Genomic DNA, 66263 nt, shown 5'->3' with positions numbered 1-66263 from the left:
TTGTGTTATTTATGGATTAATGCCTCTTATTGTCATTTTGCCTTGTTGATAAACATGGACCTCACCATCTTATCTTTTTGGAAAAAAAACAAGCATGCCATATATATATATATATATATATATGATTTTTGTATGAGATTTACATCAATGATTTGTTCATAGCATATGCATGTAGTTTTGTATCAACATTTTGTTGAAAACAAGAAAGATATTGTCTTTTGGTAGATTAATTGGTTATGCAACACTTGTTTTTATTTTTTGAATTATACTAACTTCTATTTCTTACAAATAGTTTAGTACTTGTATATATATCGAACATATTGTCCTTTTTCTTATTTATTGAGTGTGGTATTGGTAACATTTGGTTTTATATATTTTTAATAGGAACAATTTGTATGGCCCATAGAAAAACAAATGTTGTACGAAAAATATGGGACACTACATGCAAAGAGCGATTTAAAAGAATGATGGAAGAAGAAAAGAGTCGAGCAAAGAAGCATTTTGGAGTGAGTGACATTGCACATTGTAAAGGCTATAATGAAGGTTGGATAAGAGTTGATATTTGGGATCGTTTAATTGACAATGTTTGGAATAGTGAAACATGGAAAAATCGATCTCAAAAGGCCAAGCAAAATATGCACACAGAAAATAATGGAAGTATTACCAAACATATTGGTGGATCGATTCCTTTTTTGCTTCATGCGGAGAGGATAGTATATATGATATATATTGCTTTATAATTGTTGTTTTCAAGATTGTATATCTTTTTCACGAAAGGTTTACATTTTTATAATTATATTTTCCATGAGTAATTTTATTCTATATCTACTAGTGTAGGCAACCCAATTCAAATCGGAAGCCAACATGTGCAGAAAGTGTTTTAATCGCATACACAAGCGTGACAAGAGTCGTGGTGATTATGTTGATAAAAATCTAAATCCGTGATTGTAAGATAAATTGGTTTCATAATTATATTCTAATTATTAATATAAATTTTTTTTTCTAATGCATTAATAATTCTTTTATTATCTTAACCATACAAATTATAAGAATTTTATGTTTTTGTAGGAATCTTATACTTCTTCAATGAGCCAAAAATATGGTATCGATGAATCTTCTCATCCTGAATTTGACCCACAAGCTTGGTGTGATGCAATTGGAGGGAATGGAGACTACGGCGTACACATGTGTATGGATTTGGGACCACGCCACGTGGAAAAAATTTAATTTCTCCTCCTATTAGTATTGAGGAGGCTACTATTCATCAAATTGTAGTCCACTAATTGAAACTCCACATCCTTCACTCGAAGTTGATAATCTACGGGAAGAAGTAATGACTATGAAGAATAAACTACAAAAGCTTGGAGGATTCTCGAGAATGAAATCAAGACATTTTTGTATCGCATTACTTGAGATGTTAAATCCTGCAACAATTTGTAGGAATGCGGGATTTTCTCAAATTGGAACGAATGACAAAGACCATGAAGATGAAACCACCGATGGTGAAGATTGAATGTTTGAGAGAGTGATTCATAGAACGTGGGTGTTTTATGGTTAATTTTACCTATGACTTCTCCTATGATGTTTTTAAATTCGATGAAACATTGAAGATTTTTGTCTTAAACGATGTTGAACTTGTTTTTTTAATGAATAAATAATTTTAGACATTATAAATAGTTTTTAAAATACCATTTGTAATATATATATGTACTCTGAGGAAATAAAACTAGAAAAATAAATTAATAAAAAATAGTATTATAGACGGAATTTTATGGATAATGAAAATAATTAGTGACCAAATTCCATTGGTAATTAGTACCTTTAGTGAGCGGAATTACGTGGTGATAAATATTTTTCGAGTGGCGGAATTCCGTTGTTGATGAAAAACCATCCGTGTGGAATCCATAGATGATAAACACTTTCAGTGACGGAATTCCGTTGGTGTTGTTAAGAATCAGTGACGAACTTCAGTGGGTGATAAACACTTTTAGTGACGGAGTTCCGTTGATGATGAATACCTTAAGTGACGGAATTTTGTGGATGAAAAACACTTTTAGTGACGGAGTACTCCGTCACTAATCTTCTAACATCACCAGCGGAAATATTTTTACCAGCAGAATAGTATTAGCCACTTTATTATTACCAGCGGTAATGTCCAACTGAGATTACCGTCCGTGAAAAAGTCATCACCCTACGAAATTTGATCTTTTCGGTGGCGGAAATTTCACGTCCACGATACTCTTGTTTCATGTAGAATTTGTTACAAGCCTCCTATTTCATAGCAAAATATTTTAGTGTGTAGCTATAACTGATTTGTTTTGAAGCAAAGGTGCTATCTTTTTAGCTACGTTTTAGTAACTATAGCAAATGAATGTTTAATTTAGTTACGGGCATATTACATTTATAACTAAATCATAAAAATATTTGTGACAAAAAAATTTCAATCATGGCAAGTAAATTAAACTTTTTAGACACAAAGTTTTCTCTGTTGTAACTAATATCTATTTTTGCTATATATATAAATATAATGTAGCTAAAACAAATAATTATTTTGCTACCAAGTTAAATTTTTCATGGCAAAATATTTTATTCTTGTAGATATGAAAAAATAAAAGTTGTAGCAAAATATATTACACTTAGCTACAGAAGTCATAAAATATGTGGCTAACTTTTAGCTATGGCATTTCTTGCTACGAGATTCATCTTTGAAGCTAAGGTGTTTAGCTACAGGATTTTATACCTTTTGCTACAATTTCTTCCATAGTTATAGATGCATAATGTTGTAGTGCATTGAAGAAGATATAAGAGAATGCCCTAGTAATTTATCAATTTTCACAAGTACTGAAAGGACATTAGGAAAATCAAGAATCAAGTATCTTACAGAAGAAGAATATTTGGCGGCACAGATATATATATTTTATTAAATTGTCCAGAAGTCGAACCATTCATAAAGTATGACAATTTATTTTCAAATTAAAGGCTTGGTTTGCTTTTGATTTTGTACTAATTTGTTTTGTTTATTATTTTTTTTTGTTTAATATTTGAAGTATCTATGTTGATGAGTTAAGCTCAATGTATCCACAGATTGAAGATAGACACATTGATGAGAAATTAGAACATGAATTTGCAATGTGATTCTACAATTTTGCGCATGATCTCTCCAAAAATATTTCTAATCAATTCTTGAAGGACTTGTCAAAAGGACCGCTGAGAAGCTATAAATCTTACATTGGATGCATAGTGAATGGATATAAATTTCATTCAACAAGTCACAATTCAGATAGCACGACAATGAATAGTGATGTATGCATAAAGGGTACAAACTATACTACAGCTGAAAATAACTACTATGGTCAATTAAGAGAGGTTCTATGCTTAGAGTACCCAGGATTACCAATCAAGCGAACCATTTTGTTTAAATGTGATTGGTTTGATCCAACACCAAATATGGGAACAAAATGTCATTTGCAACACAAACTTGTGGACGTCAACCATAAGCGGTTTTTCAAGAAATATGAACCCTTTGTTCTTGCCATTCAAGCAACACAAGTTAATTATATAATGTACCCTAGCTTAAAGCGTGACAAAGTTGATTGGTGGGCAATATTCAAAGTGAAAGCTTTATCCATGGTAGAGCTTCCTAAACAAATTCTTGGGACAACATCAGTATCAGTTGAAGCACCTTTTCAACAAGATGAAATGGAAGCCTCTTTGATACACATCAATGTTTTTGATGTAGAACAGACTCTGAATGATCCAAATGGGGCATATATTGAAATAGATGATGAAGAAGTAGAGAGTGAAGAGGGACCTCTACTTGAATCAGAAAGTAATGATGAAGGGGATGAAAATGATGAATTTGCAAAAATTGAAAGTGATAGCCAATGAATTAAGGTAAATCTATAAACAAAATGGGTAACAATCAAATTAAATAATAATAATAATAATAATAATAATAATAATAATAATAATAATAATAATAATAATAATAATAATAATAATAATAATAATAATAGCATTAATTTGTACTTGTATTATATTTGTATATATTTTGATGTGGTAATGATTGTTTAGGCAAGATGAGAGGAGGTTCCACCTACAGAGGCATGTTAGATCAGTTTAGACATATCATTTCACCTACAGATCAAGAGACTACCTCTACGCACGATGACCGTGATGACGCTTTAGCTTCCACAACATGGCGGATTCCAGCACATGCTACTTCTACTCCTTGTGCTAGTGGAGGTGCTACTCATGATGACGGTTTTCCTATTACACCTGCTAGTGGAAATCCAACATCATCATTGGATGATTTGGATCATGCTATAAGTTTGGGGAGAATGCACATACAAGTAGCGAATGGAGTGTAAGTTCAAAATTTATTAGTTTTTAATCGTAATTGTTTGTTGCAAGAAATTTATTTTGTTTATTGTTTTAAACTTTTATATTTAGCTGTTATTGTTTTTGTTTGTTTCTAGTTTGCATCCTTCTGATTTTTGTGCTTGGCAGATCACATCTATCTTTAAGGATAGAATGGACGAGAATGAACACTGTTGGAAGAATGTTTCTAAAGAGATGAAAGACTCTTATTGGAATGAATTTCAGGTTTTTAATTAACTAGTAGTTAAAATGAAAAATTAATGTTATTTATTTTTTATTTGTTTTGGCATGTATAAATTTTTTTTTTGATGTCATTAAATTATAAATTATATGTACTATTTTTTTATTTCTTTATTAGAGAAGTCGATTGTTTAATCTCCTGCTCTCTTGTCTTAATTAATCAATGATAAGATTATCAAATGCATTTTTTAGGTCAAAACCTCCATTTAAAACAAGAGCAAAGATAAGTTTAATTATTTTGATCATTTTTTTAGCTTTATACTTTTCTCATCTATTTCAATTAATCTAGAGTTATAACCTTGACTAAGTATATAATCAACTAATTACTTAACAAGCATTAACTTACATTTGTCACAGTTTCATTTATTTGTTTTTTTTAATATTTTGATACTTATCTACTGTTTGAATTGAAAAGTAGCATGGGTAGATTCATACATAGTTGATGTATTCATTTTCATGTTACACTAAAGAAACACTTCATCTGGGATAGGTCAATTTCATCTATTATCAAGATGGCATGGCAGCGCAAAGCTGCAGAATGTTATAGATCATTGATGTGTGTCTTTAGAAAAGGTAAAGAAAAAAATAGGTATGTCACTAACACTGTGTGGCAAATATGGAATTAAGCATGGAATTCCCAGGAGTTTAAAGCTCGAAGCCTGAAATTTTCTGCACACTGTCTTACTGAGGTTGAAGGACCTGGATCTAGTATATCCCGGCACTCAGGAGGCTCCATTTCCCACATATGTCATGCAGAGAAATTGGTAATGCATTTTTATTTTTATAAATATAACTTTATTCTCCATATAATATTTATAACATTAATTTCAACTTAATATAAGTTGTTATATTATTGTAGTGATCGAGGCTTAGTTGTGAGCCTTTTCCATATGAGCTTTTCGAAGCAACACATACAAAGAAGGGTACCTCTAACCTTATTGATGAAAGAGCTCAGGCCATCAAGGTAAATAAATCAAATAACTCATTATGTGTATTTGAGTTATAGATGAGTAATTTATTTATATATATTTAAATTGTAAACTTTGTTTTCAATTCATGAGTTTTTAATTGATTGTGTTAATCACGATTTGACGTCTCAATTTTATTATGGCAGGATCATTGTTTGAACCTTGTGGAGCAAGCATCACAAACACAAGAAGAGGGTAATGAGCCTTCTGTTGTGGGCAAAGCAAATATATTTCTTTAAACTATGGAAGGGAAAAAGAAACGTCGGGTTTATGGAGTGGGTTCCCAAGCATCTGTTTTCTATCCCCAGCAATTGCAGATCTCATCTACAGGTACATCATTTATGGATCTACATGCTAATATTAGACAAGCATGCAATATTATTGAATTGCTTCTCATTTATAGGTACATCATCCAAGGAGCTACAAGTTAAGATTACACAGCTGAGTGAGACTGTTGATCAACTATAAGATAAAAACAAAGAGCTTCAGGAGAGTTTGCATGAGATGAAGGATAATAACAAGGGGCTTCAGCAGAGCTTGCATGAGATGAAGGATGATAACAAGGGGCTTAAGTAGAGTCTACACGAGATGAGGGAGGAGAGAGATCAGTATCGTGAACAGATGTTGCGTTAGATACAGGATATGATGATGGAGCTCGAGGCTAAGATCCTTCAGCGCTCACAGTTCACTCTAGACTCACCGCCAGCTAATAATGATCATGATATTGACCATCTAGATGAGTTGTAATTTATTAGTTATTTGTTAGCATGTTTCTCTTGTTAAACTTTGTTTTTAGATATTTGTTTTCTACATCCATTAATGAAATAATTTTTTGTTAGCCTTATTAATTGAAAAATTAATTTGTTATAACAGGAATTGTATATATCAATTAAATAAGTAAAAAATAATATATTTTTTTTTGTTAATTAGGATTTTAGCAACGGATTAGAAATATATTCATATGTTTTAAATATATATATATATATATATATATATATATATATATATATATATATATATATATATATATATAAATTTTAGCAACGGATTTGCAACAGAATATTTTTTTGTTCCTAATTAAAAAACAAATTTAAAACATCCCCAGATCCATTTCAAATCCATTTCTACATTCTGGGATGGAAATTATTCTATTGCAAATCCGTTATTAAATTTTGAAATGGGTTAGCAACGAAATAAATTATGTTGCAGAATTTAGTAACAATTTTGAAATGTAATAATTTTCATCGCGATTTTTAAAATTTGGAAATGGAATATATTTCATTACATATCTATTGCAAATGTCTGAAATGGAATCCTATTCTCCCAATAACTCTCCTTCGAAGGAAATCGATGTCGAATTCGGTAGAAACATTGCAAAACCTAGTGAAAACCTCCTCCAAACCCTAGCCGCACTCTATCCAAAAGATAGGAAAAAGACTTTCAAATAACTATTCGAGGCGGTTTTTATAATGCAGAATTCAGGATTTCACATGCCCATGTGGATTTTCCACAAGGGCGTGTGGATTCTCAAGTTCTCTGAATTTTGTGTTTGTGAACAATAACTGCTACAGTAGTGCTACAGTAATTTCTGAATTCTTTTTCTTCCCTTAGGGCCACACAGTTGGGCACACACCCGTGTGGTAGGTTATGTCAAATGACGCTCTCAAAATCTCTTCATAAGCTGGAACACGAGTTTGTGACTGCCTTTGTGCCCTTTCCATTTTAGATATACTTGCACATTCTTGGAAGTTGGTACAGCTCTCATGTGTTTGATCACGGCTCATGTCTTGACACTTATTCCACACAAGATCATCCTCAAAAATTGCATTCATGACCTATACTCACTTCCTTTCTTCTTATACTGCCTCCACAACCCTGAAAGCACAAAAAAACACAAATACACATGAATGAGCTATAAAACCTGATAAAAGCAATGCTCATTAGAAGTAGAATATGCTCAATAATATGCATACATAAGCACTTATCAACAACCTCAACCACATGTAGGAATAAATTTGTTTGCCAGCATCAGGACATTTATTCATATGAAAATACGAGTTATCTAGTAAATCATATATATATCAATGCAGGAGCTTAACACATCTCAATAAGATCTGCCAAATTTATCATAGGTGAGATCAATTATATTTAATAACAATCATTATTCAGTTATCAATGTATTTAGCACCAACATTCATAGGAATGAATCTATTCCAATTTGTAAATAATGCCTCTCTCATTGCAGATTACAAACATCTCTCATTGGAGGTAAGGGAGAAAGGAGTTGTGGAGAAGAAAAGAAAAATATGGAAGCCACCTAGAGGCTCTCTTATATCTGTACCTGGGAAGAACTTTTGATTAGTTTTTCTGTTTCTTTTTTTTTGTGAAAAGAGTGGTTGTTTTCCTTTTTTTTCTTTTTGTGGTAAACATGAAGAAACTAAAGATGTGAGTTTTGAAAAAAAAAATATGTACATATCTTAAAATGTGAAACCAAGGAACAAACAAAATGAATGCAAGTGTATTTTTCTTGATGAATTGTGGGTTTTTGTTTATGTACTTCTCTTTTATTGTTTCTTGATGAATTGTGTTCCTTTATGGAACTCTATTGAAATTTTTTACTTTTCTGCAATGTTGGTATGCATAATGTATTTTTTTTACAATGTTGTTGAGCACTGTATACTATATTTCTGCAGCAAAGTTAGTTACTTCCCACGTATTTGTGTGTTTATTTATGTATAATTCAAGTGATATATCTATAACAAGTAAATTTATTCCTTGTACTCCACTTCCTTTTATCTCATTTTTATAATTTTCACATGTATCATTTGTGTATTGCTACATTTATTCCAACTAAATAGTGTGTAAGATACAAATATAGTTAAATTCAAAAAAATCTGATTATTCGATTGGAATCAAGAAAAGAAATTTAGGAGATAAACAAAACTAGTAAATGAACACATGGAAGGACATGTAAGTACTTTTGTTAAATTCTGCAATACATGAAAGATAGGCATAGATGAGTTACCCTAGTTCCACAAAAATCAGTTGTATAGTAATGTCAGGCTTCCAAAAAATGTGAAACACCGGTTGAGCTTTGTCTGGTGAAACACCGGTTGAGCTTTGTCTGGTGAAACACCAGTACCTTCCAGCTGGAGGCTCTGCCGTTTGCCCGATATCGACGACCTTAGGCTGGTAGGAGACTGAATGTCTCCTTTTTGATTTCTTAAGTTACCGCCTTTGGGGGAGAAAAGGGAAAGAAGATAATGAGAAAAGAGGTTGAAAAGGCTAATGTGGCAGCTGACATGGAGGAGAGGTGCACATGTGGAAAAATCGCTAATGTGGCAGCCGCCACGGGTGAAAATGACGTTGAGTCCAGAGTCCATGTCATTGAATTCTTGCCGTAAAACCCCAATAGCCTCACCGATGTAACCAAATAAGTAAAAAAATAATTATCAATATTTACAGATTTAATTTTACAAGAAAATGAAGTAGCATTTCAAAACTTAAACTATGAATTTATAATAATTAACATATACTGGCAACTTTGGACTTGTTGTCTACAAAATCATCATTTCCCTTTAAACGTTCATGGGTTCTTTCAAATAATTCTGGATATTATATTGGTCTATAAAGCTCTTCTTTCTATATAAGAATTGTTTTTTTATTAGGCTAGGCATATAAGTTTATTATTGCAAATATATCTAGAACACATAGACAAAATTAAATTCATAAGATGAATTGTGTAAAATAGTTATGCACCATTAGTTTTTGAGTAGCAAACAATGAATGAGAACCACTAGTGTGCTTCGTAATACTTTCCTCTTGTTTTGTTAAAAAATTGGCCAGAGCTTTCTTGGATTTGTTTTGCCAAGCCTTTGTACTTCAAACAATGTCAATGAAAGCATCCCAAATTTCAGTTGACATCCAATTGCTTTTTGTTCCTTTACACTTCTTAATATCAACAATATTAGTGACACCAAATTTGTACATAGTTTTTGTTCTTTCACTGTTCGATGTATCTTTGAATCATCCCTTACATGTCTTTTCCCATACTCATTGTACATTATGATCCTCTTCTAAAGGCCAATTAAAATATTCCTAACATTGAACATTAAAAGCCATTACTAAGATCCACATATAAACAAGCAAAAAATTTAAAGAAGTAAATCAAGATAAAATAAAATAAACAATATAATTCATAGTTACCCCAAATATCTTCTTCATAGTTTCTATCAGATCCTTGGGAATTTCCTCCAAGTCAGCCACACGCCCGTGAAACATTTTTTAATTATTTTAACACTAGTTGATGGCACCCCTTTCTTTGCAAGAACACTGTGACAAATCAAAGTTAGTCATTAATGCATAAAAGTATAAAATAAATAAATTAATTAAGCTAATAAACCAAAAAAAAAGAAAAAGAAAAATTGATTATGAAAGTATCGCACTAAATCCAAATTTCTTTAATCCACTTGTCTCCAAGAATTGTCAGACTACATTTTTTGTTTGCATCTTCTGGAGTGATTCTTTCCTATACTAGGACATGTTCTTCGACGTTGTATATTTTTCTTGCAACACCTTCACATGCAGCTGAGATTCCACTATAAGCAAAATCCAATGTCTCATTTACTATAAGCACCATCGAAGAATTTGACGGTGCTTCAGTTGGTGGATCATTATTTGTTGATGGTTGAAAGCATGGAGTGACCATAAAAGGTTTTGATATAAGTGTGTCTTTTATGGATTAAACAACAGAAATTAACCTTAAGGGTGGACGATATGCCGGATTTTTTGTAGGGCGATAGTTGCTTGTTTCAATTACTTGACCTTTACCTTTAGTTTTGGTTTTACGTTCCTTTAGGTTAACATTAGTTTTGAAAAAACTTTAGCTACATATTCAATATGATAACCAAAAAATTAAAATTAAAATTAAAAATATTGCTAAACTAAAATACCAACAATTAAATTCCTTATATGATAACATTCTAGTATTCAATAAGCTAGACGCAAACAAAAACAAAAGAATTAAATAAAGTACATTTGTAAATAACCACATATTTAGACATCTCAATGTTGTCTCCACATTATAGATAAGTTTCTATATATAAATGTATATGTCCTTAACAAATAGCTAAATAAAACATATCAATAATCATTAGAGTAAGGAAATTCCTTTTCTTCATCATCTTCATATTCATTTCCATCATCCCCGTCCTCATCCACAATTTCGTCTTCACCTTCATTAACTTCATTGTCATCTTCTTGTCGTTCTTCAACAAATGAATTTATCTCTTCAAATATACCATTAGCAAGAACAATTGGACTTGTAAATTCCTCTAAAGGAGTAACATATGTAGGAATACACACTTCATTTATTTGATAAGTATCTCCAACTAAATCGGTTGTATTTTCTTCATGAAAATCCCTTGTAGAAAGGTGAGATTAGAAATAGATTAATTAGTTTCAAAATAATATTTATTTATTTATTTTTTAAAATTTAGCAACGGATTAGAAACCGTATTATTTTTGTTTCTAATGTAAGGAAGAGATTTAAAACAAAAATCTTTCACTTGTAATCCGTTTCTAATTTCTAAAATAGATTTTTTTCCCCCTGTTTCTAATCCGTTTCAAATTTATGATATGGATTACAGCGGATTTGAATTTGAAATGGATTAGAAACATAAAAATGGGATTCTATTTTCAAAATTTAGCTACCAAATTGATCTCATTGCTAATCCATTTCTAAAAATGGACCACTTTTTTGTTGCTAATTAAATAAACAACTAGGCTTTTAGGAATTAAAAAAGTCCATTTCCAATCCGCTTATAAACTAAATAAAAATGAATTATAAATGGAAAGAGTTATTTCTAAAATGTAATTTTGTTGTAGTATTGGGATGAATGAAGACTATACACCTAAGAAACAATGGAGGAACCCTAGATATTTTATGGAAAAAATAGAGTAACAAAGATTGAATAATCTACTTAAGGGGCCGTTTGGTTCGCGGTAATGATATATTACCACGGGAATGAGATTACCGTGGTAATGAGGTTGGGAATGTTATATGACCGGGAATGTTGTGGTAATATAGGATTACTATGTTTGGTTGAGAACTTTATATTACTGGTAATCTGTCATTACCATGTTTGGTTAGTCATGGTAATCACCTCAATAATACATCAAAATCACCAAAATACCCTTGCATACGAAATTTTGAAAAGTTTAATTTAAAATGATTAGATAATTAATTATTAATTAATTAATTAAATGATAATATAAAAAATTTATTTTTTTCACATTTTTTAAAAATACCTTTGTATTAAAATTTTGAGCAAATTGATCATTCTTTTGCCATTCTTTTTAAAATAATTTTGTATTTAAAAGTTAATCCAAAGAAATATAATCTCAACCATTCTTTTGTTGAAGTAGCCTAAATACAACAGCATACAACTTACAATTTTGAGCAAATTTAATGTAATACAGCAAATTACCAAAATACCCATGCATACAAAGTTAATCTAAACACTCATATATCTACCAAGATAATATTTTCACAATTGAATACATAATAACACAAAGCAAATAAAATGTTTTAAGCATATAAAATTCAGTCACACCTTACTAGTTGCATAACACAATATATAAAATGTTTACACAACACAAAAATAATATATAACAAGCAATCCACATAATAGCACACACATTACCTGTTTTACTCAACATACATTACACAATTTAAATAGTCATAAGACCCCATCAAGTTTTAACTCTGCTGGCAACCCCCTAATACCCAAGTAACATAATCCTTCTTACACTCATCAGGAAGTGAAAAGAAATATGACACCTTACTAGTGTCAGATACAATTAACCCACCAGCTCTGATTCTTTCCAATTGGGGCAAGTCTTCAATCTTCAGTAGCTCAGTATAAACTTTCTTCTTTGCCCCCGCCTCATCAGATAGGAATTGGAAGCAACTAGCAAGTCTTGAAATGTGTTCTCCAGAACTATCAATCCAAGTTCCAATAGAGCTAATGGTGCTTGAGAACTCATCATTGCCAACGTCTTGACCTAATGAGCGTTTACACTTAACTTTCTTTGGATGTGCATCTTGTGATGGACCTGGTTGTGAAGTGGCAGTAGCATTAACTGGGCTTACATCAGGGACACTTGTATTGTCTTCTCCATCTAAGTCAACAAAAGCATCTCCTATAAATGGTTCAGTATTTCCTACAGTTTCCTCATTTTCAAGATCTTCAACAGCATCAACTGGTGTTTCAGCACCCTCCCCGGTGGCTCGATCTTTTCCAAATACTTGGCTCAACTCTTCTAAGTAGGGGAAAGGCTTGTGCCTTAGTCTAGCAGCACCTGGGTGACTCTGAAAACAAACAAAGAAATAGATTGTTAACATCAACAGGATTAATAAATTATAAAGAAGTGTAACCAAAAATTTTAAAAATCATAAATTGTGATTAGATCAAAATTACCTTCACCCAATCATTAAAGACAGTAACATCACATATGATGCATTTTGTGTTATCATTCCAACCAAAACCACTTGCATTTGGGCCCAACATCTCTTAAATGGCATGGTATTGTCTTTTCCACAACTTCACTCTTGACTCAATATGGGGTGAACCCTTGATATTAGAATCAGGTATCTTCTCACGCATCCATTTCTCAAGTTGTGCTAAATAACCAGGACAGAATTGACCATTATCAGCCTTCCATTTGCCAGATTGAGCAAGCCTAGTCAAGCATTCAACTAACATGAAATCTTTTTCTGCAGTCCAAACATGTTTGATTCCTTATTTTGCTTGTCTCTTGCCTTTTTTTCTCACTTGTATCAATCTCATCATTGTTCACATTTTTAGCCATCCTATGTCAAAAAATAAAGAAAATAAAGAACACAAAAAGGAAATAACACATGGCTATACATAAACACAAGATTAAACATGAAAAGGAAATAACAACATTAAATTAGTGTCAAGCATTTATAACAACAACGACAACACCACCACCACCACCACCAACAACAACAACAACAACAACAAAAAATGACACAAATTAATATTTTTACCTTAAACCATCGCCACTTATCATCGGTTGAGTTCTCATGAATTGGTTCCAATTGTTTGAGTAAAACTTCATGGCATTTCAAAATTGCATTTAAAACACTTTTAAAATGTCGACTTATTGTCTCACCGGATCTAACAAATTCCCTTTTTGCAACTCAATTTTTTTGGTCATGTAAAATGGTATATAGGAAAGTTGCAACCATTTCCTCAATACCTATGTTCCTAGTATCTCCTAGTTTGCCAATTGTGGTAAGTAAATCACAAAGACGATGAAATGCCCTTCGATCCATACGAGTACTCTCAATGCATGCTAGATCACTCTCGAAGTCCAACCTATACATATTGACACCCCTGATCAATTGCCTACTCGCTCTATCATAGGCAATTCATGGCCACTTTCTTTTACGCCTACGCTCCAAGGCAATGACATAAACTAATATAGCTAGTTTATTCATCATCTCCGCATACGAATAAGTTATGGTTGCAAGCAAGCCAAAATTTTCATGAGAGAAAAGATCCATCTACAAAAAAAAAGAAAATATAAATATAAATGACTAACATGGCAGCACACAAAAGATTTATGTAAAATGTACTATATAATGCTAAAATTTGCTTCAAGTATTGAACAAACTAGATCATATCCTAAAAGCAATATGGAATGCCATACGACATTTGATAAGCATATAATTACATGTTAATGATGTAAAGATCACACAACTATAGCAATATGGAATGCCATACGACATTTGATAAGCATATAATTACATGTTAAAGATGTAAAGATCACACAACTATGACTCCTAAAAAATTATAACACCCCACCCCAAAAGGAGATTTTGAGATATTTCATTTTAACATAGAAGACATAAGACTAATGGATTGCACATTCAACAACATCAACTAAGAACAAACCCAACTATATATTAAAAAATAGGTTCATATGAAGGGGTTGTTTACAATCATAAACAACTTCTTTGCAAAAATACCATTACTAAAATTAATAAGTGGGCAATCTTTGAGATGAGTTAGTTAAGTGATAATAAACCTCAGAACCATCAAAAAAGGTTCATATAAGAACAAATATCATTAACCCAAAACCTCCATAAAAGAATTAAAGAAGACAAACGCCTAATGATAGCCAAATCCAGAAAGCAACAATGAGTGGAGAAACTCACACCACATCTAATCTAACAAAAAAAAAAATTTGATTTTCAACTCGCGAGTACAGTAGATCCATACGCATCCTACAGAGCAAAAAATCATAATTTCATACATATAATCATGAAAAAACCAAAAAATATAAAAGGAAAAAAAACAATGATTCTTCAGAAAATGAGAAATCTCAAGAAAGAAAAACGTTCACATGTATAACGGAGGAATCAATCAATCTCCAATTCAAATGAAGAAAAATCTCCAAAATCCCTTTTTTTAGAAAAAGAATAACAAGCACCAATCAATATTCGACCATCAGAATTATAACAAGCACCAAAATCAATCAATCTCCAATTCACATGTATAACAGAGGAATCAATCAATCTCCAATTCAAATGAAGAAAAAGCTCCAAAAAATCCCTTCTTTTTCAGAAAAAGAATAACAAGCACCAATCAATATAATAACCATAATTCTGGACAGAATTATAAGAACCATAATTCATTAAATTTCAAAAAATCTCAAAGATCATCAAAAGTCACAAAAAGGAAAAAAGAAAATGAAAATATCGACAGCCCAAACAACACTAATTTCTCAAAGGCATCAAGAATTTACATCCCTTCATTTCTCAAACAACACTAATTAAAACACCCGAGAGATCACACTATGAACCAAAAATAGAAATCAAAAGAATACCGACAGCAAGGCGGCAGGGTGATGTGGTAGCACGAAGGTGAGGCGCACGGCGGAGCGGTGATGCAGCAGCAAGGAGATGAGCACAGCGGAGCGGTGATACAGAAGCAAGGAGATGAGCACAGCGGAGCGGCGATACAGCAGCAAGGAGATGAGGCGCACGGTGGAGCGGGGACATGGTGGCAAGACGAAGAGGCTGCCCAACGGAGAAGCGGCACGCCGGCACGGTGGCACGGAGGTGAGGTAGGATGGCAAAGGGGTAGGACGACGGCGTGGAGATGCGGATGGTGTCGGCTGATGGGTTGATGGTGGCGGCTAATGAAAGAGCGAATAAAAACCCTAGGGTTTGATAAGGAATTACATTAAAGTAATGGGGGTATAATTGGAAAAAAAATACATGGCAGATTACCACCAACCTGGTAATCTGGATGGACACCTATTTTGGTGGTAATGTGATTACTACCTTACTTGGTAATATTTCACTATTGGTAATCTTTCATTACCATCAACATTACCACTGCTACAGTAACCAAACATGGTAATCTAAACAGATTACCACCAGATTCCCGGTAATGTTTGCACATTACCGCGAACCAAACGCCACCTTAGCGATAGAGGTGTTTCTCCTTATGGTAACAATATCATCAACATACATGAAGAGAAACACAGTAAATGACCCACCATTCATTTCCAACATATAAAAATACTAACCAATTTATTGACCCTAAGATCACCAAGGATTATTTTTAATTAAAGAAATATCAAAGTCAATAGTTAAAAATGTATTTGAAGATGTTGTTAAAAGATCACTAAGTACCATTCAATTCCACCACCGTAGCAAAAAGGTTTATAGCTTAGTGGTATTGACCCCATCATGAAAGGTGAGTGTTAAATATTTGAATGTTACTAGGCGCAATGGTGATAACGGGCCTTTGGTGTGGGTTCAAGCTTGCAGTCTACACCCCCATTATTGGATGAGGAGACAGGCTAAACTTTTAATTATTTGCCTTGACTAACCGTTCTTATAGCATTTGTTAAAAAAAATTATTATTATTTTGAAAATAATTCTTTTGCTTATTTTTATGCACAGGATGTGAGTTATTATAAAACAACTAATGTAGATTGACTTAAATCTAAATAAATTATTCTCTAAGTTATATAAAAAGTAATATTTTAAATGAAAATACGGACAACTTCAAAATTTTGGATCAAATTATGCACCATAGGACCTTCATAAAGAAATTGATTTAATTTTATTTTTGAATTAAATATAGGCAATTCAACTTGAGTTTTTAAGATTAAAACTTTTAAATCAGGTTGATTTCAAAGTTTGAATTATTAAATTATGTCGCTAGCTTGATTAGGGTTGAGCCGAATCTAATTCAGCTCGCATTCATCTGTAATCATCTAGAATTTAATTTAATTTAATTTTTTTCCACTATAGTTACCTTTCTAATGCATATTGTATTTTGAGTATGAAAATAAAAAAAAAATCAAGAATTATGGTTGATAAGAAAAATTGAGAATATAAGATATTTAGAATAACGTGTATTTTATGATAATTTTTTTGTATATAAATGTAAAAAAGCTATGTATTAGAGGTGTACATTGTCGCAGCGAGAATATTTGACCTCTAATCTTCATCTTTATGTAAAACACCGGATGTGAATAGGTTATGAATGTTGGTGGCTTTATGATAAACTTTTATGTAGGACTAATTTATAGATTATATATTTTGAAGGGATCAAACCCTTTCGAAAAGAAGAAAAGAATTAAAAAGAAAAATTTGCAAATCTACCCCTTAAGAATTATTATCTGTCCTTGCTATAAAAATAAATTTGGGGTCAATTGTTGTCAGTCTGGAGGGTTCTGCAAGTTGCTGCAAGGCCTGCAAACATGATTGATGCAAGAGATGATCATGAAAACACAGCACTTGCTCACATGTAGCATGTCTAAGATTTTTTTTTTTTTTTTATCAATAATATTTGTATTACATTTCACACTCGCTCATATATGTTATAATATATCAAATCAATGCTTGACTAATAACCCTTTTTTCACATATATATATATATATATATATATATATATATATATATATATATATATATGCCACAACTAAATGTATTACAAATATACCAAAAGGGATAAGAAAATAATATATTAATATAAATTAAATTAAAAAATAATTGGACAATAATGATTTTTGGGGATTTATTGTTCAATATATCAACAATGTTTTAGATATGTTACCCCGAAGAGCATAAGAAGTCAAAAACATGTTCTGGGAGATGTTCTTAGTCAAAATACAAATTTTCAATCTTATTTTATAATAAATAAAAATGAAAGACAAGACCATGTTTCTTAGCTATGTTTGTTAAAATTTTGATAATATGATGAATAAAAGATAAAAAAAAAAATTGTTAAAAAAGTCAAAAACATGCTTTACAAAATGTCCTTAGTCAAAATATGATTTTCCGCGTTTGTAAGATGTGTTTGTTGAAAGACAAGACCATGTTTCTAAACTGTGTTTTTAGCCGCGTTTGTTGAAATTTTTATAATATGATGAAGAAATAAAAAATTATTATTTAAATTAAAAAACCATACTTTACAAAATGTCCTTAATCAAAATATGATTTTTTTTTTTCAATCTTATTATACAATAAATAAAGAGGAACGACATGATCATGCTTCTAAGCTATATTTTTAACTATTTTTGTTGAAATATTGACAATATAGAGAATATAAAATAAAAAATTATTGTTTAATGGAGAATGAATAAATGGGGTGATATAATGTAGAAAATAAGAAATTCATAATTTATTAAAATAAACTAATTTTTTTCATAAATCCTTCATATTTATATATTGCATTTGTATGATTTTTTTCTCTTTGAGGGCATATGATACTTTTTAATAATTATATTGTTAAATTATAAATTTATTAAATATATCTAAATATTAAAAATATTCTTATATGATAGAGCTTCATAAATTATATTTTGTTTGATCAACACCATGTTAGCATGCAATTAAATAGAAAAGATTAAAGTTGATAGACCCTCACCTATATATATAAGAACAAAATGAATATAGAATAAAATTGAAAGTAAAAAAATGACTGTTAATAAAATAAATAAAATAAAATATTGCCATAAATAATTGTTAATTATAATAACTTCATTTTAGTTCTTGGGAAAAAAAAATATTTGGTCATTTAAATCGACACAAAAGTACAGCTGGTTTTGGAGAAACTTTAATATTTTTAAAAATTAATTTTTATTAATATTAATTAAATCAAATTCCAACATAAAAACTTTTCTAGGAACAAGTTCCCAAAATAATTTTTTTCCCATCCTCAATAAAAAGACCAAAAACATATCAGGCAATAACTAAAATATAACAGACAATCATATCATCTATGATGAATTGACAATACAACAGAACTAAAAAAATGAATAAATAAATAAATAGAATATTCTCTCAGTCGTAAATAAAATAAAATCCCGAAAGTTTAAATTTATAAAAAATCAAAATTCAAATTATTTTCATGATATTAAAATGGAAAATTTTAGATAAAAAATAAAACATAGAAAAATAGAAAATAGAAAAGATATTAGTTACCTGTCATGTTATTTCATAATCCATACCATTTAAACTCTTATTTAAGAGTATTTTATTTTTAATCCCTACATTTTCATAATTTTTTATAATACCAAAAATTCTCTCATCTCATCAAAAATGAAAGTTCATTTTTTTCTTATTTTTGTGCATCTCCTCAAACCTTCTGGCATATAAACAGGAGGGTGCGAGCTCATCCATTTGGCCCCATCATGTTAGAAATGCAAGTGGGGCAGGGCGGGACTGGAATAGGATCCCCATCCTCATCCCCTTTTCCCACTGGGCCGGGATTCCCTGCCTTAAAATTCCCCGCGGGGAGAAATCCTCCCCACTCACTCCCCCGCGGGAATCCCCGAGGGGATGAGAAATCCCTATCCCTTCCTAATTATACATGTAACACATCATATATGAAATAAAAAAAAAATAAACAAAATATTCCCCGCCATAAGTATTATTTAATGTATGTGAAAACAACAAACTAATGAAATAATCGATGGTATGAAAAATTGAAGATGAGGAACTGTGGAAGTTTGGATTTCATAAAATATGTTCTACTTACAAGTTGAGATTTCATAAAAGATGTTCTACTTACAAATTGAGATTTCAATAAAGTTGATAAATTAATCAATTTAATCTTAATTTTAATATAACATATTTATATATAATAGGAAATAACAAGTTTTGATTAAAATTTTTAAAACAATTTTTCATATAATTATCTCCAAGTATTACATTGGAGTAACACTAATTTATAATTTTATTAGTTTGAATTTTAATTTTGTAAATATGTTATATAATAATTTTATTAAATAAATATGTTTTAATGAAATATATAAATATAAATAGTTAATAAGTTGTATGAAATAATTGTGAGTCCTATTTTATAATATAAAGATAAATTAATTAGCAAAAGTTTAAATGTTTAATGGATTGAAAAAATAGTATTTATCACTAAATAAATAATATATACATTATTTCAAATTTATTGTTATAATTATATGTAAACTCAGTTATTTTAAATTGAGTTTCTATTAAATATGAAAGTTATATTTACTAAAAACTTATTAATAACTAAAAAAATATAACCCCCTTGCATCCCTACATGACTACATCCACTCATCACTTCTTTGATTCACTATTAAATGCAAATACAAAATGAGTTGAAATAATATAAAATTTTTATATAAGTTAAAATTTAAAAATAAATTATTTGAAAAAATAAAAAGACAGTAAAACCGAACCGATATAAAAAAAATTAGAGAAAATTTTCATGATACAGGAAGGATTAAGGAATCTCATGTTTATTTCTATGTAAAAAAGTGAAATGTAAAAATGTGAAAGTGTGTGAAGGGGGTCCGAGCAAGGACAGTGTCCCCCAACAGGCATCACTCAGTCTTGGATAACAAGGATGCCAATTCCATCCAATCCAATCCTATGCATCTTTCACATCTTCATTCTCTTCTTTCTTCCCTTTCTTCTTTAGTTCTTTGTTTTTGGGGAACCGGGAGCATCTTCTCATCTTCTCCCGCCCAATTTTACATTTCTACCCTCCTCCCTTTTCTTCTCCTTTTTCTTTCTTTGTTTTTTTTAATATGTTTATTTTAGTTTTAATAAATTGAAAAAAAAAATAACAACAACTAAAAAAGTCTGAAGACGGTTAGTATGGTAATACTGAATCCTCTGTAAAAGGTTTGGTTTATAAAACTTTCATTGTCTGAGTTTGAAATAGAGTAGCTGTAATGGTGCCAACATTTTTCGATTATGTGAACGGACTTACAATTTAATCTCTGTGTCACTGGATAAGGGTAGACTGAAAGATTGTCATTATCTTTTTGTACATATTTTTCTTTGTGGATGTGCTTGTCGTATTGTTAATATATATATATATATATATATATATATATTAAAATAAAGCTAAGTACAAGTTAAGAGAAGCACAAGCTAAGAGGACAAGAAGCAATACAAATAATCACACATTCACTAATGTATATCTCCAGTGAAGACAAGTTTAAGAGAAGCACAGACTAAGAGGAAATACTTCAGATTTGTACAATCAATTATGAAATATCTCCATCAACAAATGCCCTTTAAATGCTTGATCAGTGATAAACTGAGATGCAATTGCCTACTTCTATTACTTCTATGTTTTGTAGAAAAAAACTGATAAATGAAAGGGGAAATTATTCTAAACTATTATGTCATTTGCCCCATTCTCAATTCAATACATGTGAATTAATTGTTAACAGTTTAATATTTTATAATTTTAATTATTTGTAAAAACATATCAAAACACTTAACCTCATTAATCTTTACTTTAGTATTTAAAAATACATAAATTTATTTTTTTATTCTTATAATTTATTATTTAAAAATATCATATTTGATTTAAAAAGTTTATATTTAAATCTATAAAAATAAAAAGATAAATTCATATATTTTTAAATGTCACATCAGTAACTATTAATGGGGTTAAATGTTTTGATTTTTTTTTTCAAATAGTTAAAACCAATAAGATAATCAAATGTTAATAATCAAATTACAGGCATCGAGAAAGAGACAAACCATATAATAGTTTAGAATAATTTAAAAATAGTCTACTTCAGTGTTTTTACTAATCAAAATCTATAATTTAAAATTTTTCAAAAAAAAAAAAAATCACATATATACACGCACACACAAACACAAATATGATAGCATTAAATTATAAAGTAGAATTTGAAAATGGTCCCAAGGATGAGGAAGAGGAGCAGAATAAAAGAGGAGGGTTGATAGTGCATAAATCCAAAGTAAAAGTTTTTTTTTTTTTCCCGACCAGTCCAACAAAGAGGTGTCATTTCAAAGCCCCGGGTTGGATGGAGTTCGTAGGTTCCCCCACCACCTCCTCCTCACGTGATCTCCCGACACAGTTCCACTCATCTCCCCGTAACCTCACCCCTCCACGATAACATACATAAATCCCAACACCAACACAAAAAAATAAATAAATAAATAAATATAGTTGGAGATTAAGGTGACCGGGAGGTGAGCATATCGAGGCAGAAAGAGACAATGGTTGGGGGAAAGAAAAGAAAGGAAAAACCCCCCAAAACCCCGACCAGCTTGCCCCAAAACCTCCATCATCGATCACTGGTCATCAGAGCTTCTAGCAATCTCTCTCTTTCAATCTCTCAGCTGTATCATTGTTTGATTCTTGAGTGGTCTCTGTGAGTGTTTCTGTTTGGGGGAGAAGACTGAAGAGAAAGAGGGAGGAATGCAGCAGCATCTGATGCAGATGCAGCCCATGATGGGAGGATATGCATCTCCCAACCCAGTCACTACTGAGCTCATTCAGCAGGTCCTTTTCTCTGCTTTTTGTTCTTTTTGTTTCCTTATTTGACATAAAAAAAGATATTCTTTGTTTTTAATGGTTCTTGTGGTGGTAGTTGCAGCAGCAGCAGGAGTAGTGATTGTAGGTTTTTTTTTTGGTTGTTGGGAAAGATGGGTGGTTGGTTTGGTTGATTATTGAATAAAGGTTGGTTTTTGATCTGTTTTTAATGGTTTTGAGTTGGTTGGTTATTGGATTAATGTTTGGGTTTTTTTGATCTGTTGGGTGATGGTTTTGAGTTGTTTATTTGGGACAAATGTGGTTTTGATAGTGGTGGAACTTGTTTATTTATTTATTTTTTTTGTCTCTTGGTTTTTGATTAAGTATTGCTATTTGTTTTATTATTATTATTATTATTATTTATTATAATATTTTTAGTGCTGTGTGAGATGTGTGGTTTGGTTTTTGATTTTTTTGGAATGGTTTTGACTGGTTTTTCTTTTGAGGGGAAAAGTTGTGTTTTTGGTGGTTTTGATTGCGATGGGGGCGTGCTTGTGTCTTAGTTCTTATATTAATTGTATTGTTATGTCAGATTTATGGCTGGGGTAACCATCTCGGTGACCATTGGAGATATTTCTGTTTTTGATTTTATGTGGGATGGTTTTGAGTAGTTTGTTTGGGAAACATTGGTGTTTAGTTTGGTGGGTTTGATTGTGACAAGAACTTGCTTGTCTCTTGTTTTTTTATTCTAAAAAAGAAGATATTTCTTGGTCTATGGTTTTGATTTGTTGTTGTTTCTTATTGTAATGCTTTGTTTGATACATGAATTGGTTATGAACACTTGTGTGAATATTGGTTTGTGATTGCTCGTGGGATGCTTCCTTATGGTTTTCAGTGGGTTTTTTTTTCCCTAGAAAGAGGGGATTAGAGACTTTTGGTTTTTTAGTAAGGTCTTATGCTTCCCAACAAGTATAGTTTTTCGTTTTATTGTGTGATGGTTCTTATGGTTTTCATGGTTTTTTTTTCTAACTTCGAAGTTTTTTGTGACCGAACCTGTTGATTTTGGAGTATTAATGTGGGAAAATAGGTTCTTTACTTGGAAGTGCTTACACAAAGTTTATTTGTGGTATGCATGATATTATTTTTATTTTGTTGGAGATTATTTGCAAATGGTTTTTTCATGTTTTTTCATGCTAATTGAGTTTGGTTGGCCAGCAATATTCATTTGCATTTTTGTTCAATGTGTCTTTTCAAATGGGTTATCTTCACGTAACTGCAGTCTGTATGAAGATAACTGTCAAGAAATTGCAAATGAGAATATTCTTTGTTTCTTCCTCGATGGTTGAATACCATCTTTTTATTAATGTTTTTAGTTATTTGACCATACAGATTGCTGTTGATTCTGATTCCCCCTCCCTTTTTTCTTTTTGTCATAGTTTGTGGAGTTGTCTATTGATTTTGAGTGTAAGTATGTGCAGATGCTTATGTATTAAACATGAAAAGCAAAACATTTTGACTAGAACTTAAGAATACATCAAATGTAATGGAAGCAGTGAGAAATATGGAAATCTGAAGAATATTTTTGGGTCTCATGAGCTGCTCATTGAGATTTGAAAATTTTTTAAGTGGCTTTTGGAAGGTGGCTGACAAAATTCTTAAATAGGACTCTACTGACTAATATAATGTTAATGAGTGGACAGAAAATATTTTGTGCATTGATGGAGTAAGTCTCTTATATGATTGTACAAATGACCTTGATATAAATCTCCTGTGTGGTATTAGGGATTGTGGGAAAAATGTGTTTAAGCTTAGATTAGGATGGGAAGCATTGGTTTTGGAGTTTTATGCATGATAGCTTGAGGTTTTTTTTTCACTCAATAAACTACTAGACAAATTTAACTTGAAGATATAAGATATAGGTAACCTCTTTGTAGAATTTAGATTATAAGGTGAAATGTGAGATTTATTCGTTTAAGCAAGATAAAATATTAAGAAATAAGTTTACCGCATGATCACATTGATGCAACAACCATCATAAACTTGCAAGTTAAAGAAATAATAGAAAAAGCTTGGAGTCTATTAATGGAGATAATATATCAGTTCCTTTATATGACAGATTTCAAGGAGGAAATTTGTATTTCCAAATTTTATGGAGGAATGTGAGTAACTCACAGCATCTAGGAAAAGAAATACCCTCTTCACTTATTTTCTTGTGATGCTAATTATCAGACTTATGTCTGTTGTTTTTTTTCCTGTTTTCCTTTACAAACTCGTTCTTCAATCTGTATTTTTCTTTTATTTTGTCATGGTTGTATGCTTGCTTGTTTGCGTTATCCCTAAAACAAGGTCTCTAACTGGATCTCTGCCATCTCTGTGTATTTTCCTCAACACTTTGTTCTGTGCACTAAATTCAGCAAAGTCTTATTTAAGAAGCTCATTTTGGTGCACATTCTTAAAGTGTCTGCAGTAGCTGATATCTTTTGGCATGTAAGAGATCTGATTTGAGATAGAACACTGCTGTGAGATTTCACTGGAAAATGAGCTGTTGATCTCCAACCCTATGATTTTGCACTTTCAATGTCATATCTTGTTCTTGATAGTGAATATATGAAATTCAGTCGAATCTCAGCTTGATCTTTTAGCAATATGTATACAAGGATGGAACAAATTGTCTAAATTGTTGAACTTTATATTATTTTTGTTATTTTTTTTCAACGCCATCCAATATCATTGTTTCTCTAGGATCTTTTCTGACAACATACAACTCGTGCAACTAAAACCCCAAAACATTATTATTATTTTTGAACGATGTTATTATTGAGAATGATAAGAGGTGTCCATCATTGTATGTTTAGTTGTTCTTATATAATCCATTATCAATTTGAAGTTTCTTTGGTATGAACCAATGTTCTATTGCAACCAGAAGTTTACCTCATAACTTCCCTGACAACGTCTGTCTAATTCCTTAGGTTTATATTTGACTATCTTTACCTATCATGGAATTTTTTTTGGCATTTGAAACAATGTTAATCAGCCCTGAAATATTGTGATATTGTGCTCTACTTGAATACCATACATCCTTGGATTCCAAAATGACATAAGATGTTCTAATCCAAAATACCAGGGTAAAAAGTTTCTTACTTTTGTTTACCAACATAATTTGAGATGTTCTTGCTAGACCTAGCGATGAGGTTCATGGCCACTGCAAACTGGCTACAATAAGTTCTAAGCTAGTGAAAATTGTCAAGATTATTACGTCATTTATGTTCTTATGAATTGCCAGATCTAGAGACCGTTGCTTGTGTGTTGCAATATTTATCTTCTTCATGTTGGAAAACAATTGACTGCTTGTGTATTGAAGGGATTGTCTTTGCCTTAGAACATTAAGGATAACTCACCTCCTTTACTTGTTGCAGTATTTGGACGAGAACAAGCAATTGATTCTGGCCATTCTTGATAGCCAGAGTGCGGGGAAAGCAGAAGAATGCGCTGAGTAAGTTTGACACATAACCCTCTATTGGCCTTTAAGCTTTATAATGGGAGATCATAAGCGCCTTCTTTGAGATGACAACTAAAGTTGGCTATAGATTTGGTAAACATATAATAATTGAAAGTTTTGTTGTCTTTGGTTATATTTGTTTTATCACAGCTAATAACTTCTTAAGCAACAATGTAATAAAATAAAATATCTTAGGCTTTATTCCATTTCTGAACAAGATTTCTTGATCTAAAAGGATTTATCAACAGACTGTATATTTACTTGTGGCCTGCTCAATAGGTGCACAAGCCCAGTTTGTCAATATGGACATCAGATTTTTAATATATAGCGAAATTTGGTATCTGGCAAGTCAGATATATATATATATATATATATTAAAGCATCTCCATAATTGAATTTCATTCTCTTAGATTTGCAATCCATAAATACTGCTTGTGTGATGATGATGTTATAGGCCTCTGTTTTCTTCTCAAGTTTTCTGATAAAAGATAATATAAACCAAGCGTAGGTTGCGATCTGCATCTCTTGGCTCATTTAGTCCTGTTATCTCAAATGTGTTCAAGTTTTTTTCTGAAAAAGATATGTGCAGAAGCTTGTTGATGGCATATGTGCTAGATCAACCTTTTCAGGTTTGATAATTAGTATGATGGCGTTTATTCCATATTTCATTCTGATTTCTGTTGTCCTAAGATGATGGCACATTGCATGCTTTCCTTTGCATGTTATTTTTTGTTTTCTTCAAGAATGATTTGATACATACGGTATTAGAAACGAGGAATGATTTATTGCTCAGAAAGGAAAATTTTACTACAGGTTGATTTCATTCTTGTTCAGCACGCCTTAAGTTTTCTTGCATTGCATTCTACAACTTTTGATCAAGGTTATGAAATGTAAAAGTTGTCCAAAATACGCATATATCTTTGCTTGACTGCTTCTTCTACAATCCTTTTGCACATTATTTATTATTAGGTCCATTATTCTCTAGTTACTGAGTGGGGAGAGTCAGGTATACATGTATTTTCCTGAGCCTTGGCTTTCAAACAAGAAAGTTTCAATGTGGTTCCTATGTATCTCTTGTGTGACACAATTAATGGTAGTTTGGTTGTCTGATGGAGCTCTTATGACATAGTTTAGGATAAGAATTTTATTGCGTCGGTTTAAACTTTCGTTCGGACGAAGAAGTCACTATAGTTAATAAATATTGTCTTCTAGTAAATAGTCAAATGTGAGATATTCACCATATTCTCTCCAATTTTAATTCTTAAACATTTCATAATTGGCAATGTATTTATCCTTACTATTCTTGAGGTTCTTCTAGAAATCAAGCTAAGCTTCAGCGGAATCTCATGTACCTTGCGGCTATTGCAGATAGTCAGCCACAACTGCCTACCATTGCGCAGGTATAATTCCTTTGTGTACATTAACCAACATACAAGTCACCGTATTCATCCTTAAACATTTCATAATTGGCAGTGTATTCATCCTTACAGGAAGAAGTTATCTGCCGAAATATCTTTATTGTACCTTATATACATACTAGTCACTGTAGATGGAGCAAATAACAGTGAATTTAAAAGAAGTTTTGTTAGATGTAGTTATTTGATTATAAATGTTACTGAATTTCTCATATCAATTGTCTTTTTTGCAAACAGTTTCCGCCCAATGCCGTAATTCAACCTGGGACTCGATACATGCAACATCAGCAAGCTCAACCACTGACTCCACAGTCTTTGATAGCCGCGCGCTCCTCAATGCTGTATGCTCAATCACCGATGTCTGCATTGCAACAGCAGCAACAGGCCGCACTTCACAGCCAACTTGGGATGAGCTCGGGTGCAAGCAGTGGGGGATTTAATGTGCTCCGTGGTGAAACCAGTGTCGGAGGAAACGGAGCGCTGAATGCAGGAGTCTTCCCTGATTTCGGTCACAATGCTGGTGCAGGAAAACAAGACATGGGCAATGCAGTGTCGACTGATAGCCGTGGTGGCAACTCCACCGGGCAAAATGGGGACGGCACAGAACCTCTATATCTGAAGAGCTCCGAAGAAGAAGGGAACTAGTTTTGGTGACGTTGCTCTAAGTAAATCAAGAAGGTTTTGGTTTGAAATCAGTTTTACATTGATGTTGGTAGGGGTGACTTTGTGAAGGGACTGATGTGCTGGTTTCTTTTGTAGTAGGGTCTATAGACTTTATCAAAATGGTTCTTGTGCCAGACTGAAACATTAGCATTTGTAAATTTTTGTAGGTTTGAGTGGGGCATGTTTGTAATCTCTTATGGATAGTTAACTTTCATCATCAGTAGAGTGTTTGCTGATCAAATTTCCTTGTGCTTGTTGGTGTCTATTTTGTATGTGTGTGTCTCTAAGCTTTTTGTAATCTTTGTCAGTCTCTGTATTGTTAGTTGTACTTGTTTATCCAGATTAAAAAATTGGTTAAGTTAAAATCTTGATTTCATTTGTTATCATATTTAAGTCAAAATTTCATAGGAACATTCTCAGAAAGCAATCTATAAATCCAGACTGCAGAACTATAATAATAATTTTTTTTTTTCAATCTTTGTAACCTATGACTAATAACTTTAATTTAAACCAAACCCAGAAAATTTATGACTACCTTCAACGAAACCTGCCTAGGGATGGCAACGGGTAGGGTATGGGTAGGGTATGTCAAAACCTTTACCCTTACCCGTAACCCCTACCCCATACCCGTACCCTTCAGGGTAAAAAAAATCATACCCTTACCCTTACTCACAGGGTACGGGTATACCCGCAGGGTACCCGCTTACCCATTGTTCAAATTATCGAACTAAATTTAAATAATAATAAAAATAAATTAATTATACATTATATTACAATCTTTAAACACATGTCCATAAATTTAAAATTACAAGTTGATATATATTTGTTTATCTTAAATTATATAATCACATAAAAATGACGTTTATTTAGGACTCAATGGTAACTCTACCTTTTGTTTTATTCATGTTTAACCATCTTAGTTTTTGTTTAAAATTTTTTCATATATCTATTATTTATATTTTATATACCTTCAAATTTTATAAATATTTAGTAAGATTTTGAATATAAAAAACATTATAAGTAATTCTCATAAGTTATATCCAATTGATTTTTTATTAATATCTTATTTTTCAGGATGTTCTTATAATTTATAAAATAAATTATTATAACATTATTTTTTATATTTGTTTATTTTTTAATTTAATTATGATTCTTAATATATATCTAAAATTTAATTTTGATAATATTATCAAATATAAATATAGAAATTAAATAAAATTTAAAATAATATATTAAGAGAAAATTTGAAGTATTATTTTCAAATTAATCACCATGAAAATAGATATTGAGTAAATTGTGAGTAAATGTTTAGTTTAATAAAGAAATTTTATATATATATATATATATATATATATATATATATATATGAGAGGGTAAGGGTACGGGTACGGGTTTTACCCGTACCCTCTTCAACGAGTAAGGGTAAGGGTAAGAGTACGGGTAGGGTAGGGGCATACCCTTACCCTTACCTGGTCAAAGAAGGTAATACCCTCTTTGACCGGATACGGGTACAGGTATACCCGTCGGGTAGGGTACAAATTGCCATCTCTAAACCTGCCCTGCAATATCATAATTGATATTTTTCTAAAAATATTAAAACTTTTTAACAATGATGGTGTATGCATTTGACAAACTTAATCATACCTGATCTCTGGATAGCTAAAAGCTCTTTTGCTTTATAGATTGCATATATTTAGCTATACGTATATAGATAGATATTACTATCCACATGAAGTTACTGGAGATGTGAACCTTTTTGAAAGGGTTAAAAATGAGTTAAATAACAATGACAAATTTTAGCATTTATAGCATGCAGAGTCAAAACAGTCATCTATATTAAATTTTTTATGAAATAATTTAACCTTAAAAATATAAAATATATAATGAAACCAAAATTTCCTCACTTGATTGTAGATATTTTTGAGATTTCAATCAACAACCCACATCTCTCATTGATGAGGAATTCAATTTCCTGTTATTTGCTTAACAATTGATCATCAAACACAACGAACTTGAATTGCACTTTCATGAGCCTTTCTAAATCAAATATCCACAAATAAAAAAAGGGAAATTGAAAAGGAGAATAACAACTGGCTATGTCAAAACACATTATTTATTAACATGGACCCCAAACAAATTCAAACCATGCAATTTAGTCCATTTCTACATTTCATATTTAATTAAAGCAGAATAAGAAACCAAATTATGGCTTGACAAACAGTTCAACAACAAGAATTTCCATACAAAGAACACGGAAAAAAGACTAAATTACCGAGATTTTGTTTCGAACCTTCCCAGAAAGGGAAAAAAAAGTACAATATACATCCCTATAAAATAAGTCTCAACATCATAGTCTCCATTCCATCAAAACATAAGAGGAAAGAAAACACAATGTCAATGGGATCATCAGTTTACTTGCTCCTTCTTTTAGTGTTGTTTTCCGGCATGGCCTTGTTATCGGATGCGAGGAATTTCAAAGGCCAATGGCTGAAGGCTAGTGAGCTTCACTCAGATGCTGTGTATTTGGAGGGGCAATGGTCAAAGACAAGCATGCTTCTAAAGAAGTCCCATCCCAAGGAACAATGGGATTCCTTTTCTAGTTTGCCCTTAATCTCGGATACTAGATATTTGGAAGTACAGAGGTCGAAGACTAGCAGAGTCACCCCGGCATCCTACCCAAATGGACACAGGGACTCATTTTCCGACTTGAGCCCCTTGCCCTCGGATTCTAACTATATGGAAGGGACATGGTCAAAGACAACTATGTTCCCCAAGAAGTTAAATATCAAGGGACTTGAGGACTCATTTTCCAGTTTGGCACCACCACCAGATGCAAAGTATCTGAATCTTAAGAAATTGCAAGACTTTCTTCCCAATGTGCCCTTGTTGTCGGATACTAGGTATTTGGAAGGGAAATGGGTGAAAACCAGCTGGTTTGTTGTACAATCCCTTATGAAGGGAGACAACAACTCCTCCAAAAGTTCCCCATGCACACATGACCCAAATAAAAAAGACCCAGGTAATAATAAATGTCCTACACCTCCCTGAGGTAGGTTTCTTAAGTGACGTGCAATGATTTATTTGCTACTTGGCGTATATGTGGTGGCTAATGTTCAACTTACAAATATATTCTTCCCAGATATTTTCAAATTTGTACAAAAATGAAGCAATCTGTCACAGAGAAGTTTTGTATCATATCAGTGTTTTGTTCTTTGGAATGACATAGTATTGTTGACAGTCCACAAGACAATACAATAGTTGAAATATCAGTGAAAAAAGGGCATACAAAATTATGGTCTGAATGATTACGGGTGTGTTTTTGCATTTGACAAATAATGAACAAGGAAAACAATGGAAGAAGGAAATAGTTTTCATGTGTTTGATCAGCCAAAGAAAACAAGACAGATAACCAAATGAAATAAAACAGTATTGAAAAAAGAAAAGGTTACTTTTCTTTTACTTCCATCACGTTCCTTTTCTTTTGTATCCTTCTCCAATCCCTCGCTTCAACACACTGTAAGAAAATACCAAACCAGAATTTTCGAATAAAAGGAGCACCAAATATAAAAAACATAACGAAAATTTTAATACCCTCAATGATAATTTCTGCAGTCATCTAACGAGCACTTTTATTAAAGAAAGTGATTGCCCTTCTAAAAACTATAAAAGCATGGTGAAACAAGAGTTGTTATTTAAAGATATAAATTCCGGTCATCAATTACACCAATTTGCAGGTGGTGGAGAGAGATTGATTGTCATGCTGTTATCATAAACAAATAAATGAATTTACAACCATCGCTGAATGTGGGCGTGAATCGCGTGATTGATCAAGGAGCATACGAAACAGATGAAATAACTCATTCTTACCGTATTGCATTGCATGCTGGACAAGCACAATTAATCAGTTCTTGTTGCTGGTGTCTTGCTTAATTTAGTGGTAGACGACTCGAAGCTGGGTACTGTAAGCAAGTTACCATTGTCTGACATGTAGAAGTAATTGTAATTAATTCGAGTGACCAAATCTGCCAAATGAGGAAAGTGACCCACATTTAGCTTGAAAGAAAGGATCTGCACAGTCAAGACAGGAGTAAGTTCATTCTCTTATATATGTTTTAGTTCACAATTAAGTAAAAGACAGGATTTTTACAATAAGCACATGTCTAAGGTTATGGAAAGGTGGAAGATGCATACTCTTAATAGGAAGGCAATGCAATCATCAAACTGTTTCTCAATTCTGTCTACTTCCATTTCACATCTTGCTTTAATAGCGGGGGCTGCACCACCACTACTAAGGGTTTGCTGTATGGAATAGAAATCAAGTGCCAATCCAAGAATGCTTTTAATTCGACTCGCAATTAAAGCCCACTGCAAGAACATAACAAGCAAAATCCAGTATATAATTTATTGTCATTCATTAATTAAATAAAATGGGGAAATGAAATGTAAAGAATAATATCAGCAAAAGGATTCTACCAGTTTATCAGGGGCGACAAAGCATTGTCTCTGAACAGACAAAAGGTACGCCTCATGAACTTCGATAACTTCATCAAGGGAGCCTGCAGTGGCCATGCCACTACAAAGTTCAATCCATGAACTGTGAAATACCTGCATCATAGTTATGATCAATTCAACAAGATGCAAAACCAAGTTGCTTAAAAGAAAAATTAATAATAATAAAAAGAGGGCAAGTTCTTATTACCCTGTCCATGACATATTGGTGAAACGCATCAACAAAATGGAGAAGCTTCTGCTCCACTAACAAGTGATGCTTATAATTGTGTGTCATGCCACCCCTACCCTAAAAAATGTTTCATGTTTGTAAGCATTGTTGAGTCAAAGAATTTTAATTTGGTTCTCGCAAGGGATAGTTAGAAACATCAGTTTAAAGGCACCTTTCAAAAACTTCAAGAATGAAGAGCATAACTAATAGAAATTTTACAAAAAAAAAAACAGCAAATGCAATAGTTGAGGAATCTCCAGTAAGATTGCAACTAATGCTGACAAAGATGGGACAGTTGCAATAATGATCAAGCGATGTTTTAGAGGAACCAATATGATGAACCTGAACAAGTATATAGGAAAACTACTACAGATAAGGAAATGTGTAATTGACAAGTTAACAGAGATTTTCAGGAAGTGTCCATGCAGGAAAGGTAGGATTTGGCTTTGCTCGAGCAAAGAACAGTTTCTTTTCCTCCTGGGAGGAAAGGATCAAGGCTAAAGGAACTTCTCCAATAGAACCAATAATCCAATCAATCTGAGACTCGAAAATGCATATCATATATATGATGATTCAGTGAAGCTCTTTAGCAAAACAGTTTTCTGGTTTAGCCAATGAGCGCGCAAATATTCCCATCAAATTATTGCAAATTTATCGACGAATAAGATCAACACGATGAAACCAGCCAGTGATTACTGATGTATTTTCTATGTAACTAATATGGTCCCTCAACTGTATTGGCGTGTGAGCTAATGACAGACCTCAGTTGTAGAAGCCTAGCAGGAGGGAATCTTTTGATGGTGATCATAGCGTGGGCGACAGCAACCTAGTTCACAAATGAAATTTATCTATGCAACTGTTGATTGAACTCACACTAATTAAAATTCAGAATTAAATTGGACAATTTTATTAAATATTACCTGAAGTTACCCTTGCTGACTTGATTGATGCTAAAATTTCATCTTTGTTTCTAGTTAAAAGAAAAGAAACCAACTGGAATTTATAATGCATTCACACAATACTACTACCATTGGATCATAGCAATAGACAACTTGTGCATACAATACTCAAAAAGGTGAAATATTAAAAGCAATTGAGCATAAAATATCTATGGCAACCAAAATTGATCTCAAAAAGAAGAAATATAAAAGGTAATCGAGTATAAAATGTCTATGACAATTAAATTTGCTAAACCAGAAATTAAGTGCAAGACAACCTTCCACATCCACCTCCGGGCTTTGTCAAGGACAAATTTTGCTCGTTTAACCTTCAATAGAAACCCCATGACCTATCAAGCAAAGAGTAGCCAAATGATTTGGGAAAATCCATACGCAAACCCAATTGAAGAATTGAAGGAAATATTACCTGATTATACTTGTTAATTGCCTCAGTATTTGCAATCAGGTCAAGAGGCCAGGCTACCTACTAAATCAACAAAATATAAAACACTTGCCCATGATTATGAAATAGTACAGGAAACCCACCTTTTTCTAAGTAAATACCTTGTATGAAAATTTTAGTACATCAAGGGCATCAACACCAAAGCAACTGTTTTGAATTTTGCGTGGAGTTGAAAGATTTCCAGTTGCATGATCCTCATCATCAGAACTGTTACCTTTTCCAATTGACACTACTAAAGAATCTGAGGCACTTAAAAGCGACCAATCAGCAGAGTTTCTTATTGACTCCTGGTTAATGACAGTTTCTTTAGTATCTCTATAACTTATAAAAACCAAATGTACAAGTTAAATCTCATTTTAGCCAAACCTGTAGTATTGTATTCAATTCAAAATCATCATCCCAGGACTCTCCTTTATCTAGCTTATTAAAAATTAATATAAGGAACTGCTGCAACAGGTCACCTGAAGGAAATTGTTTTGCCAAGTGTAAAGATGTTTACATTAAAATGGAAAGAGCAATCTGAGAAGGATAAAATACCTGAGCCCAATAAGAAAATGGCACGTAACACACAAAGTTCATCAATCAATTTCCAATCACTCATAAGCTTTGACAAAATGTGCTTGCCAACATGATCCACCTGGCAAGGAAAAAAACTGTTCAGTATTACATAAGTTAGAGACATTTTGTTGCAAGTCATGCCACCAACCCGTTTCTTTATATACACAGTAAGGCATTCCTGGATAATAACTGCAGGAAGTGGTGTCTCTTTGGGCTTGATATTCTGAACCCAGTTAAGTATACTCGAAGCAAGAGTGCTATTTTTCTGGGAAGGAAGAAGTTTGGAAATAGGGAGATCTTCCTGCAAAAATACAAATGGTTTCAATAATAGTTGAAAGAAAAAAAATGGAACCAAATGAGGGATTCAAAAAATAAAAACATATTTAATTATACCTCTAAGCAAGGAAGAAGTGTAGGGAAAGGAAACAAGGTCTCCATAGTCTTGGCTTCATCCTCCAAATGAAACCGTCCAAATTCACCATACTGGAAACCAAAGGTATAGTCTGTTCCACTGAGTCTAGGTAGCACACACTGTTGGACTAAATCCATACTAACACTTGCATTAATACATTTTTCACCAAAAATTGTCTCTCGCAGCTTTTCATCATTTAGTGGTGGAAGATGGAAATTTCTAGAAATGTTCAGATTGTTCCAAGAAGTGCTATTCCTTTTCAGAAATTCTCTACATACAGTTATTACAGGGCTTTCAGGGCAAAATGAATGACTAAGAGTAGTTCCTGATGTGCAAGAAGTTATAAAATCTGGGCACATTGGGTTATGATGTCTTGATGCACATCTTGTATTCACCCCAACAGACCAATCTTGGTTAGTTACTCGCCCAGAATAAATCTCTCTATCTACACTTACAAAGCTCATTCTTGATATCACATCAGCCAAGAACTTTAACCATGATTTCTCACAGTTAACAGAAGATGGAGCATTCTCCCCAGTTTTATCAACAAATGCTTTGCAGATCTCTGCAATTTCAGGATATGACATCTCAAAATAATCATGCACATGTGTATCACCGCATATTAAACCTGATAAACATAACATGAAAACCTCAGACAAGGTCAATTCATCCAAAATGGGGGAATTCAGATGGAAGTGGGAATAATTTCCTTCGCCAGAATTGACATTCTCTAGTCTTTCATCTTTCAATTTTGAAGTACATGAATTTCCAGGTTCACCTTGTGCTATAGATGCACGGCCAATGTTCTTATAGTTAATTGCTCTGAAATCATTAAGAATATTGTCTTGAGCTTTATCGGACAATCCAGCATGCTCATTTGTAACATGTCGAACCAACTGCAATGATTTGCCAGCAGATACAATGGCTCTAGCCATCTCCTTCAAAAACAAAGGACATACAACAATATCCATATCAAGTTGATCTCCCCCTTGCCCAGAACCAGATAGAGAAGATTGCTTTTGATCACTGGTTTCCACTGTCATATCTCCGATGTTGGGAATTACGGAAACAGAAGAAGTTGGCTGTCTCCATTTACGTGGACGGAAAAGATAACTCCTCTCCCAAAATGATGGTTGGTCAATGGTAACTGAATCATTGGCAGAAAAGAACATCTGCAGGGGGGAGAGATCAACTAAAAACAAGTTATTAAACAGAACCAATGGCAGGATTAAACAAAGATCCAACTAAAAGAAACACAATCAACTGGTTAGATCTAGAACTCAAAAATATAGAGAGAGACATACAAAAACATACAAAAACAGACAGACAGACGTCCTTCCTCTTAAAATACAAGAAATATCAAAAGTTCACAAAATCCAGATCGTATAAGAGTTTGCATTATGGGGAGATTAAGAACTCAGGAAATTCAATCAATCCATCAGCCAAGATTTGGCAAATCTGACAGGACAACTCACATGGCATATCATGTCATAACAAATCAATTACATTTAAGGAGCATAGGGTGTATGAAACATTGAAACAGCAAAGAGAAATGCATAACTGTCCTAGAACCACCTTTATTCCATCCACAAGGAATAAAAATTTTGACAAGAAGTGCGTAATACGAGAAAACCAGCATCAGAACAGAACAAATGCCAGGATGTGTATGACACAAATAAAAATCATAAAGATGTGATAACACCACACATTATGGGGTGCTTAGAGAAAGAACAGAATATTGGCAATCAATTCATATCCTTCGTTCAAAATTATCAACAAGTTTCTAATTTTAACAATTTCCATGCTTCCAAAGAAAGCTCCAAAGCAATTAGACCATTTAAGATAGAAGGTAAAGCAGATACCTCCTCATAAGGGTCATCAAGAATTCCCTCATACAACCAAGAGTCAAGCCCCTTAAGGTACGGCAGTAAACTTCCAGCGAAAATAGCCAGCACCATATGGTAAGGCTCTTCCTGAAATATAGCAGAAAATGCTTAGAATATAATTATATATATAGAAAAAAAAAAAGAAATAGCATGTTCACGTCAATTATTTTTGTCACCTCGCCATCTTGTATCAGGCACACTTTATTCAACTCCTCGAAAAGATGATCAAGAATATGAACCGCAATCTCACTAGCAGGAATAGGTGTTTGCGTGTCAAAGTAAGCACTTGGAATTGCTCCATATACTATCTTGAAAAGACATTCAGCCCCAGAGAGAAGCCTATGGAAAAGACTAAACATGAGGCAATAATCTATGTAAAAAACTGATGATTGGAAGTCATAATTCTCAAGATGTAAACAGGGTGATCAAAGCATTCTGTCATTTTTATACATAAAATTTCAGAACAAAACTGATGTCTACAACAAACAGACAAGTTCCTATCCATTAAGATAAGATCAAATACTAATCATCTGTAAGTTAGAGAACAATTTCACCAAAACATATGATATAAACTCACACTAAGTTAACAAGCAGCTGGGGATGTGATGAAGCAGTAACAAAAATCAGAAAAAACAATAACAGCAGTACAAAAAAAAAATCAATATATACATATATACATATATATAAACCATTTAGGATTATCATCAACATCAAAACAAAAGCATCTTAGTGAAATTCATTTAACTTGTAATTCCATATAGTTACACATGGTTACACATTGGCAACATAATTTCATATGATAATTTCCTCATCTTACATCAGCAACCCTGCACTAAAATTACTTGTTTGGGTATCGACCTGTGCAAACCAAGATAATTTCTTGGAAGCAGAAAAATTATTTTAAAGCAAAACTGCACTTAGTACACATTAGCACTGTAGTTACACAAAAGAAAAGCGCACAAAAACTATACTATAGAAAACCATCCATCTAAACTAGCTTACATAATTTTCTCATCTCTGACATGTACGTCACTTAAAACCCTCAATGATATGCTTTATAGAAAGATAAGAACTTTTGCAAAGCTCAGTGTGTTCTAAAGAAAATCTTCTAATTACCAAAAAGACATCCAAAAATTTTTCCTTAATATTCCATGTTCACAAACAGTAACATTTCCGTTGAAAGTAGTTTCTGTAACTGAATTGACTTTCTTTCACATACCCGCCCTAGGAAGTTATTAATTAGGCAGATACAACATAAAAGAAAGGCTTTTTTTTCTTTCTTTCTAAAAGCATATTAATAACAATACAATACCATTACCGCTTATACATGTTCAACCAAAAGTGGAGTCAATAATAAAAACATCAAAAATATTAACGTTCATAGATGAGAAACTCATAAACACAACTCATCAACTAGATGGGTAAATTAGCAAGATGAAGTAAACAAAATGTGCTGATACTACAATACTATTAGAGCATGGTAATCTAAGTCCTCCATTCCTTTAGTGTGGAAGCCTACTCCCAGTGTAAAAAGCACACCTAGAATCCATGAAACTACAGCATATTACACAAAAGTTAGATTTCTCACATACGATCCACCTATGGTCCCATATTGCAGACTCAGGTATATGCTATTGAATTCTCTAGTTTTACAAGAAGAAAATCAATTTATTGTATAAGAAACCTGTCAGAATCCAACAGAAAAACCTCCAGACAAAAATCAAGGGTATACTCCTCCCAATCATCTTAAACATTTAAACTCGTGTGCCAACATTGAGATCATGAACGCACAGCTATATGTCTAAGATGGTAGGACCATATAAATTGAAGTTCAATGAATTGCGAGTAGCATCTACAAAACAAATCAATATGACATCATCAAAATAAAAAGGCACAAAAGACGTTATTCTAAGATGTTTTAAAAATCAAGCATTTCGACTTTGTAATGTCTCAAGTCATACTGAAAAGCCCAGGGCTTAGCACCACAAGAGAAGACATACCACTAACAATTTTTATGGGCTGTATCTAGTATTAAAAAGGATCCAACACTCTCTGTTCCCATACTACTGCAATTCCACCAGCTCATACAAAATTGACCAAGCACACTAATTAAAGCACAAACAATAAAATTTATAATTGATTCTTTAACAGAGAAAGCACTGTTGGCAAGTGGGACAAACAGCATAAAATGAAAAATGTTATGTATATAGTGCATGTCATTTCACTAGGAGGAGATTGAGAAATATATTCCAATTATAGAAACAGAATTTTTTGCTAAATTGATTTTTATATTTCAATCAAAGTAAAATTATTTGGCTTACAAGTGTCAGCATAGGGAACCCTTTTCTCATTTCATGTAAACACCATGGCATAGGTAATTTTACTATGCAGCATGGACAAACATTTGAAAAATTGATAAGTGGAAATAATTATGGTAAACTATTAGATTGAGCTGTTTATGAATACGCTATGTGGAGTTAGTTACTAACGGCTATTGCGAATTCCAACAAAAATACCTTGACAGGGAATCAGTCAGCCCTTGAAGTGTGATTGTTGTTCCAGAGTCCGAACCAGCAAACTTTTCTTCTGTCAGAGCAACATCTCTCAATCTCTTCTCAACAAGAGAGCAGGAGATTAGAATTAAAAAAATAATAAGAAGAATACTTGAATTCAAACTTAAAAAAAAAATATACAACAATATAAATACCTTAAGCCATAAAAATACAGAATCAGTAAAAGCCTCCAATGTGGGAGCTCTTTGATTAGAGGTCTTCACCTTTTTGGTAAAGATTTCTACTTTCTTCAAGCATGTCCCAATAAACAAAAATTGGTTCAGGATGCTACTCAAACTTGTCTGTGATAGATGAGATACAAATATCCCATGCTTTACAAAAAAGCTGTGTTGTTCCCTATCCCAATAAAACAAAGAGCTGGCAAAACCTTGAAGCATTTGAAGGACACCTCGAACCTAAGATAATAGACAGTTTTAAGTTAAAATTCAAATTCTTTTAATGTATGACTATAAAAACAGAAATTTTGAAGTTGATAAACACCAGCTCATGCTCATCGGTTCTAAATATAGAGACTGGCACTGCATGAGGGAGACCTTTAGAAATGCTACAATGGAGCTTAGTGATGAAACTTTGAGAAACCTCCATGTCTGATCCACCTGGGAACATCAGAAAATAGAGAACAGGAAGGAATTAGAAACATTTGGTTTTTTTACACTATTTATGGTCAATTGAGGTCTATGGAAATACTTGGATAAAAATGAGAGATCTACATGTGGAGTAAGTTGTCGTTTGGCACTAATAACAAGTAAAGCAGCATACCACTAATTTGATGGACAACTTTGTAGGCACATAATAACATGAAGAAGAAGCTAAACAGAAATTGTTAGTTAACATTGATGGAAAGAGATGGGCAAGTGCTTGCTTGGTGGTAATTTTAGCTAATTTAGTCTGCGAAGAATGTTCAATAATGAACAGAGGAGGTATCCATAATGGGTGTGTAACGTGTGTTTGGATAAAGTGATGTGACTGGATGTAGGTGGATTGGGACCTGTTCACTCCCAGTTGTGTGTTTGGAGGAAAGAACAAAGGTAAATGGGGATGAGATCCACAAAGCATGGATGAAACTTATCCCACTAAAATGATGGGATCAGTCTCATCCCAGGATGTTATCCTTCCCCATCTTCTTGAAATCTTGGATCCTGTTCCTCATCAATCTAAATCTATCAAGACAAACACATAAAAACACAAATTCATATTTCCATATCACTCAAACCAAACACACTCTCACATCCCCAACCCCTCCACATCCTCATCCACGGGATGGCCAAGTGGGAACATCCAAACACACCCAATATGTTAGCAACTCTTCAGAAGGTTGATGTTGATACCTAAGCCAGTGCAATTGGCAACAGTGAAAATGGATCATCCAGTGCATTTGTGAAGTACTAGCATTGTTCTAGACCAGACTTGATCTGATGATTATTGTAGACAAATATAGGCATATACATTATGTTTAAGCTCACCCTGCTGCTTAATAAAGAATCACTAACACATGTTAAGGATATTGGTATCGATTTTGTCATATTACAGTCGGATGTTTAAAAAGTGAAGTCACATTCAAATTGTCAATTTTGTGAATGAATGAATGAATGAGAACATATGTTTGTATTTCAGGACATGGCACTTTGATGAAGCAGGTTTTTTTTAATATCGAAAGGACACATGTCTTAGCTGTGTTACTTGCCACAGCCATGTCAAGTGCAGAAATAAAGTGCCTGCACTCAAGAGAGCACAACCATGTGAAGATGCTGAATGAAATAAAATTCCCAGAACTCCATGACCTCAAGCTGTGAAGCCACATACGGCCGTGTCTGGAGAGCAAGATTTAAAGAAAGAAAAATCCCAAACACTGCCATATCAAAACATCCAGAGAAAATGAGTGGAAACCCGAGAGCTCCAGTGCCGGGCCATGGAGCCACATACGGCCATACCAATTTATACACTCGAAGATGAAAATTTCAGAGAGTAAATATATAGAAAAACTGACTAAAAAAGAGGATCTGGTAATTGGAGGATACCAAAGGAGAGAATGTTTCGAGGATCCAAAAAGAGAAGAAGGAGAAGGAAAGCCCAATCAAGGAAACCAACTCCAGTTTGATTTTGGTTTTATTTTGAATTGATGGAATCATACACCCTATTTCTCTTGTTTTGAAATTTAGGAGTAGAATCATTTGTTAGGTATGGTTTTTTAAACTCCTGGATAATTTAGTATTACGTCTGTTGAATTTATTGAGTTTATGCAATCTGTCTTAAAAATCGTTGTTTCTTCATGCTATTGAGAATGGTTGATTGATTTTCAATATGGTTTCAAAAGAAGACATTAAACCTCTATTTTCCACTTTAAACTTGCATAATTTTTTGATGGATTGTATTTCAACTCATTTCCTAAGAACTTTGAAACAAAGAATAGAGTAATGATTTGTGGATCATAAGACTTGTGCATCTACCAGAGGAAGTCATGTGATTAAATTCACCTTGATATATTTGAGGTTGTAAATTGCACCGAATAGGAATCTCCAACCTTATAAAAGTTTTCTATATAAGACTGAACTACAGTTTTAAATCTTCCCGACTCAAGTTGAATTCAGCATCATTAGCATCATTTAAAATCAGTCAAGAAATTTCGGAAATGAAACCAAACCCTAGCATCTTTTGACCATTAAATTTAACCTTGAATATCTAAAACCTCATTTCTTTAACCTTCTTTCACTCATTTAGTTTTTGTTCTCAATTCGTTAGCTCATAAAACAAAATTAAAGATACGCACTTTCACTTTCATTTGAAATCATTGTAGAACTTTGTATCTTGATGCCATAATCTTTCAAGGATCAACACTCCTCTCACTTTTATGACTTGGTCAGTTAGCATACTTGCTAGAGCAAAGATTACCCTCATCAACTTCCTTCTCAAACATCAATATTCCACAAAGACAAAATGAAGAGAATGCAAGAACATGATGGATTAAGAGTATCATTTATAAATGCGGCAGGTGTGGAAAAGTTGGGATGATAAGAGCCCTCCCAAGGCATCCTAACCCCTACAAAATTCAGTTAGTACAAGCAATAACATTGTCACCTAATGTCCCAAAATGTGGAGGAGGTATAATGCATTAAGTAAATGGAAGAGGTAGGTTAAAGGTCTCATTGAGACTGCATGCAAACACATAAGTCTTTTTAGAATCACAGGGGAAGTTGGTAGATACCGTCAACAATGGCAATGGAATTAGTTATGGAAGATAGTCTGGTGAAACTACAAGGGCTATTGTTGTTAGAGGACACGCTAACCCAAAGCGGTTCCATGAAAGTCCGCAATTAGTCCCTGTTCATTTTGGTACCTGAACGCCAAAACAGACACTTTGGGCCTTTCACCTCACATTGTTCATGATGTGGACATTTGTTCACCTAATAAATTATTTTAGTTTTTAATTTAATTGAGTTTTCACAAAAGGACCAAATTGAACATAATTTTGTTGTTAAGGGACAAATAAATGAATAATACTTGTGCAGTTTAGGGACCAAAGTCAGCATATTTGAGTCATTCAAGAACCAAAGGGGCATACTTTTTGGGTTCAAGTACTAAATGTATATTTAGATATATTGCAGGGGACCAGGGGAAAATTGTAAACTTTCACAAAATATTCTTCATTGTTCAGCAGCCCATATTGGTGATTTTATCAATCTGTTTCAATAGCAGTTTCAAAATAACATTTAGAATTCTACATTAATTGTTGGTCTACTATTTTTAATTGTGATTTCCTCTGCCACATTGAAATGTCGATTGCTACACTGGTCCATCAACGTGATTCAAATATCTTAATCACAATGGTAAGGTGATCGTGCTACCTAGACTCATAAAAGATGTCATCACTAGAAGATCATATACATAATAGTTTACGGATAAGGATCAAATGAAGCTAAGATACTGGTAAGAATAAAATTAAATTAAAAAAACTAAGATGATGGCATGTTAACAAATAATAACTAAAAACTAGTTTCACCAGATGAATTAATTGCATGCATGTCATTTAAATCATGAATATGCCTCAAGGAATATTGCGCCACAGAGAATAACCAAAGAAAATAACCCTCACACCATGTTAAAAACTAATAATTTAACATAACCAGCAATCTCAGCCGTTTTGGTTAGAGGGTATTCAAAGAATATACTAAGAAACCAGGAAAATGTTAATTCGTAACGATTTGTATAAAGGGTATATATGACTACATTTATATTTCATGAAATAAGGAGTATATATGTAACCAGAGCAAATCTAGCCCGGAAGATGAGATTATTCTATAAACATCCCTAAGAAAAAAAATGATCAAGATCACAATAGAAAGTGGATCACAGTTTTGGATGTAATTTACTCTTCAGAAAAATAAAACCAACAATTAGAACAACTCAAAAATATTTTATTCCTGATATCATCAGTGGCATGCAAGAAAGTGAAACATCACACATGTGATCAACTGAATAAAAGATAACTTACGTCTAATACAACAAACTTCATTCAACAAAAGAAACGCTATGAAGCAAAACTAATTTTATGATAAAGACAACCCATTAAATTAAAAGTAAAAATAAAAAATATAAAAAAATACCATGGAATATTAGATTCCGAACAGCCAGTTAAAGTGACAGCCAGCAGCATTCAGACTTTAGGAATAAATACAAAGGCACCCTACATAAGAAAATCCTCCATTTGTTGTTAATCCTATGCCACAAAGAGAGAGCAAACAAGTGAAACTAATATGATACAAACTCAAAATTCATTAATATATCAAATAAGCAAACTATCATCTAGTATAATTAGCAAACATGTACTTCTGTTCTGGAATCAAAAGAGTAAAGAAAAAGGGTTGCACAGCATGACAGAAGAATAAAGATCATATTTTCCATAAGTCACACATCAAGATGTGGTGAAAAACATAGCTTTCTACTCGATTCTTGTCAAATCATCTTTTTCTCAATTGTGTATGTGCCTACACATCATACATAGCCTATTCAATAATCCACAAGATTCACCGATTCATCCAAGTGGCCACAAGGTCTTGGAAATTACACTAGATCAAATATGTAAATATTACTGGATAAACATCTAAAAAAAGTTGAACTTTTGCATTTCCTTTAGTTCAGCAACATTATCCAACTCTTCCCTCACAAAAATTTGGCTGATACTCCCACTTCTATCTTTCACCCTTCTCCAACAAAGCACTCTTAAGAATCCCACTCAAGCCTTGAGAAGGAACACTCCAATTTTAGAAACGTTGGCATGCTACCAATGCTTCTCTTCATAAGCATAATGAAACAAATATATAACAGCATGGGACACATCACATTAATCACCAATCTTAACCTCAATGATAGCTAAACCCAGAAGCACATATAACATACCACATAAGCTGTTTTCTGTGATGACAAAATTTTTGAAACTCGTTTATGTATCGGAAAACATACCTACCATGACAACTTCTTTGCCCAATTGGCAGGGTCATAATATAATTATAATTGGAGAAGAAACATCTAAGCACATACATATCCAAATATTTCTGTAAGCTCATAATTTTTTCCCTAAAATCTTTTGCTTAATCAAAATCATGTTTCACATCATATTACACAAAAAATAAATAGATAAATAAACAAATGAGGCAATGGCATTTTACCCGCTTGTCAAACATTAAAAATACTAAAAAAAATGTCAACTTTATCAACACTAAGTTAAAGATTTTAACAAAATCTATTTTACGGTTTCTTCAGAATTTTTTCCAATACTGACAGAAATAATCCATCTCCATTACCAAAAACCCGACTATTTTCTTTCTTCTACCAATTTAAACTTCTCAACATTTCAAAATTCGTAAATAATAGAAAAATTACTGAATTTTCGGGAATTCAGCAAAATATAATTGCGCCATAACAAGAAAGCCTAATCAAAAAAACTTTAGAGTACATCAAAGTGGAATTACATAGCCCGGCATCAACCAGAAAACAATGAAAAAAAAAAAGAAAGAAAGAAAGAGGAAACAAAAGCAAAAGAGGATCAGAGAATGCGGGCTAAAAGAAAGCAACGGGGGACAGGGAGAACGAGAAGAAGGCCAGCTTACATGGAGAAGCACCGGCGACGAGCCGCATCGTGGAGTCGGACGGACGGACGGCGAGGGTTAGCGAGAGCCGGAGAGGTCTCTCTGTGTGAGGTTTTTGGATCGATCTATTCGAATTTGTCATAGTTTGGGTTTTTTTTAAATGAAAATTATAAAAAAAGGGGTTTTCTTTTTGCCATTATACCCTTGCGCTTTTGAGTTATTACAAATATGCATTTAATTTAAATTTATACACATATTTATTTGGGGCTCTGCTGAATTACAATTACAAAAATATATTATTAATTATATATATATATATATTACTTTATAATAATAAAAATATAATTTCTTCACTACATTTAGTGGTCTTAATTTTTATTTATATATAATGAATAAAATAAGTTTAAGTTCTTTTTATAGTATATATTAAAAGAATATTAATTAATTATTAAGAGTAATTTTTAGAATTTAGCTGTAATGAATAGTTGTAATTTATTTAAACATATATAAATTAAAAATATCAACTTAGTTATGATTATAAATTTTTAGAAATTAGATATAATGAACACAGAAGAGAAGAAGGGTATATATGAAAAAAAAAATTTTAATAATGTCGGAAGGACAAGACAGTATTTATAGAAGAAAAAATCGGTTTCATTGAATAACATTTATCTTATAAATATTAAACTCCCATGCTAGAGATAAAAAATTCAACTCCCTCTCATTACGTGATTAAGACATAAATACAGAGCTTATATGTGTGGTGATTTTTCCTCATTAACTAAATATCAAATATATATATATATATATATAATTATATGTTAAAAATTTTGGAGGCCTTAAAATAGGATCATCAAGAGTTTTTTTTCATCTAGACTAAAAAATTTTAAAAAAAACTTTTTCGTCTCAGCGCTACGAAATAATGAAAATACTAAATATTTTCTTTTAAATTTATGCATATCTATTTTTTAACTACTTTGGTATAATTAAGTGTGTTATAATAATGATTACAAACCTAGTGATTTGTATATTAAAACATTCGTTTTTATATTAAATAGTTAATAAAATGACTATTTTTTCACAATAATTCAGTAAAAATAGAAAATATTTTATTCATAATAATGCCCTCATTTTGGGAAGTAGATTAGTGTTGGGTTTAACCAACTATGGGAGTTCCAACAACACGGCCTTGATAATCAAGAAAAACAAGAACTCGAGAACAATCTAAATCACTGAAGGCAGCAGCTTTCATCACAGGCCACACCAAAATCACATGCACATTTGGGTTCTCTTTCTCAATCGTTGCTCTGGCAACATCTCCTTCGGCTCTGTCAAGTTCAGGCCATGATGTCTTTGAACCTTCAAATCAATACCAAACAAACATAAACCATAAAAGACTAATGGATTAGGCATAAAAAGGTCTAGGACATTACTTCTAAAAATGCCTAGGTTTTTTCTCAAATTGTTGGAAAATGGACGAATAAACCATAAAAATTGATTTTTATAAATTTTAATTTTATATAGAATCATATACATATATAACCAAAATTGGTCTAGTCTAATGGACAATGCATTTGTTCTCAGAAAAAGATGATTCCACTGGCACGGTTCCGTGGTCGTTATGATAGAATCGAAATGTGGCTCATCTTCATCTGTTGAATTGCTTCAATTTAGTGATTTTTAGAATTAATGATATCAATTTTTTAAAGTAATTACTAATCTATACATATATTAATAATAAATAAATACAAAAATTTTTAAACCCACGACTAAGAATGAACAATGTCTTGATTCCGTGGTAATTACCACATTACCGAGTCCATTGGATTATTTTTCTCGTTTTGGTTCTCATACAAAAGGGTCGTATGTTTAAATCTCACTCAATGCGTACCGACAATAGGAGGAAGGGTCTTTTGTGTAGAGTGGTGAAGGTGAATGGACGATTAATTCTAGGTTTTGTGCATACCTTTCTTTTCCAAATAGAAGATCGAGAGTTCGACTCATTCCTACTCATTAGATAGAGATTTGTGGCTTATCCATATTTATCAATATATATATATACACACACCACTCACCAGTGCATTTTGAAGTCATATCTTCAATGCTTCTTGGGCACGGATTTGCAGCTTAAATTTGCAATTGTTTTCTTTCGGCACAAGGTTTGCTAGGGTATTTATACAAGTATGATAACAATGAAATGTTCTTAGGAATTCAATTCATGAGTTGTTACAATTGATAATATTGATTAGAAAATATTGACATTAAATTCTTCTAAAGTAATTAATTTCATAATTTCTTCCACTAAGGAAACTCCCACATTTGATGAGAATTGAAAATGTATTAGTTAATTCGTCAAAAAAAAAAAAGTGTTAGTTATGAAATCTCAATCAAATTAATATTTATAGATTATTTTTCAAATATACCTTAATAAAAATAAGATTGCTGCATTTAATATAATATGAACGCACTAGAATGTGTATATATTCCCAACTGTCTAACAATATCTCTGAAAATAGTAACAAATTTATGGAATTAAATGTCAGATTTCAAATTTAAAGGAGTTATATCAACCAAATGTCAATTAACTTGTATATAAATAAATCAGTTTTTGTATCAATGCATGCATAGAAATATAGAATTAATCGAGTTATTAGTTAAAATGATCAATGCATTTCACCATCCCAACATAACATACAAAATGGACGCCCATTCATAGGAATCCCAACATAACATATAAAATGGACGCTCGTTCATAATAAATGGGTGAAAATAAACAGTTTTTTTTTAAAAAAAAAATCAAGACTTGATTAGAAAAATTGCGCCAACGATCATTTGGTCTATTGGCATCGGGTTTCTTGCGTAGGGTGTTCCCCTCGAGTGTCGAGCGTGGCTCCCCGAGTTTGATCCCCATTTAGCGCAAGGTGAGGGCACGGTTTGGTGGTGAGCGCAGCTCCCCCACGTGTTCGTCCCTGGGTTCCGGAGCTTGTCGCCTTTCTCATTTCAAACAACTAGAGCATATAAAATAACTAACTAATACAAAGATTAAATGACAAGAAACAGAAAACTACAACAAAAGCACTTGATCCACCCGCGATGAATGCAAACATTATAAAAACTAGCAGGGAGGTCCGCGCTTACACTGTAGGTATATGTACATATATAAATAGTTGGTTTTGTAAACATATAAATAATTATTTTTCCATAAATTAAATGAATTAAAGATAGATAGGGTCTAATAATAATAAAATTTAATATTAATTTTATTTTAAAATAAACCCATATACAAAGTTTTTACATTAGTAGTAGTGATTATATATTATAAAGTTTGTCAATAATATAATACAATAAAATGCACACACATGTAAAACTATCTTTTATATTGGTTTTTCCTACGTGTGTTTAAAACTCAAAAACACATCTTTTGCCCTTGCAAACAAATGTAATGCATTGTTATTTTCTCATCAATATATATAAAAAAAAATTTGGGGAATGATTTGCTCATTAATCTTTTTGGTCACTCACATGGTTTTTTTTTTTTAAGGTTATCCAAGGTAAAGCTCTAATGGAATTTGATGCTGTGATGTTAAAGTTGAAGCATCATCTTCTATTTTTCGTTGTTTAGCACCATAGATCATATAGTTAAGGGATTTTTCTTATACTACTTTCTTTGAGAGGCCTATAATAGAATTGATTAAATCTCGTTTTTCAATTAGGTTATGTTTTCGGGTACTTTTGACTTGGAGATTTCCTTCAGCAAATAGTAATGAGGAAAGATATGTGAAAGTGAGATGAGAAGTAATAAATTATAGTATATTTCTATTAGATTTAGGTTTCATTTCTTAGTTGATCATGCATATTTCTCCATATTTCTAGTTCAATTTCACTCTTTTAGTTCAAGTTACTGCTCTTCATAAGTTTACATGCAGATAAGTGGAGTTTGGCCTTTATTTGAAACTTGGATGACCTATGGCAGCTACCACACCCATGGATCATGATGTAGAAATTTAAAAAACTAAAACCCTAAAAGAAGCACAACCTGCTTGTGCCAACTAATATAGGCGTGGATCTTTACCGCCATCGCAACCCTAATTTAACCTTCCTCTATATAAAGCCAAGAAAAAGAATTTTAAAGCAACTTTTTGGCTACGAGAACAGGGGGATGATTTCTTTAAGAGGTTGAAGAACATCTAAAGCTATCAAAGAGGAGAAAGAAAACAAAGATCAAAGGAGAGATTCATCAATTTACAAGAACATCACACGTGGTGGATCAAGAGTTTATTCTTTCTTATTCTTTGATTTATTTCATGTTTAGACCTATGATGGATATGAATATTTTAGCTTATAAATCTAACATGAGCGAGTAGATCTTTTGTTTTAGGATTGGGATTAGCCCAATATTTAGATAATTGGCGATGTATTGACTTTAATTTTCTTATTAATGTTTATTTGCTTTTGATTCACTTTTATGGAACTTAATGCTTGTGAATGAGTTGGGCCGCTCATATTTGCAAGATTTTAGATACCAAAGGAAGGACCGAAAGGTGAACTAAGGTGTTGAAAACCCTAAAATTGAACCCAAAATCCAATTTATTATGATTTCTTGAGGATAACTGGATGTCATAGAACTTAAAGGATTTAATTAGATTCAATTATCATTAAAGTAGGAGTTGTTCTAAGTAAGATACCTCGCTATATTCTGAAAAAAAAAATAGTGAGTATCGTAGGATATTCCAACTTCAAAGCAATTAAACTAAATCAATAAACAAAGTCTTTTATCTATCATTGTGGTGAACCTTAATCCTAGAAGCCTTTGAAATCTGAATCAATCATCTAAGCCACTGGTAGCCTTGATTTTGTTAATTTTAGTTTTCATTAGTTGTTATTTCCACAATCCACATACCTAACGATTCATCTAAATTACCCTAATTGCAAGAAATTGGTAGTTAGAAGCAAAGTCCTCATGGGAACAATATTAATTTACTACTTGAACGATCCGTGTGCTTGCGGTACACATCATGAGAATTTCAGCTTGTTTGTCAAAAACAGTTATTTGCATTTCTCTAATATTGTCCTTAATAATTAATGGAACCCATATTCTGTAGATTTATAAATAAGTGTGTTAGAGTATATATGTAAATTAAAAGAGTGAATAAGCATAGAAAAATATGCATTTCGAAGGGGTTATTACGTTATTTTTGGTGATTTTGAGCCACGTTTTTGGCAAGAAAAATTTGCTTCCCATTCTTCAAGTGTTTTTAAACATTCATTTCAAACAATATGATACCAACAGCTAAATATGTCGAGATCTTCGATTTCATGGCACATTGAACTTGAGTTTTCTGGAGAAATTTGAAAAAAAAAATGTATATATATGATTGAATTGTAAGAAATTTAAGTAAATTATTCTTGAATTTTCTTAGAAAGGAAGATATTTACCTTAATAATGTTTGGATCAAAACTTAGAAGTTGTTCAATTGTTTCTATTGCAGTTTAAAATTTTGAATAGTAACCTCAACATTTTCATTGTCAAAGATCTGAATATTTTTTACAGTAGATGAATCCATGTATAGGGAAAAGGTAATACATTGTCGCATTATTGTATGATAGATAAATATATTTTTTTAACAAACATTATAATATACAACCACTAATTATGCATATCTTGATTAATGTTTTAAGTTTCATATATATATATATATTAATGTTTTGAGTTGACTATATATATTTATCATGTTTTGACTTTGAGCTGGCTGCAAAGAAATTAGATGAGATGAATCATAGGCTCAACTAAGTATAATATAGGATGTGTGATGGTTGTATAATCACATGTTAATTGATATTATGTGATTAATGTAGAATCAGATTTTCGAAATGCAAACACATAAAAGATAATAGCTTTTCATGTCTAATAGTGGCAAAACATCATTGGGATGAGAATAAATAATGGAGTTTATAACATATTATAACATATTAGGTGAGATCTAGGTGTTGACAAATTGGTTGAGTTTTAAATTATATACCCACATAGGATTCTCCTCATACGGAAGACCAAACCTCTAACTAAAAATGTACCATGTGTCAGCATTTGAGACCATCATGGGATGAAAAAAAATTTATAAAAAAAATGCAATGAATGTCTATTTATATTTATGTTTTAGTCCTTAAAAATGCATATATATATATATATATATATATATATATGTTGATTGCTTTGGTAGGAGTAGGGGATTGTTTGCCTTTTGTTTGGGTCGGGCTTGCTTGGATGAGGTGAAGAAAGGTTTTGTAAAGTAAGGTAGAGTAGGGTAAAACAAGGTAAAGTAATGTAAAAGGAGGTTTTAAGTTATACCTTGTTTGGATTGAAGGTAAGATAAATGAAGGTTATCAAACCTTGTTATTGTTAGAGGGCCCATATACTTTAGGCTCATATTTGTTTCAAAACATTTCCACTAAAAGTTTAGTACCACATTGCCTAGCTACAAGAACTTCATTCACTTTATATATAGTACTATTCATTATCTGTTAACCTTACTTTAGTGGTTATGCTCTCTTACGCGCAGGCGCAGGGGGGTGTAAATATTTCTTTATATATAGTAAGAAATATTTTATTGCAAGTTGTGAAGTTTTAGAGTTGCATTAGAGGAGAGGATTTAAACATTCCAATAATTGACAAAATGCTGAATTGAAAAAAAAATTATTTTGCGTCAAGAAAAAAGTTAATAAAAACAACTACAAAATTAATTTTTAATCAAACAAAAAATAATTATGAATCCTTCTTCACACATAACTTTTAATCTTCTTCTCCACTGCATCTAAAAGCAAAAAGTAAAAACCAACAAACTCAAATCTTGAATCAAAATTCAAACAAAAGATATTTAAATGAAAAAAAATGGTTTTTGCAAAAATTTTTCTATCCAATCTAATACCCGTCAACAAAATAAACCAAACAATATCAAATATTGAATCAAAATTTCATGGAAAAAACAAATAAACAAAAAAAATAATAAAGAAAAATGGTACCTTTTTTGAGCTTTTTCTCTCTCTCTCTCTCTAATATCCTTTCTCTGTGAACAAAACCAAAACCAAAATCAAAATGAAAAAACCTTCAAACTTTGAATCAAATTTCAATAAAAAATAATGAAGCAAAATAATACCTATGTTTATAGTATTCTCTCCTTAATCTTATACCTATGAAATAAATCTTCTAGGGTAAATTAAAACACCAAATCAGTTATATTTGGATGAACCAACAAAAATAAAAAATCTGTATATTATTATGCTCTTGAATTTTTAACAATAAAAAGAACTATTTTAATCTTTAAAACCAAGAAATAACCAAAAAAATTTACTGACTCTATAAATAAATAATAATCAAGGATCTCTTTGTACAACACAAAGCTTAAAATTAGCGCAAGAATTAGAAGCACATAATGTAGATTTAATCATTGAAGTCCCTATTATATATAAAATTAACAAAACCCAACTCGCAAAATCTATTTGCATAAAAGTCCATGCACCATTCGCAAGGCTTCTCAAAGCTCTAGCTAGCAGCCACGAGTAATCAGAGCCTTTCATAGGTGATCCAATGGTCTAAAATCCCTAATATTGCACATCCAAACCAATAGCTCCAAACATCAATGGCTATTCTTGGGGGAGATCCAACAGTCGGTTTCACATCATACGGCTCAAATTAGATCCATTACAATCACTGATCCATTTCCCAAGATCGGTAACTATAACCATCAAACAGAGAGAAGCTATCATGACGGAGCCTATTGGGAGCCGTCAAACTTCGATCATAGTTAACGCACCTCGTGGGGTAGGACAGGGTGGTGTAGAAGCTGTGGATGCGTAGGAACTCCTCAGCGAAGGAGCCCTTCACGATCTGAGGAGTTCCTATATTGAGAGAAAAATTCACAATTTGGTAGCCTGCTCTCTCATTAGAACCAAAAAAATTTCAAAAAATAATCCTAATAGGCACCACTATGCTTCGCATTCGCATAATGAAAATACCAATTTCGTATTCTAACTTACTATTTCAAACACCTCATCGGCATAATCTCAAAAACATATCCTTAATATTTCACAGTGATTGAGAAATCCAAGAGAGGGATAAAAACATAAACCAAATAAAAGCTAGAAATTTGGAGAAAAGCTCACAATTTCTTAGCTTGCTCTAAAGCTCGAGCATGCCCGAAATGGAAAAGATCATAGATCCCATCAGCATAGACATGGATGGGTCTATCCTCGTCCGATGGAGGAAGCGCCGGTGATGAATCATGCCAGGCGATAGCAAGCGCCTCAGCATCATCGTCCACCGGCGTCCGTGGTGGCTCCCGAGCATGAGATCGGCCTCCGGCGTCAGATCACCGCTTCTCCACTCACGAGGGAAGCAGAGTTTTTCTTTGGCATGCAATGAAGAAAAGAAAGAGAGCTACGATCATCTCTGATTCTTCTCTTATCTCTTGATTTCTTCTTCTTCTTCTTCTTCTTCTTCTTCTTCAGATGATGATGGGATTGTTCTTGTTCTATGTATGGATGCTTGGATTCTCCATGCTCATTGGGTTTGGATCCTTTCAATGGGAAATCAAGATTGGAGGAATTGCTAGGATGGAGAGAGGTATAATAATTATGCATAGGCAAACACAGGCTATTAATTAAGTATAAACAAACATAGTGGAAGAGGTACACTAATGGAAAGATGGGCCATCATTGTTTATTTTTTTTATATTTTTATATTTGAAAGATATTTGGAAGGGTTTAGGTAGGATTTCTTCTCTTGCGGACCATCAAACCCTTAATTTTAAATCCACATGTCAAGTTTTCTGAACATTAAGGGATGAAATTAATATAGAATATAGATAATTTAATAGGGAGTAATGCAAATTAAGAGATAATCATTGTGGAAGATCATTAGTCCTTAAAGGCACATAGGTGATTAAAATATAAAAGAAATTTTATTCATCATAATATTTCCATTTTACAAAATAGGTTGCGTTTCACCAAAATTACATTGAATATTAGGGTTGTTTTGAACTGTTGCCTTTGCAATACTTCCTTTCATTTCCTCAAGTCCAACCTATGATGTCTTGTGTCACAAGCCTGACCGAGCGTCACTCGACCCATGCGGCACTTGCCCGATGCAAGTCAGCCAAAGCCTAAGAATCGCACATCCACACTCTCATAAGCAAAGATATAAGAAACAACATCCACAAGACAAGGAAACAGGAAACAGAGAAACTGGAGATAAGAGAGAAAAACTAAACTTTCTGGAATGAGGTCAAAATTACACCATGAGCCAAGACAACAATGGCCAAGCCTTTCATCCAACTCTCTAAGAATGAAGGTAATCCGAAGCATTTCCCTTAAAGACTAAGGACCAAGGGTTGCCCAATAACCCACTAAGGATCAAATGATCAAGAACAACAAGAAGAAGTCTGTCTCTTCAAGGATATCCAAGATGATCATACCAAGAGTTCTCATCCCCTTTTATAGGCTAAGGCAAAAAGGTAACCTCTTTTTGCCCATATCGGCCATACCACACTATACCGCATCATACCATACCCACACCTTGGGTCATGTGGGGTCATGCCGCACCCACACCTGGGGTTATGTCGCGTCATGCTACTGCCAATGCCGTGCCTGGTTATGCCTATACAAACTATCTCAGTTCCTGCTTGGGCGAGATCTCTCTCCTGCCCGCCCGATCAAGCTAACCGATTGTACAATGTCTATACTTACGCTTGATCTGGCTGATCGAGCCAATACTTAACTAATCTTCGACCCCTCAGTCTCTCTCCTCGATCACAATCACCCATCCTTGCCCAAGATCCGTCGGTTATGCACATCACGCCCTGCGTGCTACTTGACAAGCTCTCGGCCACACGCGGCACCACCCAGTTTAGTTCTTGTTCGGCACTCCCTGCTAGGATCCTCGATCATGTGTGACTTTTGCGCACCCATTTGATGATCATACGGACATCAACTCCCTTTGGACTTAGATATTGGCCTACTTTGGCCTTCTTGGCCAACTCCATCGATAAGGGACCATCCTTTACTAGGCATGTGAGGAAACCCTATGACAAACCTTCCCCACTAGAAAAATCTGACATTCTTATCAGATAGAGGCTAAGTCTTCTTGATAATCTCATATGGCCAAAGCAGTAGCTGTCTAGTTTTCTGGCTTCAACTTCTCCTTTACTTCCTAGCGTTGAAGTTGAGTTCCCTATTTCCCCTGGAATGTAATCATGCCATCATGTCTAGATAGATAACACACTTCAGCCCACCTAGTTCTGAAGTTTGAATCCCTGCTCGGGATTCAGATCTACTCTAGGGCCCCATTGAAGCTACCTCTGGATGACTTCCTTTAACCCACCGAGCACCGAAGATGAGTCCTCCTCCTAGGACTCGAGCCCTACCTAAGGCCCCTTCGAAATCACCTCCAGATAATTTCCTCATTTTTGGTACCTTGACATTGGGTCTCATCTCATCCCATGTTAAACATTATTGCAGTCCATCACCCTTCGCACTGCTTTTGTTGTCTCAGATAGCTCCAACGGCCTCTCCTCCCAGAGGTATAACAACAAGATTTTTACATTTTCTCTTGGCTAAGCCACTTGTGTTGTCGGCCGAACAACATGCAGTTGTTCTAACTCCATCTCTTGTTAAACAACCTGCATTTGTCCCTGTCCTCCTTCGGCCAAGTGACATGACTCTAGCTCCTGCCTCACAAGACTTGGCTGTTACTATGTTGTGCTACCACAAAGAGACTACAACCCTCTTGCCCAACACCAACAAATACAACAAAGGGGTGACTGGCCCATAGCTCTTTACATAATGGCAAAATACAACAAAAGAGAATGTACCTACACCTCTTTTGAACTTAAAATAAACAAACCTCTGTCTTCATCCGTGCCTTGATGCCTCTTCAGCCCTTGCCTAGTACCAAGTAAACCGAGTGTTTACCCCGTGGCACAGCCACAACCACCTTACTATAGTTGTAGAGTGGATAATCAAACTGACTGCTCATCCCCATTGTCATCCACAGTGACCAATGAAGCCACATTCTCCCTCCTCAGATACTCCATTACCCGATGCGGGTCCGTCACAGATGAAACACTCTCTCAATTTGGTCGAGCCCTCACGCCTTGACTCGACGCTCGAATCATGAAACTTTGCTGTATTACGAGCCTTCCCACCCTGGGGCTCACACGAGAAGTCCCTCCTCGCCTTGGGCTTCCCTTCCTTCAATAGAGCTTTACCTTTGTTCTTACCCAATGTAGGGGCAACCCGATAATCAGCCAATGCTTCAGCATACGTGATGGCAGTCAGCAGGTCTATCGCACTTTGTCGATGAAGCTTATCTTAAGCCCATGGTTCGAGCCCCTTGAGGAAGTTGAATAACCTGTCATCCTCGGTCATGTCTACGATGTTGAGCATAAGGGATGTGAAAGCCTTCACATTCTCCCAGACAATGCCCATTTGCCTCAGCTTGCTCAAGGAGACCATCATAACAAAACCTATGTTACAAGGAAGAAACTGGTCACGTAGCTTCTTCTTCAGCTCCTCCCATGAGCTGAAGGTCTTCCATCCTGCCCGCGCATCATCAACTTGGCAGCTCCTCCATCATAACTTGGCATCCCTGGACAAGTACATCCCAACCAAGGATACTTGCTCCCGTATCGACTCGTGCGGCACTTGCTCGATGCAAATCAGCCTAAGCCTAAGAATCACACATCTACACTCTCACAAGCAAAGATACAAGCAACCACATCCACAAGACAAGGAAACAAGAAAGAGAGGAACCAGAGATAAGAGAAAAATACTAAACTCTCTAGAATGAAGTCAAGATTAGACCATGAGCTAAGACAATAACGACCAAGCACTTCATCCAACTCTCTAAGGATAAAGGTGATTTAAAGCCTTTCCCTCAAAGACTAAAGACCGAGGGATGCCTAATGATCCACCAAGGATCAAAGGATCAAGAACACCAATAACGTATCTTCAAGCTGATCAACTGTACAATGTCTGTACTTATGCTTGATCCCACTGATCGGCCAATACTTAGCTAATCTTCGGCCCCTCGACCTATCCTCTTGATCACAATCACCCATCCTTGGCCAAGGTCCTTCGGCCATGGGCATCATGCCTTGCGCACTGCTCGGCAAGCTCTCGATCACACATGGCACCGGCCCGTGTGGTTCTTGCTCAGCATTCACGGCTAGGATCCTCAGTCGTGTGAGACTCCCGCACATCCATAGGATGATTGTATGAACATCAACTCCCTTTGGACTTGGATTTTGGCCTACCTTGGCCTCCTCGGCCAACTCCCTCGATAAAAGACTACCCTTTACCGGGCATGCGAGAAAACCCTGTGACAACCTAGGACTTGGGGCACAAATACCAACCAAATAGTAAAGGTCATTGTCAAGACTTATTCATATAATTGCATCAAAGATTTGTAATTTTGATATGACCATCTTTCATATAAGCATAACAAATGACTACTTTGTGTGGTTTATTACGGGACAAAGGACTAACACATATGTATATTAATTTTTATATATCTAATTATATATGTAAAACTAAAGCATATGTAGAAACTCAAAGCCATATTCACCAAGATATTTTGAAACCAAATCCTTACTAATTCCTAGTTGGGACTTTGTAACTCAACTTTGTCTTCTTCTACAAAGAACTTGTTAGGCTATATATAAAAAAAACCTAAAAGAAATGTTTATGTTAACTCATAAAATATTAATTATTGGGTGCCTCTTAATGGAAGACTCTTCATCTCCTTAAACACCTAAATTTTTTGTCTCTCCAAACTTTTAAAAACTCCTAAAACTATTTATCTTCCCATGCTTTTTATCATAGCACAATACTTGTCAAAATTCAATCCAAAACAAAATAATTCAGCAAAATACAATCTTTGTCCGATAATCCATAATATGTGTCTCCTAATTCACTATTGCCAAAGCAAAATATTAGGGATCATTTATTTAAACTCGGTGACCTGAGTCAGAGGATCAGAGTTCATTTATTCACCTTCGGTATCCCTAGTCAGATTCTCAGAAACCGTTATTCTTTCACAGATGACAAGGTGTGAAACTATAGTCTCTTAACATATTTTCATATCGACATTGTCAGTGTTTAACCCTAATGATAGGGTTAATGCATAGTTAATTGGAGACTAATATATTTATGTCAAAATAAGTTTAATATTAAAAAATCAAAGAAGCTATCAAAATTTCAGAGCAGAGCCTTTTAGAGTAATCCGATAACAATTAGAATTGCCAACATTCGCATGATCCCATTTTATAGTAAAATAATCCAGTTATTTTTTTTAAAGTAGCATGTTAAACAAATCAATAATTATTTAACAAATGTTTCAATAATTTAACTAATAAAATAAATAAATAAATAAATAAAATAAATGACAGCTAACAAGAAAATAATTATTCAAATAAATAATTAAAATATAAGAAATCAAATAGCTGAATAAATAAATAAAATTAATAATTTATGAAAATAATAAACATTAGTAGGCACTGAATTCAAAACCCAATAACATTTAAATAGTATATGAATAGTTTTAAAACAAAATCAAAATAATTAAATAATTATTTAAATAATTGTCGGTAATTGGAAATTTTGTATACATATATACAGATTTATATGTGGTTTATTTACTGGGCTTTTAGGCTCATAAATGTGTTTTCATCATTTTTCAAATTAGGCGTAAGATCGTTTGGCGGATAGCTTAGAGGGGTCGTTGAGCGCAACACCTTTTTGTTTTTGCAAGTTAATAATGTTCTACCCCCTTCTAGTAGACCTAAACACTAACATTGAATAATTGTTATTTTTGTTAACCTTATTAGTTTAAATTTTCTTGTATCCTGACATTGTAGTATTTTTGCTTTGAAATTTGTACTTATGTTAGATATTATATGCTGTATTGAAATAAGTTCTGAGGCCTTCCATGCTCACTTGATTTCAACCTTGTGGGTATGTGGCTGTTTGTCGGAGTACTGGGCTCGGTAGACCGGTTCAGAGTGTGACAAATCTAAGTGGTATCTTTGTCTCCCCGAGCTTTTAAAATCTTCTAAAACTATTCATCTTCCCATGCTTTGTATATTTCTATGATATTTTTGGGGAATTTGAATAGATATGATTTTCATATATTATGCTTATATTAATTATAAATAGAGGCTTTGTCACCATGTTCTATATACACATGAAGTGAATAGAAGTAAGATATTTCTCAATTTTCTCCACCTTGGATATTGTATTTTTTTTTTTTTTAATTTTTAACAACTCAAATAATGTACAATTACAATCGATAATACCAATTAGATGAATATTAGCATATAGTCCCTTAATTAAAAGTTAAAATCTTTGTTAATAAAGCAATTCATTCCTTAATTTGTTCACAAATGTGACTTCCAAATGTCTACAATTAGATTATTTGTTAATAAATAATAAATTTGAATTATAAACCAGACATATACACTACTCCAATTTGGTTCCAAATCTAAACTAGCGGTTCTGATTTCAAACCAATGATTCTGGTTTTGTAAACTTTGGAACAAGAACTAACCCCAGTCTTAATGTTCTAGTTCCAATTCCAACATGGTTCCACCTTTGCCTTGCCTTGATTTTAGACGATTAGGTTCTATTTTTTTAATCCTAGTGTTTTATAGTTTTTAAACTCCAATTTTAAAATTGAATTGAAAAAAATTTAAACCAAATTATGTATTTTAAAAAAAATATAAATTTATGTATGTAATTTTTTAAAAAATAATTAGCCTGCTTATTTCATAGATATAGATAAATTACAAAGATGGATGGTGAGTGATTTATATTTTATAAATAAACATAAGTGGTACCTCTCCATATAAAATTAAAACTAATTAAAGATTAAAAATTAATTAGCTATTAATAAAATTATTATGAAGTTATAATTATAAAAATAAATTAAAGTGCTTGCACTTAATCCCACAATTAATTAGTTTCTTACATATTCTCTTCGAGTTAAAAAAGGAGGAATCAAGACCCACTAGTTCTCTTCTTATTTTCATTTTGATCACTACTCATGGTGCCATCCATGGTCATTCATCAAGAACATTGTAACTTAAATGTTGCTCCGAATGTTGTTGAGTCAATTCTTGTTGTTTATATTGCCCTTTGGTCTAACTATCAACACAAACTTGAGCTTTAATTGATTACGGGCTCATGGAAGAACTCGTTGCATCTAATATGTTTCCAAATAGGTTTAACACTTATTCCACAATAACTTTAGAGACTAGCATTAAAAAAATTTATTTAGCTATAGTAGCTAAAACTGGATAAGGTTTTTGATGTTTCTCCCACTATTATAAAATATCAAAACTATTATTATCAACAAACTTAAAAGAAATTATTAGATAACTTTCAAGTTCAATTCTCGAGCATATGGATGATGAAGATGAACTAATGTTTGTGTTCCTTTTACTCTTTTAGAGCTAACATTTGATACCCCTTAGGAAGTGAATGATGATGGAATTTCAAAAGGGGTCCCACTTTGTTTAATATTAATACATAATGTAACAAATAAAGTCCTAATATTAATATACAAAAGGCAATATCAACTTTTAAATCTAAACATATCTAATACACTTCCAAATAATCTTTTAGATTATCTAATTTACAACATGATCAAAATTGATGCAAACACATAAATATTGGAATATTTGTAAAATAAGTACACCATTATTTGCCTTATCACTCTACAATAATGTGATAACTATTCATTGCTAGTAAAGTCAGATAATGCACAAACAATATTCATAATCAACCTAATTTTTTTTATTATTTTTTACAAATTTCATTATTTGATTACAACTATATTTATAATTTTATTTCAATAAATAAACAAAACCTGATGGTAGCCCATAAAAGGGCGGGTTCAAACCTAGCTAGCAAATTCGGGGGTGTGCCCTAAATTGGGTCTGACAAAACTATTGGTCTGGTCGCTTACAAGTTGGGCTTATTAGGGCCGTTAATATAAACATTTGACCACGTCTTCATTTATGATAGATATCTCCACAAATTAAAACAAAAATGCATTTCTAATGGGTTTAATTAAAAAAAAAATAAGTGATTTTAATGTAGCTTTAACACATAAATTTAAAACACGATGATCCATCTATGATTAAAAAATTTACTGCTAAAAGAATGTTTTAGTTTTAAGTAATTTAAAAATATTATCCGCGATATCAAATTGATCAAAAATTCTAAATGTAATACTTTTGTTTAGCATTTTTCATTTATTATCAATAAAATGACATGTTACACTTATGTAAGAATATACTTTCTAATAATTATTCCATATGTCAGGACATATACAAAACAACCTTAATATGGGGCGTCCAAATCTCTAGTTCAAATCCTGCTAGATGTAATGGTAGTAATTGGTCCCTCGTTGTGGGTGAGGACTTACAACCCAAATCTCATGTCGCCAAATGAGGGCATTAGGGCTGAATGATCAATTCCAGGTCCGTGCTTGTAGAATTTGTCAATAATAATAATAATAATAATAATAATAATAATAATAATAATAATAATAATAATAATTAAAAAAAATAATAATAATCCATGTACATATAAGAATGGTTCTAGGTACATAGTGTGCGATAGAATTTAATGCTTTGTGATACTAATAAATAAGGCTAATTTTTTCACTGAAAGAAAATGATAAATATTCAGCCACAATCATTCATGCTAATTCTTTTTTATTATTTGCATTTATATAATGAAATAATTGATTGTTAGGAGCAATGTACCTTATAATTTATAATTGTGATAGCAATCTTTGTCACTTCAGTTTTGTTAGGATGCTGATTTCTCATATACTTTTTATATGTACTGTAACCTCTAGATTTACTCCAAAAAAAGTTTTATTATGATAATGACAAATGTTGAAGGCAAATTCCATTTTTGTAACTTTCTTCATGAGCTTTATGAACAAATATGATTTGGGACGCTTCTCATGATCATTTTTAAATTTGAGAATTTTTTATGAGGATTTGGAATATTCAGAGATTAATCTTTGATTAACATTGTTAGATGGAACATTGTTTCAAAAGTTGTGGCCATATAAAGATTTTGAACATCAAAATAGTCATTAAATATTTGAGAAATAGGAGGGGGCATGAGCATGAGAGATGTACAAGGGTACATGTTGATATTTTTTTTTCCTTTGTGAAAAGAAGTACAATGTGGAATAGAATACAAAGAGGTCGCACTTGCCATTAGAAAATTAATTTAAATTTAAAAATAAAAAATTGAGTAATGCTAATTAATATAAGCGAATTAAAAATTATGGAAAATCAAATGAACTAAAAGGAAATTTTAAATTTGAAAGAATTGAAAATTAACCCTTATTTAGTTGGGTCCTTTCGAGATGTAATGGGAAGTGAGAAGGAGAGATGTATTTGATTGGAGGCTTTACCACTCTTTACTTCTCATATCCCATTCTTCAAAATCAGGGTTGTTTTGAAGGAGTGGAATTTACTAAAATATTTTTTTAGATAAAATTGCCCCCAATGGTTTTTTTTAGACAAAGTATCCTCACCCATAAATCTATTTAGTTTCTCTCTCCACGGCCCTCAAATATGTTATATTTGCTTACTCTCTTTTTTCACCTATTGATTTAAAATTAATAATAATAATAATAATTGTGCAAAAAATGCAAAAATATAAAAAGGTAAAAAATGAGTAACCTTGGTATTGATTTAATAATAATAAAATTTGTACAAAATAATAAAAAATAAAAATGTGTAAAAAGTAATCATGGTATATTTTATATAAAAAAATAAATTAGTCAAATAAACATCACACTCCTATTCACTCCTTCCCATTAAATAAAAAAAAAAAATTTATTCTTCCTCACTCTTCTATTAAACTAAATATAATAATTTTTCAAACTTTCCATCCTCTTCTCCTTTTCACTTCCCTTCTTCTTCCTTCCCCATTCCCTTTTGAATAAAATATTGAGTTTGAAAATTGAATATCGAAAGGAAAAATGATGAGAAAAATAGCATGCGGGTAGGTTTTTAAAGAGTAAAAATTAATAAAAAGTTATTAGAAAACATGCCGCTTAACAACAGTCTTCAGTATTATAAAGAAGACAAGCAACAATGGTCAAGAAGATTGCTGCCAATCTTATAGTTTTTTACAAATTTCACAAATTAGGCATATTCTAATCTTTATCTAGTGGATCTAATAAGCAATAAAAAAAGTCTTCATGTTCGATCATGTTAGCAAATAATAGAGAATCATTAAAGAAATCAAGAGAGCAAAAAGACAATGCAAACACACAAGATTTATGAGGTTCAGGGATGTACGTAAATCCTCATAAACGGAGTAGGAAAAAAAAAATTACATGAATTTATAGGTAAAATCCTAATCCTATCCAAATCCTAACCTTATCTAGATACAAATTACAGAGTTACTAAAATCTTAACATTGATGCAAATTATAAGTGTAATATCTTGCTCTCCTCTTAGTTTCATGCTTTTCTTTGTTCTTTGGAAGTATTAGGTATTTGTTCTTTTTCATGGTCATTTTCCTAGAAGTGGGAGGTCATTTTTGTCCATTTAGTTTGTGTATTGGTATTTTAGTGTTTCTTTTAAAGTGGTGAGGGTAAAATGGTCTTTTTGCTTTAAACCTTACCCTTTATAATCTTAGCTTCTCCCAGCTTCTCTAAAAGTTGAGAATTTTAGAGAAGCCTTACTAGCTGGCCATTCATCATCTTTCCCTTGATGTGCCATCTATTTTTCAAGATTCTTTGGAATTAAAGAGTCAAGCCTTCTTCATTGAAGGGCATTAGAGTAAGTAGCTTTGCAAGTTGGTGTTTTATTGTGTTATGTGTGTTATTTGGCATAAACCTTTGAGTTTGTAACCTTTGAACTTGAAACATTTGAGTTTGTAAGTGTTACCTTTTGTATGAAGGGTGTTGAGTCTTTGTTGAGTAGAGTTTCTTGTTGTTCTTGTTGTTCTTCATGTTCTTGCTTATTTGGACAAGTTTGCATATCTCTTTGGATAGAATTTTGGAGTTAACCATGATTTTTGGATGCTCTAGGAGTTGTTATACATCTCTTTAGTGTTTTGCTTGAAAACCTTAGTATACGAGGGATGTATTCCAATGAATTTTGTAGAGTTTAACCTCTCGGTTACTCTAGTTTAGCCTAAAAACACTGTAGACCCGAGAGTCTTTTTTGGGAGTACTGTAGCAATCGCATGTTGGCTCATATTGTTTTTCAATCTTTGAAGTTAGGGCTTCAATGCTCATCGAGTCATCATTCCATCAACCTTAGGGCATACCCAATTCCTACTTTTTGGCTTTGAATTTGTTTTATTTCCTTTGTTGTGTTTGATTTCCATTTTCGTGCTTTGTTCTTTTGTTTCCATGTTGGGATTGCTTTCATATTTGTAGGAGGAGAGCCGTCGAGTAAAGGCAAGGCCTTGGAGTGAGCTTGACTACATTTTTGGCTTTCTTGTGAGTGAATTTGTGTGGTTTAAACACATAATCGATTAGGGTTTGAATGATAACTAATATGCATGGTTTTTTAATATAATTCTACATTACAGATTTTGTTTGATGTCTCTTTATTCTTCTTTGCAGCTTATTCTTTTCTGTGAAAGAAAATGTGATATTCTTGAAAATGTGGTATCACTTGCTTTGTGAAAGGACATGTTTATGTTATTCAAACTGTAACACTTGTGAAATGAAAGTCTTGTGCTTTACTGTATGCAAATGTTACAAAAATGTTTTCATGTGATTTGATGGTGACATGCTTTGTGCGATTCACTGTAGTGGAGGTCTTCACGGCTAGCCTGTAGAGGCAGCGTGGTTAACCATTATTTTACCCATATCAGGAGGCGCGTAGAAGGCTTGAATGGGACAAATAGTGACTGAGACACTCGAGGTCACCACACGAGTTTCTCAGAGGCCAACGCCAAGGAGGGTTATCTCATTGATTTTATTACACTTAAAACTAACCTTGGCGGGTTTGAAACCCTAATTGCAGCAATAATTAGGGTGAACATTCTTTGAGGCTAGCCCGATGAGTTTTCACAACAAAGAAATGATTTGCTGGTGAAATGTGCATTCTTGAAATGATTACCTTTTCAATAGTACTTATACTTGATTTTAAGCTATTAGTTTGTTTTTTTCTATTATTTATGCTTACCTATTGGTTTCATTTTGATCCTATTCGAATTATGTGGCATGTTCACTGATTGAGTAATAGTATTACTCATCACTCTTCTTTTTCCCACCTTTAGGTTGAATAGGACGTGTAATCAATCTTTGTGCTGGGCAGCTGCTTGTGTGTTGTCTTTTGTGATGTAGGTTTGTACACTGTTTTGGAGCATGTTGTGTATTCTATGTCGTTGTATAGACTTGATCCGTTGGGTTGTATATTTTGATATCTATACCACTTTGTGTACTCGTATTTTGTTCAATGACTATATCTATAATGTCCACTCCAGGTGTGATTATGATATATTGTATTTTCTAGTTGTGATTGAATATATGTTTGACCATGTTTTCAGCCTTGCGTTAATTTAGGCAAGGTGTTGTTCA

At 32.7% G+C, this 66263-nt stretch overlaps 2 protein-coding genes across 8 annotated transcripts; one reads left to right on the top strand and one right to left on the bottom strand.

Annotated features, from left to right (window-relative positions):
• The first annotated feature begins 22178 nt into the window (after positions 1-22178).
• LOC120277912 (GRF-interacting factor 1) lies at positions 22179-28257 on the top strand. Of its 2 annotated transcripts, none has more exons than XM_039284777.1 (4): positions 22179-22457; positions 25844-25920; positions 27245-27326; positions 27579-28257. In XM_039284777.1, the coding sequence occupies exons 1-4, from the start codon at positions 22374-22376 to the stop codon at positions 27984-27986; spliced, it is 651 nt and encodes a 216-aa protein (XP_039140711.1). In that variant the 5' UTR covers positions 22179-22373; the 3' UTR covers positions 27987-28257. The 2 variants fall into 2 exon arrangements, with proteins under 2 accessions (XP_039140711.1, XP_039140712.1); XM_039284778.1 differs by lacking the exon at positions 22179-22457 and adding an exon at positions 23288-23377.
• Positions 28258-31176: 2919 nt separating this feature from the next.
• On the bottom strand, positions 31177-45776 carry LOC120277177 (gamma-tubulin complex component 5-like). 6 transcript variants are annotated; one of them, XR_005541480.1, is made up of 19 exons: positions 45659-45776; positions 44156-44235; positions 40035-40150; positions 39689-39949; positions 39498-39592; positions 37158-37320; positions 36958-37068; positions 35077-36267; positions 34832-34984; positions 34663-34762; positions 34492-34586; positions 34227-34412; positions 34090-34146; positions 33941-34012; positions 32704-32802; positions 32478-32609; positions 32196-32369; positions 31872-32026; positions 31177-31518 (listed from the first exon to the last, which is right to left on the bottom strand). XR_005541480.1 is itself a non-coding variant. In XM_039283925.1 (19 exons), exons 3-18 carry the CDS (start codon positions 40137-40139, stop codon positions 31902-31904), a joined length of 3165 nt encoding a protein of 1054 aa, XP_039139859.1. In that variant the 5' UTR covers positions 40140-40150; positions 44156-44235; positions 45659-45776; the 3' UTR covers positions 31177-31518; positions 31872-31901. The 6 variants fall into 6 exon arrangements, 4 of the variants coding, with proteins under 4 accessions (XP_039139859.1, XP_039139862.1, XP_039139860.1 ...); XM_039283925.1 differs by having other exon boundaries at positions 31872-32072; XM_039283928.1 differs by having other exon boundaries at positions 31872-32072; positions 40088-40150.
• Between the last annotated feature and the right edge of the window lie 20487 nt (positions 45777-66263).

Source organism: Dioscorea cayenensis, chromosome 15, assembly GCF_009730915.1.
Source record: "Dioscorea cayenensis subsp. rotundata cultivar TDr96_F1 chromosome 15, TDr96_F1_v2_PseudoChromosome.rev07_lg8_w22 25.fasta, whole genome shotgun sequence".
NCBI lineage: Eukaryota > Viridiplantae > Streptophyta > Magnoliopsida > Dioscoreales > Dioscoreaceae > Dioscorea > Dioscorea cayenensis.
Note: the sequence above shows the minus strand (reverse complement) of the source record. Positions and strands in the feature narration are given on the sequence as shown.

Excerpts from the sequence above, each read along its gene's own strand:
- LOC120277912 (XM_039284777.1), top strand. The coding sequence starts at position 22,374 with ATGCAGCAGCATCTGATGCAGATGCAGCCCATGATGGGAGGATATGCA. Across the intron at positions 25,921-27,244 it reads AAAGCAGAAGAATGCGCTGA|AAATCAAGCTAAGCTTCAGC; the intron begins GTAAGTTTGACA and ends AGGTTCTTCTAG. Across the intron at positions 27,327-27,578 it reads AACTGCCTACCATTGCGCAG|TTTCCGCCCAATGCCGTAAT; the intron begins GTATAATTCCTT and ends TTTTGCAAACAG.
- LOC120277177 (XM_039283925.1), bottom strand. The coding sequence starts at position 40,139 with ATGGAGGTTTCTCAAAGTTTCATCACTAAGCTCCATTGTAGCATTTCT. Across the intron at positions 34,763-34,831 it reads CTGTGTATATAAAGAAACGG|GTGGATCATGTTGGCAAGCA; the intron begins GTTGGTGGCATG and ends TTTCCTTGCCAG. Across the intron at positions 32,073-32,195 it reads GCATTGCCTTCCTATTAAGA|ATCCTTTCTTTCAAGCTAAA; the intron begins GTATGCATCTTC and ends TTGACTGTGCAG.